A 72089-nucleotide genomic window follows, 5' to 3' on the forward strand; every position below is an offset into this window, starting at 1 on the left:
CTTGATCTTTATAAACTAGCCACTATTTTGTTCCTATTCAGTTTGATGTTTAACGTCCCCTTTCACACAGGTCCATCTCTCTCTTTCTTTCTCTCGTCCCCCCTCTCTCACACATACATTGTATCAAATGCAGAAATTAGAATACTGTCACATTTGAAAACATTTTAATAAATATATTACAATTCATATAGCATGGCCTGTGCGTAATTCATTATAAAAAATTATACATGATAAATAGAATATACGCTACACATTTAATTAGTAGTGTAATATAATATTGTGTCAAATAAAAGTGAATCTACAGACAAAGCAATGGTCTGTACTCGTTACACTCAAGAAACACAAGCTTAGCTTAGCTATATGATCATTTTTCATTTCCAATCTAAGAATAAAGGAATGTAAAAATGCTTTATTAAATCAACTGCCACTAATTCTCCAAATTGAACAGTTGATTTCCATTTTACTCGAAGGAGACACCGCAGGAACTGCTCTCAAATTCACACTTCACCCCGCTAATGCTGTCCACGCTTGGCTGACTGTTAACTCTCTGGTGAGTGTGAGAAAAGGGGAAAGTCTCAGACCGGGACATCCTCCCTCTGCCCTGTGAGGAATCGGAGGAAGAGTTAATTACCAGTCTCATGAACTCAGGGGCGGTGAATCTCCGAAGTAATCTGGTTCCCAACCCGGTGAACCCCGGTGGACGGACAGGAATCTTCTCCGGCTCCATCTCTTCTCTGTAAAAGAGGAGTTTGTTGAGTCGTCCGTTCGGAGGGAGGCCGCCGCACTTCTGACTCCCTCTCCTGCTTGATTGAGCGATATCATTATTTTCATCTTTTGGCGCCCTGGTGGAATCCTCAGGCGCTCTCGGAGATTGACTTTTGCCGTTTAAAAGTGCTTTTTGCGCAGTGACAGTTTTGTCAGCATCGTTTGTCATCTCACAGTTGCTCTCTTGACATTCAGTCTTGACTATCAGGGATCTTTCGTCCTGCAGTGAGGCTCTCTTTAATTTCCTGGCTGATAGGCTCATGTCACGCACATCCCCATGATAGGACTGCTTTCTGCTGCTCAGCAGGTCCAGGTTAAATGACTTTGCCTTGCCCCAGACTGAAATAGTATCTGGCTCCTCCTGTTTCATTCGTCCGTTTCTGCTGACATGTTTCTGGCTTGGCTCTGGACAATGGCTCATTGTTTTAACCCCCCTTATGTGCTTTAGCTTACAGTTCTGTGACTGTATCTGTTTGGCTGGGAAAATGTCATCCTGTTCTTCTTCTGACTGGCCCCTCTCTAGGCAATTGCCTTTTCTCTCAAGGGACTTATTCTGGCATTTGATGCGTGCCCACAGCTCGTGGCTGTCCCCGACCCTCAGCTGTCTCTGGAACACCTTAGGTAGCTGGGCTTCATCCATGCTGTGGAACGGTTTAGAGAACCTCTCCAGAACCTGCCTGGGGAGTTTGTTTGGTTGCCTCCGCTCGGTCCCTGCCTCTTTCCCGATCCCGACCTCACCTAGTTGGTCATCTGACACCACCCCCCTCCTCCCAGAGTTTAGGGCCTGGACGCACTGGTCGTGCCCAAAGAAGTTGGCCACCTGGATGGCAGAGTGGCCAGCGTGGTTGGTACGGTCCAGCCTCATGCCCATTCTTTTGAAAGACCTGACCAGGAACTCCAGCACGTGGCTGTGGCCAGTGTAGGCTGCATACATCAGTGCGCTGTTCCCCCAGGTGTCAGACACATCAGGGTTTGCATTGAACTGCACCAGAAGTTTGACCACGTCCAGTTGGCCCAGCTCACAGGCCAGGCTCAAGGACGTGCGCCCGTAATCGTCCTGGCAGTTCACGTCAGCCTCTTTCTCCAGCAGTAGACGGGTAAACTTGGCCCTGGCCATGGGGTCCTGCAGGCAAACGGCGAACATCAGAGGGGTGCGGCCATTCTCTGTCTTGGAGTTGATGATGCGGTTGTCCAGCGCGTCCAGGACAAAGCGTGCTAGGTGCACTTTGCCACCATGCATGGCATCCAGGAAGGTCTTTGTGCCAGAGCCCTGGCGCAGATCCTTAGGTCTCATCATACTTAACAGTAAATTCTGGAGGTGAGCCTCAGACTGTGTTCTGAGATAGGAAGAGAGAGTGAATCCTGACCCTGTTTGTGTTGACAGTGTGTGTATTTACCTCAGAGTGAGCCTCAGTGAGGAGCTGCTGGCATTTTATACCTCTCTCTCGACACGCCCTCCCCACGTTGCCAGGGAAACAGCCATCTGAGGACCATTGTGCTGCTGCAACCTCCATTCAGAATAACCTGCCTCCGCCAGAAGAAAATATATGCTATTTCAACTGAATAATTACTCAAGGAGAAAAACATGACCAGTGTTTTTCATGTGTGCCAGGTAAAAGTGGCTGCAAAAGAGGTGCTTAAATCAGTCTCTTGTTTTTTCCCAGGCTACCATTCTTTCACACGGCAACTCTAATTAACTTTACCAGACTCTCTCACATGGATGAAAATAGAGAGCTTGGAGTCTCCATTTATGTCCTTTGTTGCTAAAGGTCAGCCAATGCTGCATGTTATGAAAGTTATAGTATATCATATAATGACTCATACATATCCATCTTCTCTTCCCAAAGGTTTCAGAGGAGAATAGAGTATAGTCTGGTTAGAAGCACTGATTTATTAATAGACAAAGCATTTGCTTTTTAAGACGGAATGGGTGTTTCCATTCCGCCCTACCACTAAAACACCGCCCTACCACCTAAATACCGCCTTACCACTAAAATACGGCCCTACCACTAAAACACAGCCTACCACTAAATCCCCGCCCTACCACTAAAACACCACTAAAACACCGCCCTACCACTAAAACACCGCCCTACCACTAAAACACTGCCCTACCACTAAAACACTGCCCTACCACTAAAACACCGCCCTACCACTAAAACACCACCCTACCACTTGAACACTGCTTAATACAGTGCCAATAAATGGAGGTATTGTTTACATAGTGTAGCGACTCCCCTCTACTCCCCGTTCCAGGAAACCTGGCCCTCGCTGCCTTTGATCACTTTGATCTCTGTAATCAGTGACAAGAACTCTGTTTGTAGGACATCTATTCTTTTTCCACTTAACCTGCTCCATGCTGTTATACTAATAATAACCATGTCCTGTCCACGTGTCAGGAGAGAGGTTTCTGAACATAGCAACCTTGATAGTATAGTATTGAGGATAATGTTTTTTTCATGCTCTCTTTGTCCTTTTGAAGTGTTTTGCAAGCAAATGTTTTGTATATCACTGTTATTTTTTATTTTTCATATGATGGGTGATTATGCAATGTCGGGCACTTTGGCCGTGCAAACCTTCAGAAATTAAAACTTATTCAAACACCATTTTACCAGTATTGTACTTGTCTTTGATTTGTCTAGAAACTGTATCTGATAATGGCTGCGATCGTACTATTTCCCAGACAGCCATAGACAAATGTCATTTCCATCACGTCATTAAACATCCATTTTGGTTGAAAATGAAATATCATACAATTGATTTATAACGGATTTCTTAGACATTTGTACATGAACTTGTATTGAATATTATTTTAAGTGATTTTTAAGGTTTTACTAATATTAATAATTCCACACGACGCCTGAATGTATAAACTTGCCTTGGTGACTGCTGAAAACTTCTTTTTATCATGAAAAATAAGATGTTTCCACCCAACCTTTTTGTGAGATGATAACAACCATATGATTTCCATATCTAAAATAAATAAATGTATGTCAATTATACATAACATACTCATTTACCTCAAAAATATGGGTTGTGGTGGAAATGACAAGGTGTGGTGGAAATGACAAGGTGTGGTGGAAATGACAAGGTGTGGTGGAAATGACAAGGTGTGGTGGAAATGACAAGGTGTGGTGGAAATTACAAGGTGTGGTGGAAATGACAAGGTGTGGTGGAAATGACAAGGTGTGGTGGAAATTACAAGGTGTGGTGGAAATGACAAGGTGTGGTGGAAATGACAAGGTGTGGTGGAAATGACAAGGTGTGGTGGAAATGACAAGGTGTGGTGAAAATGACAAGGTGTGGTGGAAATGACAAGGTGTGGTGAAAATGACAAGGTGTGGTGGAAATGACAAGGTGTGGTGGAAATGACAAGGTGTGGTGGAAATGACAAAGTGTGGTGGAAATTACAAGGTGTGGTGGAAATTACAAGGTGTGGTGGAAATGACAAGGTGTGGTGAAAATGACAAGGTGTGGTGGAAATGACAAGGTGTTGTGGAAATGACAAGGTGTGGTGGAAATGACAAGGTGTGGTGGAAATTACAAGGTGTGGTGGAAATTACAAGGTGTGGTGGAAATGACATCTATGTAAAAAAAGAAAAAAACGTATGAAAACAATATTTTATTGCAAACATTTTTAACATCAACCATTGTTAAACATTTGATTAATAGAAGACAATGTAAGATTCCAAAACACTGGAACAACATGAGAACAATGTGTTACAGATGCTACAAGTAGAAATTTTAGCACATATATAGAGGGAAGAGTTAATTGAGAGCTACACATGTTTTATTTAATGGATGATTTTATGCCCTGCTTTGTATGTACTGTATAGTGAGTTTCCAAGTGTATCTAAGGCTTAGAAAGAGAGCTAAGTTCCTCCCAGACCAAGGCATTCAGCTCCATGTGCCTTTTAGTCACTGGATGGGGCTCAGGGACAAGTCCAAGCACATGCTGTGGTCTGTACCATATGATGTCGTCTCTCATTGGCCAAAAAAAATGGTTGGGGCCAACGCACTCATGGTTTTCACAAAAGCACCACTCTCTGCGTGAACGTCTTGCACGATACCAGGGTAAACGTCGTGATCATACTCCACACCACTTTCCGATCAATGCTTCACTTAGATCTTCAATATGCTGGACGGTGCTTTGAGATGAGTTGAATTTTCCATCTTGGTCCACCTTTTCTTTTACTGTCAAATGTACAGAGAACATCTCCATGTTTCCCTCTTTGTTTTTCATCTCTCTCTCTCTTCAGCTTTGTTTTTCCACTCAAACCACCATGTCTGCTCACCAGCATCAAAGTCAGATGTTTTAAGCTCTTTGGCTTGGCAAAGGGAGCACTCTGTGTACATGCACTCTTTCTTCAGGTTCTCACAGCACAAAGACTCAATATCTTTCTCAATGTTGCTGCAGCTTATCACTTTGTGATACTGTAGTTTGTCCGCCATGAACTGGAGGTTGACGTGGGTTTTGCAGAGACATGTGTCCCTATCCTGGACTGCTGGCTTGACAACCCAAAAAGGACATCTTTTGCAGAATTCACAGTAGGAAATTTGAATTTCTGAATATTCCCTCCCAAACTTCTGATAAAGGTTCTGAATTGTGCCATTCAAGAAGCGCTTTTGCTTTTTGTTTTTGTTCCTCGTTACTCTGTCCTTTTTCCCTGTTGTTGCTCTGCTGTTGTCATCACGTTCTTAGAATCTAGTGATTTTCTCTTCTAGTGCAGTGCTAATTCTGTTACACTGATTTTTCCTGGAGTATTGAAGACTTGATGGCCTGTTTTCATTTGCCCTCATTGCTTTTGCTGAAAATCCAAATTCTCTGTTTGCGGCTTTGACCAGGCCATACTTTCTCAGGATGTTGCCTCTGAGCATTTTTTAAGCCACTTGTTTGTCCTTGGCACTGCACATTGTCTTATACTTTTGTTTTAACTCTGCAGTGATGGCATTTTCAAACAATAAAATCCTTCTCAAGTTCTTCCGATTTCCCTTCATTTGGTGTTTTGTCTTTGTCTTTGGGGAATCTTGTCCCTCCATTTTATTCATCAGTCGATCATACCTTTTTTTGTATTTCTCAGTTTTCCGTAAAGCATTATCAAGTTTGACATTTGTCAAACTAAGATCTCTGTATGCTTTTGAGCGACCTCTTCCAACCTTTTTCCTTCCAGCAAGTATTCGACTTCTCATTCCTGTTGCAGACGATGAGGAAGGGGTACCAGGGTGTGCATCAGGGGCAGGTATGTTAGGGGCAGGTATGTTGGCCTCATGTTCTGGCTGCAAGTCATCTGTTGACTAAGGTGGTGTGTTGCCTGATAGGTAGGTTTCCATTTCAACTGTTCTTTTTAAAGTCTGTCTTCAATTCCATTGGTTACATTTCCATTGCCTTCTCTTGTTTCTTTGTTCTCGCTTTGTAAGCTCAGATATAGATTTCACTTCTCCCCTCTCTTTTTTCTTCCAGTATCTCACCCCGTCTTTTTGCAGATGTTCCTGGTATCGTATAGGAAACTTTTTTATTTTGTTTCTATATGTCTCTGACCTCTGTGCTGTTTTATGTGGCATAACTTGTGCACACCTTGTAGCATTTTCTAGATTAAATTAATTTAAAAGCTGACTAAATAAGCATAACGTTTTTTTTAAGTAAAGATAAAAAACAAATAAGATAATGGATTTGTGTCATTTCCACCACTTTCTGTAATTTCCCCCACACTTAAGTTTGTAATGGAAATGACTGTGATGGAAATTACATTTCTACAGTTTCTGGAGAAAATTGACAGACTGCTTAGCATGCTTTGATTAGTTTTACAACTAGCATATCATTTACACTAAATACATAAAATAAAAAAATATATATATATATATAAAGTTCTTCCACAAATTAAAGAAAGTATAGCCTGTTTGGAAATGACTGACAATTAAAATATTCTCTACACGAGCAATATTTACCTCGATATTTCTTCAACTTCTGGACATCACATCTGGAACAATTGTCCACGTGCTTCAGTGTCACAATATGTTTCCATGGTAACTAAATTTACATTCTTGTGATTTTTTTTTTTATTAATGAGGAATTTGTCCTCAGTGGTGGAAATGACAACCACTCCCAAAGGACAGGTATATTTTGTGTAAAAAACAATATAAAGGGCATACTCACAATAAATATTGATATAGATTTGATTTAATTGCCTCTTTCTGTAGTACATAACATTATATCATGTGTAATTATTAATGTTTTCTCATAGAAGAACATAGTAAAAGCTTAAAAGTCTGGGTCAGGGTCAAGGGCAAAATATTGAAATTGAGATATAAAATGCATCTGAAAAGTAGCTAAAATACTTGATAGAGTGGTGTTTAAAAAAGTATGGGGTGATTCCAGTGTGAACTTAACATACAAGTATTTGTTTAATTTTTTATAAAATCCCCAAAATTGACCCGAGGACATGGAAGTGCCCGTAGTTGCAGAATCACCATTTGATTCATTTGATGATGTTGTTCCAAAAACATTATTCATGTTCCCCTCAGAAATACCTTTTAAGTTGATTGTTTCAGGTTCAACAGAATTGACCTGTGGGAGCGCAGGAGCCAGGCTCCTGGAAGAGGAGATTTGGAGGAGAGGATGGGGATGGACCCTCCCAAAAATGTGCCCACTGATTTAGCCAACCACCAGCAGTATAACATGTACCTAACACATTAACACAACTTCTCTTGAATTATAGAAAGCAGCCATCTCCTCCATGCCTTCTGATCATTTTAATTAGGTTTTAATTGCTCAAATAAAAAACAGCAGGAGCAACCCCAGACCCAGATAGTGCAGGTGAGAGAAGCAGCACTTCCTTACTGTAATCATGTCTCTTCATCAAAACCCACAGCACGTCTCTGATGAGCCAGCTCCATTATCTCACCATTACATGTACGATTCCCATTCAGATAGATTTGATCAGAGGCAATGTAACACAAATAGGACTGAAACTCATGCAGTGACTGATGTAATTTTCTGACAGTAAGAGCTGGTTATATACAGTATTATATCATTGTAGAACAGGTATGTAATAATCTAGTCTTAGCAAAAACCCCAATAAATGTTTTAATAATGCCATGAGATAGTCATTCTACATTCAACCCTCTTGATTTCAAGGATACATTTCCCCCTGTCAACACTCAATAACCGATCCCAAGTTGCATTGTGTGGGTAAAATCACTGAGGAAGCCAAGCCAGTAAAAAAAGCCATATTACAACCTATGTTGTGATATTTGAGTTGTTTGCTCTATAACCCATGTGTTCATACTCCACTGTGATATACAATAAGGCCGTGACAACAAAAAGACAACAGTCATATAGTGGCAGAATAAATTCAACTACACATGCGTTTGTCTAATCACAAAACCGAAGAGCAACATCTGTCGGGTGAAGTCCACAAAGCAAATATGGCATGTAACAAACAGTTATATCACCTGCAGCATGATCAAGCAAGTTAATGTTTTCGACAGTTTAGTTACCGCAAGTCACAGGAGCACTGTCTCCGCTATTCCAGCACCATTTCAACTTAAACGTTTAAACATCTTCAAATCAACAAGGCTATATATGCTTAGTTTAATACAATGAAAAAATAAATTAAAGATACCAAAAACAATTTAGTCCAATCAATATTGCTAAATATCATGTGGCTGTCCATGGTACTAATTTCTGTATGTGTGTGTGTGTGTGCATAAAACTTATTTTTTTTACTCACCCTACTTGTAGACTAGTTGAAAGCGAATGTCATCCTTATGTCTTTCATGTTGGCAATACGGTCTATGGCTCTGTCATACTGTCACACTTTTAGTTTTTTGTTGTTGTCATAGGCTACCTAGCTTAAATGCTTGCTAGACTAACTTCCTCGCATGGGCAACAATGAACCACAGAACCAGCTGAGTTAGCTAGCTAGTTAATGTGCACCTACTAGGCTATATCTAGGCTACATATTGATCTTCAATCGTCTCAGGCCAGTGGCACAACATATTCATTTATGGTTAGAATAGAGTTGCCATCATAATTATTGGCCTGTACAGAGAACTAAGTCAAAACCACAAGTCCAAATCCCCATCTCCATCCATGGCTTAGGAAAGGGCCGATTTATCAATTTAGCTAGCTACTGCAGGACATCAACACAAGCAGACCAAGAAACAGACACCTCTTTCTGAAAATGATGCTTTTCTAAGGAAGTGATTTGATTGGCCTGAAGCCAAATCCAAACTGGCATCCTTTGGAGTGCGTTTTGCTGCACCAGGACAACCCACAGTTGTCACGACTTCTGCCGAAGTTGGTGCCTCTCCTTGTTCGGGCGGCGTTTGGCGGTCGTCGTCACCGGCTTTCTAGCTGCCACCAATCTACGTTTCTTTTTCCATTTGTTTTGTCTTGATTGTACTCACCTGGTTCCCATTACGTTATAAATATTTTCCCTATTTACCCTCTAGTTCCCATGATGTTTTGTGCGTGATTGTTTCTTGTTTAGTGTTAGTCTTCTGTGTTATGGTGTGTTTTCCCTGCGTGGAATTTATGGTTGTTTATTTTTAGAGTAAAGTACGTTATTTTACTCAGTTCTGTGTCCTGCTCCTGACTCCGTCCTCACCTCTGCACATTGACACCTGACAACAGTTGAGCTCAGCTCAACGCTGATTAGCTAATTATCTTATAAAAACATTCATCAAGGGAGGCCAAATGCTTGCTGGCATCAATCAATCAAATGATACGGCGGCAACATGTCATACTATTTTGGTCCAGACAACATCAGATACATGAGCTACGCATACTGAGACAGAAGGGTGCTGTTTCCCTCACTCAAATGATTTCTCCGTTGAGATTCAGCCACTTGCGAATTTACAGAAAATTAGGAAAACACAGAGAGAGAGAGACGAATGAGAAAGGATTTTATCGTTTAAAAACATGTATTGGTCAAATATTTGGGGAAGCCTGACTTCCCTTTGCATCCATGAATGTGCCTACCCGCCACTGAACTCCAATCCAGAGGATCTGGATCTTCTTTTCCAAAGCTCAGACTGAGTGGTGTGTCCTTAGGGACATCTGATGTATCGCCTTAGCTACAGGACAGCCAGTGTCTCCCCGCTTCTCACCACCATCCTGCTTTAATTACTGCTAACGCACGCTTTCCATAGCAATGAGCCAGTGTGTTTATGATGCAGCCTCTGTCTCCTCCAATGCCGATAAGACCTTAATCAGGTTAATGTGATTCAGCAGATTCTGTTAACTAAGCAAACATAATAACCTGATCCCAGGATGCTGAATTAGGTCAGATCAATTTCTCACAACCGCAGCATGGTAATATAATAATCACCACATCTCAGACCATGTCAGCACAGCAGCATATTAAATAGCATACAGACTACTCATTAACAAGAGTTCTTATCTCAGCAGATATAGCTTGTTTAGGTTATTCCACCTTGTAGATATATGACTAAGGGGAGAGTTGCACAGTGCTTGATAAAAATGGTGCTCTCCATGTGTCCCCTTATCTGGTTTTCCAGTGGATTGCTTGCAGCCGTTGGCGGCTATTTCAGAGCTGCATTCCTCCAGAAATAGACGAGCTCTCAGACTAAACTTAATCCTAGCAGTGAGTCTGCAGGCTGTGCTTGAGTTATTGTGTTGGCTCCCACAACTCCAGATAATCTGTGCTTGTTAATATTTCCAGCTGTGCCTTTTGGGGAGTACAATATTATAAATATATTTTAGGATTTATGATCATACAGAAATAGCACAGGATATGTGGGTGGCATGTCATTCTATATGTACATACTTTTCATGTATCATTTTCATGCATTTTCCTAGGTTTTGACAAAAAGTGCAGAATAAAAATAGTAATTCCAGACTGTGTCATTGAATATGTTCAGAGGTGACAAAAATGCACAGGGCAATTGCATTTGTCATTAAATACACTATATATTCCATTCAGATAATAGAATGAAAGGGATTGTTTAAATATGAAGAGTCTGAATGAGCAGGACCCATGAGGCTGACTAATTGAAAAGATGAATGCGGAGAAAGCAGAGATGCCACGATAAATACTCTATCTCCCCTTCCCTACTCACTCTCACCCAGCTGCAGCCCCCTAGAATAGCTTATCAGATATTAAGGCTCACTTAATGCTGTTGTGTTAACAGTCATAATGACTGAATTAGCCTCTAGGGAGAGGACACTTCTCGGATACTGAATCAACAAGTCTCTCAAGGTACAGCAGATAAATGTTTTAGCTACTTGGCGATGGCAAAGAATCTTAACACAATTCCAATTATTAAAAAACGTAATTATAAATCATGAACAGGAATTTGTCTGGGACCTGATTTTGCGAGATCCATTAATTTTACCTGTAAATGCCTCCTAACTGTTGTCAAAAAGCACACAGCTCATTTTATCTTGTTTCATCTTGTCTGTCCTAATTGGAGCACACCTGAGGATGCCTGCCTGGGTCTGGGATTACCCAGAACACACTGAGGAAAACAGGATGCATCTCCTTCACTATCATTAATCTGCTTCTCCCTCGACGACTTCCCAACAAAACAAAAAAACAATAACGAAGGGCCCTCCATATTAATTGGCCAAGCTTTTATATTCAGATATAGTACTGTATTACCTCCCTGGGATGCTAATGTTGCACCATTATTTAACACATGTTATCAATGTGTCAGTCAACAACATCAGATTATACACTATTTTATACATCAGTGTGGACAGGACAGAACACCAGTCCATACACTTTATGTGCACAGATCCCTGTGTTGCCTTGTTTTTCCACTGTTACCTAGGGTTTGTTCGTAAATTCACTCTGGCGTGCCAGAGTGCGCTCAGAGTGAGCTCTGGGCGTTCGTAAATTCAGACCATTGTCAGATTGTCAGTTCTTAAATTCAAAGCGTTTTTCTCTCTCAGAGAGACTGGACGATCTGGCCGAGGAGTAGGGTTAATCGAGTATTCTGACCTCACAACGGCCGTGAAGCACCCAAGCTATCTGGCTAACGCTTGCTAGCTACTGAGAGATGGTTAGGCTGTTTTCATGTTATCCAGAGTGTTGGTGACTGTAACTGTGCTGCTGGCAACAATTTAATTACGCTTCTTTGCATACGTTTACTGACACCAGCCATATTCAAGGGGTTTTGAGCGTTTGTAAATTCATCAGTTATTCTCCGCTCTGGCACACAAACAGAGTGCTCTGAAATCAGAGTAGATAGCCAGAGGGATTTTATGAACGCACCCATAATCAGCTGAATGCTACCTCTCTGGTTGGGGGGTGGAAGATAACTGACTGGGGCTCACTAGATTGATCTCTCAGTATGCAGCAGAGAGGTGTCTGCTCGAGTGTCTTGCTTTCCTCGTCTTCTTCTTATTGCACTAATGCCCTTTGATTTGGTACAAGGACACGACAGCTTGGTTTCAGGGGAAGTCTTCACACACAGGAAGGAAGCAGCTGGCCTCCTGTCATAGGGCCGCTCAATGTGCCTCTCTCTAAGGAGGCTCAGTGGAGGTCAGTGCTACCGTTGGCGGCACACAATAGAGACAATGTCCTTTTCAACTGCACAGCCTTTCTTTGCTGAAATGTTTTAAAATTTTTAAAGGGGCAATCAGCAGTTGCTACATCAATTTTTTGACTCATAAATGAATGATATGTACCCATTGATTCTTGAAGAATATATGCCTCATGAGTTAGGTTAACTGTCGTATCCCATCAGAACCCAAAATATAAACTTGTTTAACTCAAATGTAATGTAAAGAAAACACTGTATAGCCTCAAAACATGGTTAGAACTATGATTTTGATATCCTGGATGGTCAGTCCTTACATCCATACCTCTGTCTATGAATTTGAGAGGGATTACATGTCTCCAGCCCCATCTCTCAGCTTTTTACCAAAACAGTGGCTGGGTTTTCACTTTGCTTTTGTTTAAACTGCTACATTTAATCTCTAGCATTCAGTGTTAACTTCACAAGAATAAAAGATAGAGATATTCAAAGTGCGTTGATGTTGTTGTTGAGGGTTGTAATTTCAGTGAAGAAATCAAGGCCATTTCAGTGAAGAAATCAAGGTTGACTGAGAGCACTACAGTATTACTGTGAGAGGAGTCTGGCAGCATGCTGGCACCGGTCAATCATAGGGGCCTCAGCATGTTATTGACCATGAAGTTGGGCCCTTCAGAGTCACCCCTCCCTCTGCTCTCCTATCTATTATCGCCTCCCTACCATGGCCAGATGGTAATTACAAGGCTGTGTCATCACCTTTTGGATTTAAGGAAGCTAATATCAGCTCTCCCTCTGAGGCGCTTTGAACCACCAGGAATTAGATATACAAATGCAATTTGTGCTCTGACTTTTTCCTGCATTCAGCGAGCGAAGGATAATAAAATGATTAAAAGTACCATTCCAGACAGTATTATGGTTTTGCTTGGATCCCACTCAATGGTGTCTGGCTTGATCAACATGTCTGGACATTCTTTTCCCTTTGTTCATGTGGCTCTAATCAAGCGTGATTTTATTAACATCCCTAACCATTATTTAACCACACTGATGTCAAAGCAAATGATTGCCATAAAGGTGGGATTCTCAATGGAACATATTTTGTGGAGGATCGATTTGACACACCAACTTTGTTCTAACAAGTCAGATCGATACAGTCTGCATTTAAGTAGGACAAAAACACCTGAATTTGTTACGATAATAACATCATTAACAACAGAGACACCAGGCTCTGTGCACCAGGAGCCACCTGTGCCACATCATTGATCTATCATGTCTGGCTCTGATTGAAATTCACTGCCTGTCTTTGGATGCGCTCTGAGAAGGAGACAGAGGCCCGCGGAGCCTCCTCTCCATCTCTCCCTCTTACAGGCCCTATTTGTGGCCTTCTATCCTCGCTTGCCTGTGACAGCTCAATAAATTGGACAATTGGATAACAAATGTATTTCTGTGATGTCCACATCGTTGGGATACGGGCCATGCTCGGCCGCACCTGGAGTAATGGCCTGCCAGGTAATCCCATTCACACAGGAAGCTGCTGCGAAAGCGGCCCACAGTCTCTGGCTGGGACAGAAAAAGAAGAGAAAGCATTACCCACCATCTGGGACATTAAAACACCACCACGTGTAGCTTACATGTCACTGTGACTAATACCAGTAGACACAGTAACATCCCCAGATATTGTGTGCTGTGTATATGTCCCTGTCTGTTGAGGAGGTAGATGTTAAGCATGCTAAAAGGTTGAAAGCAAATCACAGAGGATATCACTCAAGGTGGTTCATTTTTGATAAATCAATTGACATAAAAATGGATGGAATGTTACTTTGAATTGTCAAATGTAAAAGCAACAGTTCTCAATTAAAATTCATAACAATTTTTTGTTTTTTAAATATTAAATATTGAGTTTCTAAATGCTTTTAATTATTTCAGATTGGAGGAAAGTGTACAAGTTAGTAAATGACTGGAATTCAGGATGGTTCAACACATCTCCCTCCCAGCCTGTCAGATGGAAGCAGTGTCATTGTATTGGCTGAAAAGGAATAACACATTTCTAAAAGTAAGGTTCTTCAGGTCTTTTCAATAACATGACTGAATAGAAATGTCAAGGGGCACAACAAGCATTGTATAGTATGCTGGCAAAGTCATTTCTTCAAGGCAAATTATTTAAGTGCAGTGCAATCAAACTCTGTTGATGATGGAAAGGTTGCTCAGTCCGCAACATCACAAAGCTTTGTTAATGTCTGGAATACAGCTCTTTGAGCACTCTCTCTAGACTATTTAGTATTTTATTAGGATTTCCATTAGCTGTTGCCAAGGCAGCAGCTACTCTTCCTAGGGTTATCCAGGGGTCCAAACAAGAAGGATGCAGAGTAGAGGAACATACTTTCTTTTCAGATTAGATAGTGCCCTTAGGCCCAAGGTTATCCATTTCCGCATCACAGGACAAACTCAAGGAAAAACTTAGCATTTGACACTGTGCCTTTGAAAGAATCACATTGTATTTTTATAGGTAATATTCACTCTCCGCACATGACCGGCCTTTCAAATGTTTTACTTTCTGTCTTCAAACTAAATCCTTCACCTGCCTGATGTTCAGATCTTTTTTTAGTCTCAAGTTGAATGCAGAGGAACAGGAAGAGTGTAACGTGTTGTGCTGTTTTATTACCGCAGGATGACACTGCAATGTTTTCAGGAAAATGAAGACCTCTTAGATGTAAATTCATGTTTTGGGGACCTGCGTGGTTCTGGTACCGGTTCCGGCCGACATTTTCGCTTATAAATCGATCTATGGACACCATAAATCGTAATGCCTTGCACTGAGCTGTAGCCTTGATTCTCACGGACACAGGACTATTGAACATTTTTATAGCTAAACCAAGATAGACCACAGCCCGTCATTTCAATTGGGAACAACAGTGATAGTGGGCAGAACTAGCAAGGAGCTGGGCAGAGCCAAGCACAAGCTTGCTAGATCCTATTGGTTCATTTTAGCATATATTTGCATATTTCCGGTAGGGAACGTGTACTCTGTGAAGTGCACATGTGCAATGACTCAATTCGCCTTTGCACTCCTTCTAAACCAGGTGTGCTCAAGCTTCTTTGACGTGAGATCTACTTTGCCAGCCTGATGAGATCTACTAGTCTCTAAATCTAAACCAACCCAAAAAATGTAAGAAACGCAACACACCACTGAGTATGGACTTGCTACTATGATACCTATTTGATACCCAAATACAATGTGGACCAATAACATGTTTTCCACAAATTCATTATTCCAATATGTTTTCATTAATTGAATTCACTAGTCTATTTTATGAGAATTTGTAAGATTCTTATTTGCATAAAATAGACAGAGACCAGTCTTATCAAAAATAGATAATAGTATTTATTCTCAGAGCGCGCTCCCATGTAACCACAAACAAAAGTTTATATACAAAACATGACGTCATAGGTTATAAAATATTATTTCTCCCAACAGTTCAAAAGTTCATTCGAGATAAACCTTCTGAAGTTTTCATCCATCACCATTCAGCAGACAGTTCCAGCCAATAGAAATCCTAAGAAAACACACACTGTCTTATCTAAACATCCCAGAGCTAAGTTGAGTCAGTTCAACCATAGGTTAAGCAGGTGATGCACCTGGTAATGAAAACATCGCTCCAATGGCAGAGAACCTGGAAAATTTGACAAACAATGTTAGCCTACAGACAACATTTGAAAGCAAGGTAAAAACTAAATGGCATTGTATATTATGTTGCGCTTACCTGTCTAGTAACACTGTAATTACTCTTGTAACAACATAGTCATTTAATAATTGCTTTGTTCTGGCATAGCAATGGAGTTCAGCATGTTATTAGATGAAAAACTGAAATTCTCGGGTACAACGGGATTTGAACCAACATTTCTCTGCTTTTTGGACAGCTTGGAATCATACCGTGGCCACTTACAAGAAAGTTAAGTTCTTTTAAAATAGACACTTATTTTATTGAATCACTGAAGATTTCTAGTTGCTACAAAGACTCAAAGCTTGCTTGACAAATGGCTCTGACATTTCTTACCCTCTCTTTTTAATCATCAACAGAATATTACTTTATGAGTATACTATTACTAAGCTACTATATGAAAACTGGAGGGTTTTTTTGTTCATTGTATGGATGTTTTTGAGTTCCACATCAGTCCATTCCACGTCAGTCCATTTCCATTTGATCTCACCTGAGATCTGCACCTGCCAATCTTATACTAATTGGTTTCAAACCAGGGGTTGGAAACGGTTCAGGGAACAGAACTGAAAACCAGAAAATATCAAAAATGTTCAAGGAACAGCATCAGAACCGGGAACGAAAGTGATCTATACTGTTCCAGAACAGAACCATTATTTTAAAAGCATGGGAACCGGTTAATAACGTTATTTTACATTCTGGGCATTTTTTCCCATCCCACAAAAAAACGCAACAAAGCGCCTTTGCAAAGCCCTCACTCTGTCACTCAGAAACCTATTCCAGTGGCTTCCTACCAGCTGAAAATCTTTGCCAGTGTGTGTGGGTACAAGCATTACAAGGAGGATGCAGAAATCAGGGAGAGAGATTTTTTTTTTACGGAAGAATGGATGAACTCTTTCAATGTTAGTTAAGGATACTATAGTTATTATGTTTCACATTGGATTTATTAACTACGAAAAGGTAATTATTTTAAAGCTGGTGCCGCTCTGCACACACAAGCTTCTCAAGCTTACTCTCAGAAGTTCAAAGACATTCAAAGCTCCTTCATAGAAGCAGCTCCTCTGTTGGTATAATTCTGTGGGCCTAATTCAGATACTGTAGCTAACTCATGTCATAACAAGATACCCAGTGCTTCAAGCCAAGCCTCCACCTGCTCTCACTCTCTCCCGCAAAATTTCAGTCGCATCTCATGCCCTACACTTGTCTGTCCAATGCATGTAAACAACTATTGCTCGCCTGTTCCATATAGCAAGCTCCTCAATCCACAATGATTGGTGAAGTGATTTATTGTTTATTGTTGAGCCAATTTCCTTGACTCGCTAGTAGGGAAGAGTAGGGGAAATGTTGGAAAGTTGCACGCTCGCTATTAGTAAAGGTGAAACGGGGAAATTGTAACAGTCTTCATATCTATCTATATCTATCTATTTATATCTATCTATCTATATCTATCTATAGACATGTTTGCACAGAGGCGCCAGAGCCCCTCAGCCCAGAGGCGCCAGAGCCCCTCAGCCCCGAGCTGCCGCCCCTCTGTCCCGAGCTACCGCCCCTCTGTCTAGTGGGGTCATTTAGTAGGGTCGCTGTGGTTAGGAGGCCACAGAAGCGGACTAAGACTATGGTGAAGTGGGGGCCACGTCCAGCACCAGAGCCGCCACTGCGGACAGATGCCCACCCAGACCCTCCCCAATAGGTTCAGGTTTTGCGGCCGGAGTCCGCACCTTGGGGGGGTACTGTCACACCCTGACCATAGTTTGCTTTGTATGTTTCTATGTTTTGTTTGGACAGGGTGTGATCTGAGTGGGCATTCTATGTTGGATGTCTTGTTTGTCTATTTCTATGTCTGGCCTGATATGGTTCTCAATCAGAGGCAGGTGTTAGTCATTGTCTCTGATTGGGAACCATATTTAGGTAGCCTGTTTGGTGTTGGGTTTTGTGGGTGATTGTTCCTGTCTCTGTGTTTGCACCAGATAGGGCTGTTTTAGGTTTTCACGGTTCTTGTTTTGTTAGTCTGTTCATGTGTAGAGTCTTTATTAAAGAACCATGAATAGAAACCACGCTGCATTTTGGTCCGCCTCTCCTTCAACTCAAGAAAACCGTTACACCGTCGTCCTACATCCTCAGAACAGGAGGTTCTATTGTCATCAAGGGATTATATAGGAAGGGAGAGGAGGGTGTGTTTGAAACGTTTTATAGCCCATGTCCCTTCACAGGGGCGGGCCACTGATTGAGCAGAGCCCTGTCTTATGAAAACCCAAATCTCACATTTTAGAAGCTAAAATTACATTTCATCCCATCACGAATAATTTCATATTCAATCATTTAAATTGAACAACAATTCCATGTGAATCCGATAACTCTGATGTGTAGACTTTCCACTGTAGAGTTTATGTCATCTTATCATTGATAGGAATGTCTCAGATGACAACCAAACTGACAACATATTCATTAAGTATCACCGCATATGTTCCATTGGTCGGATTACCAGAATATAGTTCATTTCCCCCCACCTTCTGACGTTCCCAGAATCTCTATGTTAACCAAGGGTTTTGCAAATGTAACCTCAGTAGGGTAAAGAGAGGAAAAAGGGGGGAAGAGGTATTTATGACTGTCATAAACCTATCCCCCAGGCCAACGTCATGACAGCGCTCAGCTCTCAACTGGTTGTCACAAGAAGCAGCTCAGACGAATGACGTAGGTAGCCGGTAAGTAGGAAAGACGTTTCAATAGATGATATCTACCAGTAAATACTAAGGCAACAATTAGTATGCAAGCCAGGTATTGAAAAAGTGTGGTCCTTAGTCTTGGTTAGTTGGCTATTTGCAATGTGCAATTCAGTCATCATGCGCTGTTTGCATGAACATTTCTAAAGGCTTTCCCAAAAACAACTTCTGATTAAATGTTGACTGCAATGTAGGCCTACCTGACAGAATGATATAATGCTGATTTGTATCAATGGGGAGGGCATTTGTTTTGCTAAAATTAATTAAAGGGCAACTACTACCCCCAAAAAAAAAAAAAATGGCTACTGATGTGGTTTAGCATTGTTGTCATTTTTGTTAAATAAAAAATATTTAAAATCTAAAAAATCTCTAGGAAAACATAGTGTTTTTTCACACAGGACGCCTTTCATTCACACAGGACCCACTTCTCCAGGCCCGGCTACACCACTGCATAGGGCTGATGGAAAGACAGTAATCCATTCACATAATAAACCAGTAGGTCCCAATCACAAGAATACAAAAACACAACCATTAGGCTAAGCACAAAATGTACAACTGTATTACTTCCCATTTCAAAAAAACATTTCACGTTTAGCACACAAAGTAACCGCTGATCTAAAGTTTAAATGCAACAATGTTTCACACAGAAGTTATTTTCAAAGAGATGGCTAACAACAGCATGCGAGCTGCAAAAAGAACACAGTTCTACTCACCAGATGATGATAATTTTAAACGTAACTTCTTGTTGAAAGTTAGTCTTCAAAAGGGAGAAGCTAACAAGTTAGCAACAACATCCTCTTCAATAACACCTGCTGCTACAGCCGCTGCAAACTAGCCTACAACAAAAGCTAGCTAGCTAGACCGTGGGAAAACTACTGCTCGCTATTGCACAGTGACCTGTTGGCCTTCGAGCTGTTGGTCAATGTGAATGGTTGATTCCACTGTCACTCCAAAATGTTGCCCTAATGCAGTTGAATGGCAGATGCCTTCTGTCAAGCTTCTGATGACCTAGCCAATGGCTGACTTAGCTAGGTAGATTTATCTTCCCAGAGACCACCAAAGAAAAATCCTGATTGGATCTTTTTTTCACTTGTGTTAACTTTTTCCTTTCTAACAAAAACTGAAGAGATTAAATCAGAACATCATTGAAAATATTAATATCATTATTATTATTTATATTATTTTAGAATTCCTTAGCCCTTCTCTGAAGGTGTAGAAGGCCCTCATTGTTCATCACTGTGTTTGGGTTAATAATAATGTGTGGCTCTATTTTCCCCCAGCATGCATTTTTTTCACTATTCTGAATGTCTAAAGAATCCATATGTTGTTCTGAAATATGAACACAGAAATACTGGACATTTTGAACTGTAATTATGGTGATGATTTGACAAAATTACAATCATGGTATTGAATTGGACTCTCATTTTTCTGGTCTCAGTCTTGACTCTGTCTCGGACCTGTCGTCCCCTCCCGGTCTAGGTCTTGACTCTGCCTTCGTGTAACTGTTGTTGTTTTGCCATGCTCTTGCTCTCTCTAAACTCATGCAGCGATAGCTATTCAGCTCACTGTGAGTCATGGACCCATTTAAGAAGAATCTTGGAGCCATTATGGTGGTATTACTAGGCAACAGTGTTTTTTCAGATGGTGCAGCGAGGCAGAGGTAGGGCAGAATGAATCACCTGGGCAGCTCTGAAGGGAAATATTACAGGGGGAGGAGTTGCCTGGCAAACAAGAGGGAGGGCATTAGGGTTCAAGCCAGAGGTGGGACCAAGTCACTCTTTTTTGAGTCACAAGTAAAGTTTGTATTTTCCACTTTAAAATTAGAGACTTGATTTGCCTTTAACGAAAAAATAATCAAGCTCAACAAAAAATGTCAGTTAATTATAATCCACATAATAAATCACATTTCCTGTTGCTGCATGATTATTTTCCTGCTGTAGAAAATTGGCTCAAATTAAGATCCTACCTCTGTACAACCAAGTACAGTCTCAAGTCACGTGACTCATGTCCACATCTCTGATTCATGGAGCTTCTCTGATGGAGCCTGGGTAAGGAGGGAATAGAGGAGGAGGAGGAGGAGAAAGATTGAGGGAAACTGGCTTTGTCAAACCACACGTGTTAGTGGAAGGTTTGGCGGGATAATGAATGAGTCAGTTCGCCCCTCACAGTCCGCCAGCATGGACCCTTAGCATTAATTTGTTATAACTAGAGGAGATCGACCTGTTGAATCCACTTTTTCAATACACCTTGGGTTGTAAATTTGATTGGACTCTTGAAAACCTGTGGTATCCTTGGGCTATGAATGTCTACCCTTTTGTGTAGGATGGTTTAGGATGCTCATATCCCTCTCCAGCCCACACATAGTGTTGTTCATAACCCACCCCTTCTCAGCCCACACAGGCTAGCTGAGTATCTTAGGGAACAGGAGAGAGGAGACTTCCACCTTCTGTCTTGTCCTTTACTCTTTCCATCTCTGGTTTGATCTTTCTTTTGAGCTCTCTCTCTCTCATTCAGACTCATTTCCTATCTGCTTTATTTATTCCTCATACTACCCATCTATTCTTTATCATTTCAGTCAACAGAAATGACCATGTCATAGCTGACTCTTTTTTTCATTCTTCTTTTCCCTGCCTACTTTTCCTCTCGTCACTCTCTTTTCTCATTCTCTCCTGGTCAATTTCACACTCTCTCATCACGTACAGAGCAATATAATCTAATCATAATCACAAGCACCACAGATGATTTCATTCTGATTGATTCTTAAAAGGGAGGTGCATTTCCAGCAAAGGAATGTATTTGTCCCGTAGTTGTTGTTCACCAAAGGGATTGATTGTTACGCCTGTGTTTTTTCTAATCTAAGCGGAGTGCTGTGTTCCCTGGACAGTGAGCTGTCCACAGTGATGACCGGAGAGCATGCTCCCTGCATGGGGCCTTCCCTCTCTAGCTGGTGGGTGAGAAGCTGCTGGCCCTTATATAACATTATGATAGTAGTGACTCAAGACTGAGTGGTATCACATGTTCAGCAGTGTGTAAGGGGACAGTAATCTCAGGCACAAGCTGTCCTGAGCAAATGGCCTGTGGACACTGATATCCTCATTTTTTACATTTCAAAGCATTAGAAGATGGGAGCAATTCAACTGGAGAATGGAACTTCCAACCTTCTGAACCTGAAGTTCATTTAACTTTTATTTAACTAGGCAAGTCAGTTAAGAACAAATTCTTATTTATAATGACGGCCTACCCCGTCCAAACCCGAACGACGCTGGGCCAATTGTGCACTGCCCTATGGGACTCACAATCACAGCCAGTTGTGATACACCCTGGAATCAAACCAGGGTCTGTAGCACTGAGATGCAGTGGCTTAGACCGCTTTGCCACTCTGGAGACCCAGTAAGCACTTTAGCTACAGTCCCTTGGAAGTGCTCATAGGTGCAGATTCTGTCTTAAGAAATGTATGTCTTTCCTAGCACTTCTCATTAGATGGAACTCAGACTTACATTATGCGGGTCCGTAATGGGCTTTGCAGGTGTGGTTCCCTTGCGCATGCTGAATACATTTAATTCAACTGCTGAAAACCCTCCCACTTGCTGGCCAACATATTTTCTTGTGGAGTTTTCATTCAATAGGGTTTTCAGTACATTTATCTTAAGCCATCTCTTTAAATATGATATACCTTAAATTAGAATTTTGAGAACAGAATACATCGAGAACAGGTTCAGAATATAGGGATCAATGATGTACATATTCGTCTCCGTTTCAGCACCAACTGGTAGATAAAGAAATATTCTGATTTTGTAGATTATTTAGGCACATTTTTGGATTTGGAACGTATGCATGAATCATAAAATAAAACAGGTTTGGAGAGCCTTTACGCAAAAAAATATATTGATGAAAAAACGGGGTGGTTTGTGTCATCCTGAAAGTTATCATATTCAAGTTCAAAGCATGAAATATCGGAAGTAGGTACAATAAGGTTTGAACAATAGTCCTATAAATCTACCCTAATCCTCACTAACCCTGGAACTGTATGACAACAGTCCAGTCGTCGTGAACAGTATGCCAGGCTCCAGGTTTAACCTGCTCGGTGTAGTCTGAGTATCATGATTTATTGCACAACGTTAACCTAATATGATTCACTGATGCTAGTGACTCTCAGGAACAACTACACAGATGGGACAGAAGAAATGTAAACGGAATGAAATGGAATTATGCTAAATGGAAGTTACAAATTTAAGAAAAAGAACACTACACTACAGTTATAAATGTATGTGGGTATTACTGACGTTGGCTCCCGATAGTGGCAAATATTTACCATGATACACATTTTAAAATAAAATGGAGAAAAGCATGGGGATATAATTAAAACATTCTAAAGTGCATATGTAACAGGGTTGGTTATGTTTCCACTTGCCTCTAAAGAAATGTGTATTTAATGTTCAAGCATTCGTATTGGTTAGTTCAACTCTGATGACAATAAGTTGTGTTGTGATTGGCCCCGCTTGCAGATAGGGGGAGATCGCGAACGTCAGGTCTCCCCAGTATGAAAATGTGATGCAGGGGGTAGGTCACATTCTGAATACTGTTTTCTATTTTCTATTTTACAATGTGTACAAGTTTGCTATTTTGCCATCGACAGCCATCAATACCGTTCAGCCCTGCACAACTTTTTTATTTATTTCACCTTTATTTAACCAGGTAGGCTAGTTGAGAACAAGTTCTCATTTGCAACTGCGACCTGGCCAAGATAAAGCATAGCAGTGTGAGCAGACAACACAGAGTTACACATGGAATAAACAATTAACAAGTCAATAACACAGTAGAAAACAAAGGGGGGAGTCTATATACAATGTGTGCAAAAGGCATGAGGAGGTAGGCGAATAATTACAATTTTGCAGATTAACACTGGAGTGATAAATGATCAGATGGTCATGTACAGGTAGAGATATTGGTGTGCAAAAGAGCAAGTAAATAAATAAAAACAGTATGGGGATGAGGTAGGTGAAAATGGGTGGGCTATTTACCAATAGACTATGTACAGCAGCAGCGATCGGTTAGCTGCTCAGATAGCTGATGTTTGAAGTTGGTGAGGGAGATAAAAGTCTCCAACTTCAGCGATTTTGCAATTCGTTCCAGTCACAGGCAGCAGAGTACTGGAACGAAAGGCGGCCAAATGAGGTGTTGGCTTTAGGGATGATCAGTGAGATACACCTGCTGGAGCGCGTGCTACGGATGGGTGTTGCCATCGTGACCAGTGAACTGAGATAAGGCGGAGCTTTACCTAGCATGGACTTGTAGATGACCTGGAGCCAGTGGGTCTGGCGACGAATATGTAACGAGGGCCAGCCGACCAGAGCATACAGGTCGCAGTGGTGGGTGGTATAAGGTGCTTTAGTGACAAAACGGATGGCACTGTGATAGACTGCATCCAGTTTGCTGAGTAGAGTGTTGGAAGCCATTTTGTAGATGACATCGCCGAAGTCGAGGATCGGAAGGATAGTCAGTTTTACTAGGGTAAGCTTGGCGGCGTGAGTGAAGGAGGCTTTGTTGCGGAATAGAAAGCCGACTCTTGATTTGATTTTCGATTGGAGATGTTTGATATGAGTCTGGAAGGAGAGTTTGCAGTCTAGCCAGACACCTAGGTACTTATAGATGTCCACATATTCAAGGTCGGAACCATCCAGGGTGGTGATGCTAGTCGGGCATGCGGGTGCAGGCAGCGATCGGTTGAAAAGCATGCATTTGGTTTTACTAGCGTTTAAGAGCAGTTGGAGGCCACGGAAGGAGTGTTGTATGGCATTGAAGCTTGTTTGGAGGTTAGATAGCACAGTGTCCAATGACGGGCCGAAAGTATATAGAATGGTGTCGTCTGCGTAGAGGTGGATCAGGGAATCGCCCGCAGCAAGAGCAACATCATTGATATATACAGAGAAAAGAGTCGGCCCGAGAATTGAACCCTGTGGCACCCCATAGAGACTGCCAGAGGACCGGACAGCATGCCCTCCGATTTGACACACTGAACTCTGTCTGCAAAGTAATTGGTGAACCAGGCAAGGCAGTCATCCGAAAAACCGAGGCTACTGAGTCTGCCGATAAGAATATGGTGATTGACAGAGTCGAAAGCCTTGGCAAGGTCAATGAAGACGGCTGCACAGTACTGTCTTTTATCGATGGCGGTTATGATATCGTTTAGTACCTTGAGTGTTGCTGTGGTGCACCCGTGACCGGCTCGGAAACCAGATTGCACAGCGGAGAAGGTACGGTGGGATTCGAGATGGTCAGTGACCTGTTTGTTGACTTGGCTTTCGAAGACCTTAGATAGGCAGGGCAGGATGGATATAGGTCTGTAACAGTTTGGGTCCAGGGTGTCTCCCCCTTTGAAGAGGGGGATGACTGCGGCAGCTTTCCAATCCTTGGGGATCTCAGACGATATGAAAGAGAGGTTGAACAGGCTGGTAATAGGGGTTGCGACAATGGCGGCGGAAAGTTTCAGAAATAGGGGGTCCAGATTGTCAAGCCCAGCTGATTTATACAGGTCCAGGTTTTGCAGCTCTTTCAGAACATCTGCTATCTGGATTTGGGTAAAGGAGAACCTGGAGAGGCTTGGGCGAGGAGCTGCCGGGGGGGCACAGCTGTTGGCCGAGGTTGGAGTAGCCAGGCGGAAGGCATGGCCAGCCGTTGAGAAATGCTTATTGAAGTTTTCGATAATCATGGATTTATCGGTGGTGACCGTGTTACCTAGCCTCAGTGCAGTGGGCAGCTGGGAGGAGGTGCTCTTGTTCTCCATGGACTTCACAGTGTCCCAGAACTTTTTGGAGTTGGAGCTACAGGATGCAAACTTCTGCCTGAAGAAGCTGGCCTTAGCTTTCCTGACTGACTGCGTGTATTGGTTCCGGACTTCCCTGAACAGTTGCATATCCCGGGGACTATTCGATGCTATTGCAGTCCGCCACAAGATGTTTTTGTGCTGGTCGAGGGCAGTCAGGTCTGGGGTGAACCAAGGACTGTATCTGTTCTTAGTTCTGCATTTTTTGAACGGAGCATGCTTATCTAAAATGGTAAGGAAGTTACTTTTAAACTAACTAACGTGCTGTTTCCCATTTAACAACAGCAGAAATAAATGCTCAACTGGGACCACTGGCCGAAGTGATTTATTTTGAGAAAACACAACGCATGGAGAGTACATATACATCTTTTACACACACAATACATCAACTCGGTAGGATCATCCCTACAGAAGTCTAAGTTCAAGGTCAGAATATGTCAGAATATGTGTAGAGAGAAAAGTGCATAAAAGGAGAATAGTGTTCCATTTACGCACACCTACTGTAACTCGGGTCAGATTCGGCCCCCATAATGTCAAATCAAATCAAATGTTATTTGTCACATACACGTGTTTAGCAGATATTATTGTGGGTGTAGCAAAATGCTTGTGGTTTTAGCTCCAACAGTGCAGTAATATCTAACAATTTACAACAATAGACACAATACACACAACCTAAAAGTAAAATAATGGAATTAAGGAATATATAAATATTAGGATGAGCAATGTCAGGTGTGGCATAGACTAAAATACAGTAGAACAGAATACAGTATATACATATGAGATGCCCTACAAGGCACTGATACAGTCCGACAGGATACCCTAAATTGTGCATCTGTAAAGATTTGTGAGGGTTTTAGGTGTGCCTTCTTCACCACACTGTCTGTGTGGGTGGACCATTTCAGATTGTCAGTGATGTGTACCCTGAGGAACTTGAAGCTTTCCACCTTCTCCACTGCAGTCCCATTGATGTGGATAGAGGCGTGCTCCCTCTGCTGTTTCCTGAAGTCCACGATCAGCTCCTTTGTTTTGTTGAGATAAAATGAGAGGTTATTTCCCTGGCACCACACTCCCAAGGCCCTCACCTATCTCGTCATTGTTGGTAATCAGGTCTAATATTGTTGTGTCGTCTGCAAACTTGATGATTGAGTTGGAGGCGTACATGGCCACCAGTCATGAGTGAACAGGAAGTACAGGAGGAGGCTGAGCACGCACCCTGGTGGAGCCCCTGTATTGAGGATCAGCAAACTGGAGGTGTTGTTTCCTACCTTCACCACTGGGGGTGGCCCGTCAGGAAGTCCAGGACCCAATTGCAAAGGGTGGGGTTGAGACTCAGGGCCTCAAGCTTGATGATGAGCTTGGAGGGTACTATGGTGTTGAATGCCGAGCTATAGTCAATGAACAACATTCTTACATAGGTATTCCTCTTGTCCAGATGGGATAGGGCAGTGAGTAGTGCAATGGCAATTGCATCTTCTGTGGATGTATCGGTGCGGTAAGCAAATTGAAGGGGGTCTAGGGTGTCAGGTAAGGTGGAGGTGATATGATCCTTAACTAGCCTCTCAAAGCACTTCATGATGACAGAAGTGAGTGCCACGGGGCGATAGTCATTTAGTTCAGTTAGCTTTGCTTTCTTGGGAACAGGAACAATGGTGGCCATCGTGAAGCAAGTGGGGGCAGCAGACTGGGATAGGGAGAGATTGAATATTTCTGTAAACACTCCAGCCAGCTGGTCTGCGCATCTTCTGAGGACGCGGCAAGGGATGCTGTCTGGGCCGGCAGCCTTGCGAGGGTTAACACGCAGTCCTTGGGCCGCACTGTGTTTTCCTCAAAGCAGGCAAAGAAGATGTTTAGCTTGTCCAGAAGCAAGACGAGGTCTCGTGCCTGAGCTGTTGAATTGCGAATCAACTTTGTCTCCATACTAATATTTTGCCTGTTTGATTGACTACACAAATTTTATTCAGCATATTCCTAGTCAACTTGCTATGGTTAAATGCAGTGGTTCGCGCTTTCAGTTTTTCGCTAATGCTGCCATCTATCCATGGTTTCTGGTTAGGGTAGGTTTTAATAGTCACAGTGGGTACAACATCTCCTATACACTTCCTGATAAACTCAATCACCATATCCGTGTGTTCGTCTATGTTATTCTCAGAGGCTACCCAGAACATATCCCAGCCCGCATGATCAAAACAATCTTGAAGCGTGGGATTCTGATTGGTCAGAACAGTGTTGAATAGTCCTTAGCACGGGTACTTCCTGTTTGAGTTTCTGCCTATTTGAAGGGAGGAGCAAAATGGAGTCATGATCAGATTTGCCAAAGGGAGGGTGGGGGAGGAGCTGAGTAGCAGTGGTCTAATATTTTCTCAGAGCGAGTGCTACAGACAATGTGTTGGTAGAACTTCAGTAGTGTTTTCCTCAAATTTGATTTGTTAAAATCCCCAGCTACAACAAATGCGGCCTCAGGATATGTGGTTCCCAGTTTGCATAAAGTCCAGTGAAGTTCTTTGAGGGCCGTCGTGGTAATTTATTGAGGGGGAATATACACAGCTTTGACTATAACCGAAGAGAATTCTCTTGGGAGGTAATACGGTCGGCATTTGATTGTGAGGTATTCTAGGTCGGTTGAACAAAAGGACTTGAGTTTCTGTATGTTATCACAATCACACCATGAGTGGTGAATCATGAAACATACACCCCCGCCTTTCTTCTTCCCAGGGAATTCTTTATTCCTGTCGCCACGATGTACTGAGAACCCAGCTGGCTGTATGGACAAAGACAGTATATCCCGAGAGAGCCATGTTTCAGTGAAACAGAGTATGTTACAATCCCTGATGTCTCTCTGGAAGGAGATTCTCGCCTTGAGCTTGTCCACTTCATTGTCCAGAGACGGAACATTAGCGAGTTATATACTCGGAAGCAGTGGAAATACCTCTTCTCTACCGGTGGTGTTTTAGATCAGCCTCTGGAATTAGTTCAATTGCCCTGGGGGGTATGAACAAAGGATCCAATTCGGGAAAGTTGTATTCCAAGTTGTAATGCTGGTGAGTTACCGTCGCTCTAATGTCCAAAAGTTATTTCCGGCTGTATGTAATAACACAAAACATTTCTTGGGCTAATAATGTCAGAAATAACACACAAAAAGAAAACACTGCAAAGTTGCTTACAGTAGGAGCTAGAAGCAAAGCTGCCTTATCTGTCGACGTCAACTTGCTTGTTTAAGGTATGGTTTACATAGCATTACTTTCTGTAATTATACATTAATACATTACTTTCTGTAATTATGTAGAACAGCATTAGGCCACAGACTCTATGTGAAGGTCTGATAAACGAGTCCCCATGCATTTTTAAAAACCTTTTAGTCATTACGCAGATTCTCTTATCCAGAGTGACTTACAGTTAGTGCATTCATCTTAAGGTAGCTTTTTTTATGTAACATTGTCTTAAAGCACTCTCCCTCATCTAACTACCACTGTGGATGAATGTCTCAACTCCTCAGCTCCTGACAACGTATTCCCAAATGTCTCGTGTGACACTCGCACTTTCCACATGCCTCTGTCATCGCCTCGCCTTTGTGGGAAGGAATCAGCGATTTAGGGCTTTGAAATCATAACAGACAGATACAAAGAGCATTGCAATTGTGTGTAATTATGAATGAGTAAGACCATTGTCTGCCAGATTGATGGCCATCATGGGCAGACAGAGTTACAGCAAAAGATCTGCCAGCGCCCGAATGTCGGGTTTCCTTGTATTGAAAGTAGAGAGAGAGACGGAGGCACTCTGGTAATAGGAACCAGGCTTCACATGTGTCATTGCCTTCACTCACGTGCCCACCACCATCAAACAGCATTGGATCTGCTTCAAAACAAAAGAGCCAGTGAGCTCAAATAGCCTAGTGCCTTTGCATGCTTTACTAAATTGCTTCTCCCTTGTCTTCACTGTGTCTATCATTCAGATGCACTCAGTTCACTCAGTGGACATGCTACTGATGATTCACCCTGTATATGCTTGTCATTAGGGTACAAATATATTCCAGTATACAAACAAGTACACTCACATAGATCTACAAGCTCATATACACTCACACGCGGACACACACACACACTCATATATATATACACACACACACACACACACACACACACACACACACACACACACACACACACACACACACACACACACACACACACACACACACACACACACACACACACAAACACAATGAAACAAACAAGCAGTGTGACTGAAAGTTTATTATCAGAAGGAATATATATAACCATAAACTCTGAAAACAACTGTCTTATAACAATAAACATACAGTAAATACAGTGCCTTTGGAAAGTATTCAGACCCCTTGACTTTTTACACATTTTGGTACGTTACAGCCTTATTCTAACATGGATTAAATGGGAAGAAATCCTCAGCAATCTTCACACAATACCCCATAATGAATAAGTGAAGTATATTAAACCTTAAAAATAGAAATACCTTATTTACATAAGTATTCAGACCCTTGGCTATGAGACTTGAAACTGAGCTCAGGTGCATCCTGTTTCCATTGATCATCTTTGAGATGTTTCTACAACTTGATTGGAGTCCACCTGTGGTTCAATTCAATTTATTGGACATGAAAATCACACACCTGTCTATATAAGGTCCCACCGTTGACAGTGCATGTCAGAGCAAAAACCAAGCCATGAGGTCAAAGGAATTGTGCGTAGTGCGCCGAGACAGGATTGTGTCGAGGCACAGATCAGGGGAAGGGTACCAAAAGATTTCTGCAGCATTGAAAGTCCCCAAGACACAGTGGCCTCAGTCATTCTTAAATGGAAGAAGTTTGGAACCACCAAGACTTCCTAGAGCTGGCCACCCGGCCAAACTAAGCAATCGGGGGAGAAGTGCCTTGGTCAGGGAGGTGACCAAGAACCCGATGGTCACCCTGACAGAGCTCCAGAGTTCCTCTGTGGAGATGGGAGAATCTTCCAGAAGGACAACCATCTCTGCAGCACTCCACCAATGAGGCCTTTATGGTAGAGTGGCCAGATGGAAGCCACTCCTAAATAAAAGGCCATGACAGCCCGCTTGGAGTTTGCCAAAAGGCACCTACAGACTCTCAGACCAAGAGAAACAAGATTCTCTGGTCTGATGAAACTAAGGTTGAACTCTTTGGCCTGAATGCTAAGTATCAAGTCTGGAGGAAACCTCGCACCATCCCTACAGTGAAGCATGGTGCTGGCAGAATCATGCTGTAGAGATGTTTTTCAGCGGCAGGGACTGGGAGACTAGTCAAGATCGAGGCAAAGATTAACAGAAAAAAGTACAGAGAGATCCTTAATGAAAACCTGCTCCAGAGTTCTCAGGACCTCAGACTGGGGCGAAGGTTCACCTACCAACAGGACAACAACCTACTGTAATCACACAGCCAAGACAACGCAGGAGTGGCTTCAGGACAAGTCTCTGAATGTCCTTGAGAGGCCCAGCCAGAGCCAGGACTTAAACCTGATCGAACATTTCTGGAGAGACCTGAAAATAGCTGCGCAGCGACGCTCTCCATCCAGCCTGACAGAACTTGAGAGGATCTGCAGAGAAGAATGTGAGAAACTCCCCAAAACAGGTGTGCCAAGCTCGTAGCGTCATACCCAAGAAGACTCAATGCTGTAACCGCTGCCAAAGGTGCTTCATCAAAGTACTGAGTAAAGGGTCTGAATACTTATGTAAATATAATATTTTTAATAAATGAGCAAAAATGTATAAAAAACTGTTTTTGCTTTGCCAATATGTGTAGATTGGTGAGGGGCAAAAACAATTTAAACAATTTTAGAAAAAGGCTGTAACCTAACAAAATGTGGGAAAAAATCAAGGGGTCTGAATACTTCCCGAAGGCACTGTAATCCATAATGCAGATAAAGTTCCTTTAGTGACATAATTAAGTACGAAATTGTAATTTAATAAACACATAAATAGATAACATCACTGCTACTAACCACACATATGCTGGTAAAGATAGACTTACTCTCACTATGGGAGACTATCTAAGTTCATCAGAATATAACTGACACAAAGCCAGCATCATGGCCTACTCCTCTGTTCTGATAACAGTTTAAACTTCTACCTTTCCTTTATTTAAAGTTTCTCAGCCAATTACAATCACAAAATGGATTTTGTGCTCCCATGTACATAAAGCCAATCTCTGAAATGTGTGGGGGAGTATCAAATTAATAAAGCCCAGTCCAATTGAACTGTGACAGATTGACTTATCCACTCGATTCAAGTAGACTGAGAGAAAGTCACTTCTCTCCACATTATACCTAATTCATCAATCTAATTGTCTCTTTCCTGTAGTCAAATGACGAAATCCCCCTCTAGTGACCTCATGGGTGGAATGTTATTCATATTTTTCATAATTTCATAATTAATAAACATGAACATAATTTCAACGCAGAAAAAAACAGTTTCTATGTCAAACGGTTTTGTTATATTTCAGTCTTCTGTGATGTATATAAAGTGTAATATTCGGATGCAAACTCAAAATGTAATACATCTCTGACATGGTACAGGTGTCTTCTTTTTTTAAAGCCCATAACCATGTGTGTGAGGTGGTGTATACTTAAGTTTCAAAGTAGATTTGTTGAAGAGAACCAAGAAACACTGTGACCCTAATTTAGCCCACTGCAGTAAAAGGTTAAGCCAGAAAGAGAACCACTTGAGGCTGTGACCATATGACTTAAGTAAGAGGTAGAGGCATGTGTTCCTAATATCCCAAATGTGTACTGATCTCTATATTGACTGATTGATAAATCATTATCATTACAACTCATTGATAACTTTCCAATTTGTATCCCATACTGTAGTATCAACACCTCTAACATGTCACACCTGATGTTCTCAGATATTGACCACATACAGAGGAAAGGAGAAAGGTCCAGGAGCATGTCTACCCCAGGAAGACATTTCCATAGAAGCACACCCCATCCTGCTGCTTCTCCCCAGCCTGGTCTATCTGCTCAGGGAAGTGGGCCCCCACACACACGTTCACAGCCTCCCGCAGATCAACAGGAAGTGACCTAATCTTCTTCTCATACTCCGCCAGAGCCTCCTGATTGAGCTGCAGATAGGTGGAGGTGAGAGGTCAGAGAAAGCAGGAGAGAGGAAGAGGGGAGAGTGGAAAATGCCTCTATTTGCACTGTATAATTATCCTTTATAGATGTTATCCACAGGGCAAGGTGGATTCATCCATGTCTTTCATTTTGGACACATGGTCAACTGGAAAATCTACTGTGTAATCTATATGTTCATCAAACATCAATATCTGAACTATAGTGTATCTGACACAAGTTAGATTTAATCAAATGTGTGATTAGTCTACCAGTATACATCATGCATCATTACATGTGTTACGTCATTTACATATTGGATGTTGATTGGCCTGGATGGACATTCTCTTAAAATAACATTTATGACAACCGCCACTTTATACCCATGTATGCATACGGATACGTGTGGACAGGTGTGTATGTGCATGTACGTGTGCCTTTGCATGTGTGTGTGCCAGACCTGGGTTCAAATACATGTGTATTTGATTATTTGTTATTTAAATACTTACTTTCTGTGTATTTTTGTATTTTCTAATTATGTGTCCCAAATCAATTACTTATATTGGAATTATTTTTTCAAATAATTTCCTATAAATAGCCTACTATTTGAAAATGTTTTCAAATACTTGGTTAATATATTATTTCAAATACTCCTAGGACCTAGGTTCCAATGCATGGGACCATTTGTTTATATTTGAAAATACTCTGTGTAATTGAGTATTTTCAAAAAGATGCCAATGCTTTCAAAGTGTATTTCCAAATACATTCCAATATTCAACTGCTTGTATTTTCAACCCCAAAAATATCAATACTTACTTCAAAATATATGTGAAAGTCATTTAAGTCCTTGAAATAGTATTTGATAGTGTGTGTGTGTGTGTGTGTGTGTGTGTGTGTGTGTGTGTGTGTGTGTGTGTGTGTGTGTGTGTGTGTGTGTGTGTGTGTGTGTGTGTGTGTGTGTGTGTGTGTTTATTTGTTTACAGTACCTGATTGGCCATGCCTTTGATCTCATCCAGTGTGGCCGTTTGTCTCTTCACGAGAGCATCCTGCTGAGGACTGCTGTCTGTGGACTAGAAGAGTACAGTACCAACGTCAATGAGAGCAGAGGCTTTGTATGGCTGTGTGTGTGTGCGCCGAGAAAGCGTAAATGCTTGAAGGACAGGAAGAGTATGAGAGAGAGACACACAGAGAGAGATGAGGAGAGAGAGACAGTGTGAGGTATCTTGTACAGTAAACCCAGGAGGATCCAACCTGAGAGGAGATCAATACTGTTGGGTCACAACAGATTGGACCAATTCCATCAAGTGCTCTTTACGCTGTGAAACATTAGCTACAAGCTGGGTTGACCAAAGACGTTATCACATCATAACCCCTCTCAGAGACTTATGAAACTCAAATCCTTCTGTTCACCTGATTTAGAATTCCTCACAATCAAATGTAGACCGCATTATCTACCAAGAGAATTCTCTTCGATTATAATCACAGCCGTATATATCCCCCCCCCCAAGCAGACACATCGATGGCTCTGAACAAACTTTATTTGACTCTTTGCAAACTGGAATCCATTTATCCGGAGGCTGCATTCATTGTAGTTGGGGATTTTAACAAGGCTAATCTGAAAACAAGACTCCCTAAATTTGATCAGCATATCGATTGCGCAACCAGGGGTGGAAAAACCTTGGATCATTGTTACTCTAACTTCCGCGACGCATATAAGGCCCTGCCCCGCCCTCCTTTCGGAAAAGCTGACCACGACTCCATTTTGTTGATCCCTGCCTACAGACAGAAACTAAAACAAGAGGCTCCCACGCTGAGGTCTGTCCAACGCTGGTCCGACCAAGCTGACTCCACACTCCAAGACTGCTTCCATCACGTGGACTGGGATATGTTTCGTATTGCGTCAGATAACAATATTGACGAATACGCTGATTCGGTGTGCGAGTTCATAAGAACGTGCGTTGAAGATGTCGTTCCCATAGCAACGATTAAAACATTCCCTAACCAGAAACCGTGGATTGATGGCAGGATTCGCGTGAAACTGAAAGCGCGAACCACTGCTTTTAATCAGGGCAAGGTGACTGGTAACATGACCGAACACAAACAGTGCAGCTATTCCCTCCGCAAGGCTATCAAACAAGCTAAGCGTCAGTACAGAGACAAAGTAGAATCTCAATTCAACGGCTCAGACACAAGAGGCATGTGGCAGGGTCTACAGTCAATCACGGACTACAAGAAGAAATCCAGCCCAGTCACGGACCAGGATGTCTTGCTCCCAGGCAGACTAAATAACTTTTTTGCCCGCTTTGAGGACAATACAGTGCCACTGACACGGCCTGCAACGAAAACATGCGGACTCTCCTTCACTGCAGCCGAGGTGAGTAAGACATTTAAACGTGTTAACCCTCGCAAGGCTGCAGGCCCAGACGGCATCCCCAGCCGCGCCCTCAGAGCATGCGCAGACCAGCTGGCCGGTGTGTTTACGGACATATTCAATCAATCCCTATACCAGTCTGCTGTTCCCACATGCTTCAAGAGGGCCACCATTGTTCCTGTTCCCAAGAAAGCTAAGGTAACTGAGCTAAACGACTACCGCCCGTAGCACTCACTTCCGTCATCATGAAGTGCTTTGAGAGACTAGTCAAGGACCATATCACCTCCACCCTACCTGACACCCTAGACCCACTCCAATTTGCTTACCGCCCAAATAGGTCCACAGACGATGCAATCTCAACCACACTGCACACTGCCCTAACCCATCTGGACAAGAGGAATACCTATGTGAGAATGCTGTTCATCGACTACAGCTCGGCATTCAACACCATAGTACCCTCCAAGCTCGTCATCAAGCTCGAGATCCTGGGTCTCGACCCCGCCCTGTGCAACTGGGTACTGGACTTCCTGACGGGCCGCCTCCAGGTGGTGAGGGTAGGCAACAACATCTCCACCCCGCTGATCCTCAACACTGGGGCCCCACAAGGGTGCGTTCTGAGCCCTCTCCTGTACTCCCTGTTCACCCACGACTGCGTGGCCACGCACGCCTCCAACTCAATCATCAAGTTTGCGGACAACACAACAGTGGTAGGCTTGATTACCAACAACGACGAGGCATCCTGGCGGGCTGTATCACCGCCTGGTACGGCAACTGCTCCGCCCACAACCGTAAGGCTCTCCAGAGGGTAGTGAGGTCTGCACAACGCATCACCGGGGGCAAACTACCTGCCCTCCAGGACACCTACACCACCCGATGTTACAGGAAGGCCATAAAGATCATCAAGGACATCAACCACCCGAGCCACTGCCTGTTCACCCCGCTATCATCCAGAAGGCGAGGTCAGTGCAGGTGCATCAAAGCTGGGACCGAGAGACTGAAAAACAGCTTCTATCTCAAGGCCATCAGACTGTTAAACAGCCACCACTAACATTGAGTGGCTGCTGCCAACACACTGACACTGACACTGACTCAACTCCAGCCACTTTAATAATGGGAATTGATGGGAAATGATGTAAATATATCACTAGCCACTTTAAACAATGCTACCTTATATAATGTTACTTACCCTACATTATTAATCTCATATGCATACGTACATACTGTACTCTATATCATCGACTGCATCCTTATGTAATACATGTATCACTAGCCACTTTAACTATGTCACTTTGTTTACATACTCATCTCATATGTATATACTGTACTCGATACCATCTACTGTATCTTGCCTATGCTGCTCTGTACCATCACTCATTCATATATTCTTATGTACATATTCTTTATCCCCTTACACTGTGTATAAGACAGTAGTTTTGGAATTGTTAGTTAGACTACTTGTTGGTTATTACTGCATTGTCGGAACTAGAAGCACAAGCATTTTGCTACACTCGCATTAACATCTGCTAACCATGTGTATGTGACAAATACAATTTGATTTGATTTGATTTGATTTGAAAAAGATGCTTTTAAAACCTCCTTCGTTGAGGTGTTCAGATCAACCTGGTTGAACTGGTGTGAAAGGAGCAGAGTAGCAGTGATGTGCTTGTGGACAGTTGGGATGACTCCTGATGAGCCAATATGGTAAACAGCTGAGGAGAGCAACACCACCTCTCTCTCAGTGAGTCATCTCTCCACTCTACATGTGCTCTGTCCTCTCTCTGAGGTGAGTGAGTGCTCTGCTCCTCACTCAACTCAATGCGTGTGTGTGTGTTCTTTTTTTGTGTGAGAGAGCGAGAGAGCACATGCACGTGGGAGTGTGTGTAAACAGAGAGGGTGGTCATGTTAATGAATCAGACACTTGTATACGGTACACTTCTGTAAAAGCTCTTTAGCTCAGTGTAACCATAGTTACTCTCCCAGTCTACCACAGTAGATGGACAAATGAGAATGAAAACCATGTGAATTTCTCTATATGGATGTGGAAAGTACTGCATCAATTACAGAGACACGTGTACATCCAGGTGTTGCCATTAAAGCATAGACCTGAGACATCTATAATAGCCGGTTCTATTTTATTTCAAAAGGAATATACTTGCCACTGTATCAGTCTTTGCAGACTCCTCAGCCAGGTCCACGCTCATTGCCCTTTTCAGCCTAAGTATAGAGAAATATATATATTATGTTACCATTAAACTATGTAGTCTATGTCTATGACAAAGTTGTTCCAACTCAGAACACAGCAGCACTCTGCCACGTGGAAGCAATTTAGCTTTCCAACCTACATTTAAAGCTCTGTATACTGCATATTTCAAATACTCCTAGGACCTAGGTTCCAATGCATGGGCCATTTGTTTGAGATATCAGCTGATGTACGAAGGGCAATGTAAATACATTTGATTTGATTTGATTTGATATGAAAAGGTTTGGCATGGGCCCTCAAATCCACAAATAGTTATACAGCTGCACCCTTGAGAGCATCTTGACTGGCTGCATCACTGCTTGGTATGGCAACAGCACCTTCCTAAATCGCATGACGCTACAGAGAATGGTGCGGACAGCCCAGCACATCACTGGGTCTGAGCTCCCTGCAATTCAGGACCTCTATACCAGGCGATGTGAAAGGAAGGCAACGGAAAATCATTAAAGACTCCAGCCACCAAAGCCATTGACTGCTCTCTCTGCTTCCACATGGCAAGCGGTACCGTTGCATCAAGTCTGACACCAACAGGCTCCTGATCAGCTTCTATCCCAAATCCAAAACACTGCTAAGTAGCTTACAGAATCGCTACACAGATTATCTGAGTTGACCCTTGTATTTTATTTACATTTTTGCACTGTCTCTAAAGGACCCTTCACACTCACTCACAATGGCACTCCAACACACACATATCATGCAGACATTTATACTGACTCTATACCACAGGGGGCTGCTGAGGACAGGAAGTCTCACAATAATGTCTGGAACAGAGTAAATGGAATGGCATCAAACACCTGGAAACCATGTGTTTGATGTATTTGATAACATTCCACTGATTCCACTCCAGCCATTACCACAAGCCCGTCCTCCCCAATTAAGGTGCTACCAACCCCCTGTGCTCTACACACATGCACACACTCACATACAATCATAATTTACCCTGCTGCTACCTCTGTTTATCATATATCCTGATGCCTAGTCACCTTACCCCTATACATATCTTACCCTAGCACCACCTATCCCTGCACATTGTAAATATGGTACTGGAACTGACCCTGTAAATAGCTTCTTACTTTCTTGTGTTCTTCTTATTTCTTATTTTTTAATTATTGTGCGTTTTTGTTTTACCTTATGTTATTTTTATGTTATGGATTACTGCATTGTTGGGTTTTGAGTTAGCAAGAAAGGCATTTCACTGTACTTGTGCACGTGACATTAACACTTGAACCTTGAACCTTGAGCCCTGTACTGTTTGTACTGTACCAGTACATCGAACAATGACAGAATCAATGAGTAAAATGAGAGCCCTGTAATGTGATTCCATTAGCACACATTCAGCTCACCTTGCCTTGTCTGAACCTGAGCGCTTTGACATCCCTTTCTTCCTTGCCTCCTTCGATTCACTTGGGGAGGAAACAGAGAGCGCACATCACTGGGTGTGATTTTAAGGCCATTCAAGTGAAAGCCTCACTCAGCCCATTACATGAAAACTCCCACTCAATAAAGCGTCTTATGCAGCCGGGCTGTGTGACCATGTTCCAGTTCATATTTTCTAAGTGAAAAAGGGTCAATAAAGTAGTCCAGTGTCTGTTTGATGAGTTAAAACAGAGGCTTTCTTATCCCTCATACTGCTGTTTGATCACCTGGTGGCTAATGGTAGGCATTAGATAACCATCTGCCAGCTGGGGAAACTGGATAACACTCACACACACTCTCTTTTCACACACACACACACACACACACACACACACACACACACACACACACACACACACACACACACACACACACACACACACACACACACACACAGATATAGGCACAGTCTCTCTGTCTCTCAAGTCTCTCTGTCTCTCATACACACATACTGTACACAAAAACCCACACACTTTAGACCAGCATAAACTGCCTGAGGTCCCTGAATAACCTGGTCCCCGAGGTCCCTGAATAGCCTGGTCCCTGAGATCCCCAAATAACCTGGTCCCCGAAGTCCCTGAATAGCCTGGTCCCTGAGGTCCCTGAATAACCTGGTCCCCAAGGTCCCTGAATAACCTGGTCCCTGAGGTCCCTGAATAACCTGCAAGGATGGCTGAATCATTTATTACTTCAGTTATTTTCTTTGCAAAAGGTCAAATACTTTCCCTGTGTAACACACACATGCAAGCACATGCTTTACACAGACACAGACACACACACACACACACACACACACACACACACACACACACACACACACACACACACACACACACACACACACACACACACACACACACACACACACACACACACACACACACACACACACACACACACACACACACACACACACACACACACACACACAGGCGCACATACAAGTAACTGCCTAAATAAAGGAAACACCAACATCAAGTGACTAAATAGGGCATTGGGCCACCATGAGCCTCCAGGACAGCTTCAATTTGTCTTGGCATAGATTCTACAAGTGTCTGGTACTCTATTGGAGGGATGTGACACCATTCTTCCACAAGAAATTCCATAATTTGGTGTTTTGTTGATGGGGGTGGAAAATGCTGTCTCAGACACCACTCCAGAATCTCCCATAAGTGTTCAATTGGGTTGAGATCTGGTGACTGAGAAACACACACACACCCTTTAAACCCCCTATGCTCCTTGAGACCCCTCTTTCATAGTCACTGAAATGACTTCTAGCCATGGAGGCCAAAATAATGGGGAACTGGGCATTGTTATACATGACCCGAAGCATGATGGGATGTTCATTGCTTCATTAACTCAGGAACCACACCTGTGTGGAGGCACCTGCTTTCAATATATGTCGTATTCCTAATTTACTCAAGTGTTTCCTTTATTTTGCCAGTTAGCTGTATAAGTTCCTTATATTTGCTAAATATCTAGAGATCCTGAATTTAGGAAGACAGAAGGCTACTGTGATGTGTCTGTTGGCCCACCTCGCCAGAGTGTTGAGTTCACTGATGTGTCTCTCTGTGGCCATCTCCAACAGTTTGGCTAATCGCTGTCACACAGGAAACAGGATGCGTCAGTAACAATGTGGCAGCTCTACCAACAGCAAAACAGACCTAGTTGAAGTTACCTCTGAAATGGGTTAGAGATCTGATAAACAGCATGCAGTATATGCTGTTAAACTTCAGACATAAATAAACTACTGTAACACAACTTTTGCCATGCATTTCCATGCACTCTGAATGAATGTGATTCTGACTGTGACTCCGGCTGAATGTGATTCTGACTGTGACTCCGGCTGAATGTGATTCTGACTGTGACTCCGGCTGAATGTGATTCTGACTGTGACTCCGGCTGAATGTGATTCTGACTGTGACTCCGGCTGAATGTGATTCTGACTGTGACTCTGGCTGAATGTGATTCTGACTGTGACTCCGGCTGAATGTGATTCTGACTGTGACTCGGGCTGAATGTGATTCTGAATGTGATTCTGACTGTGACTCTGGCTGAATGTGATTCTGACTGTGACTCCGGCTGAATGTGATTCTGACTGTGACTCTGGCTGAATGTGATTCTGACTGTGACTCTGGCTGAATGTGATTCTGACTGTGACTCTGGCTGAATGTGATTCTGACTGTGACTTTGGTTGAATGTGATTCTGACTGTGACTCTGGCTGAATGTGATTCTGACTGTGACTTTGGCTGAATGTGATTCTGACTGTGACTCTGGCTGAGACCTGACTACGAGATGCTACTGTCACACACTCGATTGGCCTTCCGGGCCAAGGGAGTCTATTCCCTGAGTGGTGAGGTCACAACCTGATTGACCTCTAACTGATGCAGATCCAGAGCTTATGCTAAGAGCACCCAAGAGCACCTGGCTGTGATGGATAATCAATACTGTGCTTACATGCCTGGCTCCCAGCCATCAGCTGAAGTCAGGAAGTGAGATTCACTCTGAGGTTAGTTAGGTGCATGGTGGTGGGGATTAAACATAATCTTACCTCAACTACTTATCCAGTACATAGATTAAATGTAAAAAGAAAGACATCCTTGAATAAGAGTATACAGTATGTTTATGCAAATAACTATCAATAATATCGTTAATATCAAACCGACTCTGGCAGGTAGAGTTGGACTGTACTTTACTGTACCTCGGTGGCATGCTGCTCCTTCCTCTTCTTCAGCTGATCACACTGCTCCACCCACAGAGCTTTGAGCTCCACCTGCAGCCTCTCCTTCTGCTCCATCACCCTCTCCACCCTGGGGCCGGGCTCTGCCGTTTCACCCCCTACCCTGGGGGACACAGTCAAAACGTCAGGGACCAGGCACTGGACATGAAATGACACTAGACGCTACAATAGAGTCTGTCTGCTGACCCCTGTAATACCCAGGGGTCTACCAGGGGCTCTACCAAGGAGCTCTACCAGGGGCTCTACCAAGGAGCTCTACCAGGGGCTTTACCAAGGAGCTCTACCAGGGGCTCTACCAAGGAGCTCTACCAGGGGCTCTACCAAGGAGCTCTACCAGGGGCTTTACCAAGGAGCTCTACCAGGGGGCTCTGCACATCACTGCCTCACATGGAGGTCTGTTACTTCATCCCAGCAGTATGGCTAATCGCTGTTTTTTATTATCATGCTTTGTCATGTAGTATTTTATTGTGTTTTGTACTGATGTTTGTGTTTGTATTGTGCAAGGATCATTCGAAAAAGAGACTTGGTCTCAATATGACACCATGTTAAAATAAAGGTTCATAATAAAATAATAAATAAAGTACGATTGTAGGGCCAGGTTTTTTTTTCCTGATAATGTGACCTGACCAGGGACCCAAGTTTAACTGGTCAGGATACGAGGATAGGAAACACTGCTGTCCCTAGTATCAATAATGTGGTTGGCACTTTGACAGTGCATAATCATGGCTTTTCCAAGAAAGGTTACTGGGTAAGTCTCCCGAGTGGCACAGCAGTCTAAGGCATCTCAATGTAAGAGGTGTCACTACAGTCCCTGGTTCAAATCCAGGCTGTATCACAACCGGCCCAGTGTCGTCCGGGTTTGGCCGGGGTAAATAATTGTAAATAATAATTTGTTCTTAACTGACTTGCCTAGTTAAATAAAACATGTTTTTATGTCTTTGCAAGTTAAAAACATATCTTCATAGAGGATATCATTATCCCTCCATTAATTGCTCTACCAAAAAAACATTAAATAAAGAATATTCAAAATCTCCCTGAAACTAATTATTATTGGTCTAAATATAATTATTGTCAATTAAACTGGCCAACAGAAAAGCAACTTGATTACATTTGGTGTGTCTGCCACCACCACCTAGTGGCTCAGAGGGGAATAAGATGAACACAAGGCTAAAAGAAAATATAAAAAAGACTGTATTCCATTACTCTTTTTTCTTCATGGAGTTCTTCTTCTTGAGGGCTTTGAAGGTGTCGCTGTATTTCTGGATCAACTCCTCCCCTTTCTTCTGGAACTTCTTCTCCAGCTCCTTCATGTCTTTCTCCTGTCTCTTGGTGACCTTCAGGAAACTCTTGTGCTGTAGTAGCTCCTCACATGGAACTGTGGATGGCTCTAAAAGAGGAGAAGAGGAAAGGGGACAATATGGTTGGAGGTTGTCAGATTTTACACTGCTCCTATTTTTTCTGATATACAGTACCAGTCAAAAGTTTGGACTCACCTACTCAGGGTTTTTCTTTATTGTTACAATTTTCTACATTGTAGAATAATGCCGAAGACATAAAAACTATGAAATAACACATATGGAAGTATCATGTAGTAACCAAAAAATATATTTTACATTTGAGATTCTTCAAAGTAGCCACGCTTTGACTTGATGACAGGCTTGCACACTTTTGGCATTCTCTCAACCAGCTTCATGAGGTAGTCACCTGGAATGCATTTCAATTAACAGGCGTGCGTTGTGTTAATTTGTGGAATTTCTTTCCTTCTTAATGCGTTTGATCCAATCAGTTGTGTTGTAATAAGGTAGGGGTGGTATACAGAATATAGCCCTATTTGTCAAAAGACAAAGTCCATATTATGGCAAGAACAGCTTAAATAAGCAAAGAGAAATGACAGTCCATCATTACTTTAAGACATGAAGGTCAGTCAATGCGAAACATTTCAAGAATTCTTTAAGTTTCTTCAAGTGCAATCGCAAAAACCATCAAGCGCTATGATGAAACTGGCTCTCATGAGGACCGCCACAGGAAAGGAAGACCCAGAGTTATCTCTGCTTTTATTTTTATTTAACCTTTAACTATGCATGTCAGTTAAGAACAAGTTCTTGTTTATTCTTATGCAGAGAATGAGTTCATTAGTTACCAGCCTCAGAAATTGGAGCCCAAATAAATGTTTCACAGAGTTCAAGTAACAGACACATCTCAACATCAACTGTTCAGAGGAGACCGCGAGAACCAAGTCTTGATGGTTGAATTGCTGCAAAGAAACCACTACTAAAGGACAACAATAAGAAGAAGAGACTTGCTTGGGCCAAGAAACACAAGCAATGGACATTAGACAGAGTGAAAGAAAAGCAGCCAACAAGTGCTCAGCATATGTGGGAACGGGGCGGCAGGGTAGCCTAGTGGTTAGAGCGTTGGACTAGTAACCGAAAGGTTGCAAGTTCGAATCCCCGAGCTGACAAGGTACAAATCTGTTGTTCTGCCCCTGAACAGGCAGTTAACCCACTGTTCCTAGGCCGTCATTGAAAATAAGAATTTGTTCTTAACTGACTTGCCTAGTAAAATAAAGGTTAAAAAAAAAAAAACTCCTTCAAGACTATTGGAAAAGCATTCAAGGTGAAGCTGTTTGAGAGAATGCCAAGAGTGTGCAAAGCTGTCATTAAGGCAAAGGGTGGCTAGTTTGAGGAATCTAAAATCTTAAATATATTTTGATTTGTTTAACACTATTTTGTTTACTACATGATTCCATATGTGTTCTTTCATAGTTTTGATGTCTTAACTATTATTCTACAAGGTAGAAAATAGTCAAAATAAAGAAAAACCCTTGAATGTGTAGGTGTGTCCAAACTTTTGACTGGTACTGTATGCATTTAATTTTTTAAAGTATATTCTGGACATAGAAGAGTCACTGGTGTTACCTTCATTGTCATCTGGAGGAGTGGAGTCCTCAGGTGCAGGATCGGATGAGCTGGGCTCAGATGGAGGGACAGGAGCTATAGCAGGGTCGGCAACAGGAGTGGACTCAACATCTGGATCAGGGGTAGGGACGACATTGGAGTTAACATCTAGAGTGGAGTCAACATTTGGGGTGGGGTCGACGTTACTGTTGGGGTCTGTACAGGTAGTAGAGTCAACCTTAGGGTCAGGGGTCAACTCTGTGGCTATGGCAGCCTCTGGGTCCACATCAGGGGTGTTAGGGAGGGCCTCAGGCTCTGTAACGTGCTCTACACTCTGGATGGGGCCAACAACAGATGGCTGAATGATTGGAATAGGTTCAGCCTCCACACTGATGGTGTTTGCGGGAGACGGTGAGTCCATGTTCGGTTCAGGCTCTGGAGGGGCCTCTTCAGGAGTAGGCGGAGTATCCTGGGTACCAGTGGTAGTATCAGCTTCCTCCACTGGAGAGGGAGCTTTAGTCTCAGGCTCTAGTGAAACAACATTGGCAAAGAGCTCAGTGAACTACAAAACAGCATTACTTTTCACACACTTTGCACTCAAACTGTAGTGAATAGATAACTTGGCCCTACCAACAGGAAACAGCCTCCTTTACCTCTTTTTGTATATGTAGCCTTCTCTCCAACAGTCGGTATTACGTTAACAAGGGGCATCTCGTATGGGGAGATGTAGTCTGCTGATGACTGCAGGAACAGAGCACAAGAGCATCAATCTCATAAGAAAGACTTTATAAAACCACAAATCCCTTTTCAGTGCTTAAGCCGTTTTCAGTAAGCATCTCACTATGGACATATTTTGTTGTAAAAGGACGAGGACCTTGGGAGTGAAACGTGTCATTTTCACGTGGATCAATGAGTTCTGTCTTGGAATTGATTTACCTCTGTCGTCTTTGTTGTCTTCTCAGAATTTTTTGTTGGGTTGAATAAGGCATCTGTGAAATCTGGGACAGAACAAGACAATACTGAACAAATTACACCACGTTATAGTCCTGTTTCATAATCAGTCACTCAGTGCAAAATAATAATTTACTCTTAAAACACCATCTATAGGCTTAAATCATACCTGCCCAAATTAGGCATAAGCATGCAAATTAAAATGATTTTGGCCGTTTTCTGGAAATAGGAACTGAAAGTAACTGTACTGTACCTGCAAAAGCAGCAGGGATGTAGTCCTTGACCTCGATGTACACAAAGAGAGCTGGCAGAGTGAGCGGCATGTTGCTCTCACTGCGCAGACAGATGTGCTGGAAGCCTGCAGAGCACAAACCCCATGAATCAATCAGACAAACGCAGAAGCCTTCTGGTGCAAGGTCTACTTCAATCAGCCTCATGCTCTGGAATTCTGGGTAGAAGTGAAATTTTAAACCCAGGTAGAAATAGGTAACTATTTACATGAAATTGCTCTTATATCTGTGTAGTAAATCTGTAATCATTTAACACTGTAACAACATCATGTTCATACTGTGTTTTCACTCGAGTAATGACAGTGTTACTACACATAGGAGAAAGGTTATATAACATGTTATCAAACAGACCTGACTGAAGGGCCTCGATGGGGATGATCCTGTGGCCCAGAAACTTCCCTCCCTCCTCGTGAACCACAACCCTGAGAGAGGCCATGTCGGGCAGCAGGATCTGTCCACACAACAACAAGCTTGACCCTTCTGACATGCATTCGACAAGGCACATTTGTTTGCTTATAAAAAATAATAACTGAACGAATTGAATGAATATACCTTCTCAAAAACAAAGGGTTCTTCATTCCAAACTGGGTTAATGGCGTTTGGTGTGGTTGACCACCTGGTCCGGTACTTCTTCTTGGGGTCTCCTGGCAACCCAATGATCTCCACCTCTACGCCTGTCTTCACACTCTTGTCTGACAGGAACTGGCCTGAGTATATCTGAAGGGAATTATGATAATGGATATACAGTGTACTGTACACTATAACCTTTAGAAACACATGTAGGCCAAGAGTAAATAAGGAAGAAAATACAGCTGACAGCAGGCCTGTACACATATCACAAAACAGACAGGCATTTTGAGCCAAGACACAGAGAGAGAGAGAGAGAGAGAGAGAGAGAGAGAGAGAGAGAGAGAGAGAGAGAGAGAGAGAGAGAGAGAGAGAGAGACAGAGAGAGAGAGAGAGAGAGAGACAGAGACACAGAGACACAGAGAGAGAGAGAGAGAGAGAGAGAGACACAGAGACACAGAGAGAGAGAGAGAGAGAGAGAGAGAGAGACACAGAGACACAGAGACACAGAGAGAGAGAGAGAGACACAGAGACACACACAGAGAGAGAGAGAGAGAGAGACACAGAGACACAGAGAGAGAGAGAGAGAGACACAGAGACACAGAGAGAGAGAGAGACACAGAGAGAGAGAGAGAGAGAGAGAGAGAGAGAGAGACACACAGAGACACACGAGAGAGAGAGAGAGAGAGAGAGAGAGAGACACAGAGACACAGAGACACAGAGAGAGAGAGAGAGAGAGACACAGAGACACACACAGAGAGAGAGAGAGAGAGAGAGAGAGAGAGAGAGAGAGAGAGAGAGAGAGAGACAGAGAGAGAGAGAGAGAGAGAGAGAGAGAGAGAGAGAGAGAGAGCAAGAGCCTAAGGACATCAAAGCAAGTGGGAGGAAAGTAGCCCCGAGCTGCAAACATCCAGCTGAAGCAGTTCTCCCAAAGTTAATCCATGAATAATGATCCAGAATGCAGTTTGATAATGACCATAACAGTCGTATAATTACATTATAACTCACACATTTTAGTCCTATCATTTTCAAATTAACTGTCTAAATGCCTGCAACCAAAACCTAAAGCAAGAATAGTGAATAGTGCTGAGGTCTGCTGCTCTCTTTGTGAGGTTGGCGTAAACGTGCCTTGATGGTCAGTGTGTTGGCCACAATGGTGTCGATCCTTTCACAATAGGGGTCAAACTTCTTGTCACTACGGCGGAGGAGGTCATGCTTGAGGAGGTAGCCTGTCCTCCCGTTGAATTCAAATAGAGACATGTTGTGCTGCATTGGGAAATCTGGGGGGAAAAACGACATTTTCAGAACATTTCACAGTTTCAAAACATGTTAATTCATTACTGCATTATAACACAAATGTGAGATGGATCTGTCTTTTTATGGCATGTGCAGTAGACCATTGTGCAACTCAAAACAGTACAACACTGACCTCCAGTGGTGGATATAAGAAACGCTACTCACTCTCCGACTCAAGAGTACAATTTCAGGAAACAAACTGCAAGTGTGCCTTATCATGACTAACAACAATAATGGGAACAATCAGAAGTTGTCACACCAGTTTTTCAGCCATAAACTAATACCAATCCCAGACAGATGATATAGCTTAACCCATAGTTTGGTAGTTGAGCGCCACCATCTGGCAGCCAGCGTTCCAGAAGGGCTGAGGGCTGTAGTTGGAAGAGTCCATTCTGGTTCCTTTAGGGTAAATCCTACTCATCTGCCTCTTGTTGTATCTGGGTTGTCATACTAAGGAAGTTTGCATTCACAAATGTGACAGAAAATGATTTGAGAGTAATTCAATCAGAGCTAAATAAACAGTTGTCAAAGGATACTCCACAAACTCCACTGCAGTCTTGGAGATCATACTTTCCCCTTTGGTCTCTACAAAAGATGAGATGAGGTAGCTCTTGTTTTTCTCTGTCCACAGGAGAATGAGAGTGATCAAGCAGAATATTAGTTTCCATCAGCAACAACAACTAGATAAACAGTAATATGACATTTACTTTGTGTAAAGTTTTATATCATATAATGTTATTATTTTAAAACTGCTCCTTCTTATTTTTGTAGAGGGACAAGTTACCCTCATCTAACCCCTGACCCAAATTAGCATCAACAAATCACAACTTACTTCGGGAGTTATCAAAGGAGATGAATTTGGTGGGTTGGATGTAGTTGACAATGGCAGACATCTCCTCATACGCTGTCACTTCCTGTCCCGCTGTACCCTATAGGAGGATAGACAGGAAGTTAGCTCCTGTCTGAAACATCTACTGACATAGAAAGAGGCTTAGAAACACCATCTTGCCATACCTCGTCCGAGTTCTTCATCTTCTCCTCATCCTGGTCTTCATCCTCCTGCTGTTCTTCATGGTCATCAGTCATGGTCACCTCCTCCCCGGTCAGGGTCACCTCCTCCCCGGTCATGGTCATCTCCCCTTCTGGACATAAGACACATACAGCCTCAATATTTACTACAACAATGTGGCTGCAACATTATCTGGAGGATTAATACAGTACAACCACCATACAATGTCATTTGGTTTGTGCCCTGTATTACACACCAGTCACACACTGGTCCTCAGGGTTAGTAGGGCCTGTCTGGTTGGGCTCCTGGCCAGCGCTAGCTGTGACTATGGGCTGCTCTGACTCTTCTGTCTTCTTGGGGCAGGCCTGGCTGGGCTTCCCATGGCTGCCCTTCTTGTTCTTGATCAGGATCTTCCCCATGAGCTCTGCTGGGCTGGGGATCTGCAGACCTGGCTTCATCTGCTCATGGGAGAAAACACACTTCAGGGAAGGAGGCCAGGCACACACGCACACACACTCAGGTGGCAACACACATACAGTGTACTTGTGCTCTGTTCAGGGAAGGTCAATATTGGAAAGCTTAACACATAAATCAGTTTAGAAGGCTACAGAGGCTGATAAGAGTCAACTGTAGTAGGAATGTGTAACAGGAAAAGGTGGTGAGGGTGAAGGTTCGGTCTTTAAATTCATGTACGTTTAAACTGAGGATATAGACCGTATATATACAGTATCAGTTAAAAGTTTGGACAAACCTACTCATTCAAGGGTTTTTCTTTGTTTGTACTATTTTCTAATAATAGAATAATAGTGAAAACATCAAAACTATGAAATAATACATATGGAATCAAGTAGTAACCAAAAAAGTATTAAACAAATCAAAATATATTTTATATTTGGGATTCTTCAAAGTAGCCAACCATTGCCTTGATGACAGGTTTGCACACTCTTGGCAATTTCTCAACCAGCTTCAAGAATTTGTCACCTGGAACGCATTTGAAATAACAGTGCCTTGTTAAAAGTTAATTTGTGGAATTTCTTTCCTTCTTAATGCCTTTGAGCCAATCAGTTGTGTTGTGACAAGGTAGGGGTGGTATACATAAGATAGCCCTATTTGGTAAAAGACCAAGTCCATATTATGGCAAGAACAGCTCAAATAAGCAAAGAGAAACAACAGTCCATCATTACTTTAAGACATGAAGGTCAGTCAATGTCAAGAACTTTGAACGTTTCTTCAAGTGCAGTCGCAAAAACCATCAAGCGCTATGATGAAACTGGCTCTCATGAGGACCGCAACAGGAAAGGAAGACCCAGAGTTACCTCTGCTGCAGAGGATAAGTTCATTAGTTACCAGCCTCAGAAATTGAAGCCCAAATAAATGCTTCACAAAGTTCAAGTAACAGACACTTCTCAACATCAACTGTTCAGAGGGGACTGTGAGAATCAGGCCATCATGGTCAAATTGCAAAGAAGCCACTAATATAGGACACCAATAAGAAGAGACTTTGGTTTCAACCACTTTGTCTTTGTGAGTGTAGGTGAACGGATGATCTCTGCATGTGTGCTTCCCACCGTGAAGCATGGAGGAGGAGGTGTGATGGTGTGGGGGTGCTTTGCTGGTGACACTGTCAATGGTTTATTTAGAATTCAAGGCACACTTAACCAGCATGGCTACCACAGCATTCTGAAGCGATACACCATCCCATCTGGTTTGCCCATAGTGGGGCTATCATTTGTTTTTCAACAGGACAATGACTTAACACACCTCCAGGCTGTGTAAAGGCTAATTGACCAAGAAGGAGAGTGATGGAATGCTGCATCAGATGACCTGGCCTCCACAATCACCCGGCCTCAACCCAGTTGAGATGGTTTGAGATGAGTTGGAATGCAGAGTGAAGGAAGAGCAGCCAAAAAGGGCTCAGCATATGTGGGAACTCCAACAAGACTGTTAGAAAAGCATTCCAGGTGAAGCTGGTTGAGAGAATGACAATAGTGTGCAAAGCTGTCATAAAGGCAAAGGGTGGCTACTTTGAAGAATCTCAATTATAAAATATTTTTAGATTTGTTTAACACTTTTTTCTTACTACATGATTCCATATGTGTTATCTATGCCTTCACTATTATGGTCACAAGTGTATTTTTTACACCATTTTCTCCTCGCATTAGGTCTCTTGGCTCTTCTCTGCAAGAGTTCGAGTCATGCATCCTCTGAAACATGGCCCACCTGGCTGCCTACTTCTTATCACACTGCTCGCTTAACCCGGATGTCAGCAGCACCAACGTGCCAGAGGAAACACTGCTCGCTTAATCCGGATGTCAGCCGCACCAATGTGTCAGAGGAAACACTGCTCGCTTAATCCGGATGTCAGCCGCACCAATGTGCCAGAGGAAACACTGCTCGCTTAATCCGGATGTCAGCCGCACCAATGTCAGAGGAAACACTGCTCGCTTAATCTGGATGTCAGCCGCACCAATGTGCCAGAGGAAACACTGCTCGCTTAATCCGGATGTCAGCCGCACCAATGTGCCAGAGGAAACACTGCTCGCTTAATCCGGATGTCAGCCGCACCAATGTGTCAGAGGAAACACTGCTCGCTTAATCCGGATGTCAGCAGCACCAATGTGTCAGAGGAAACACTGCTCGCTTAATCCGGATGTCAGCCGCACCAATGTGCCAGAGGAAACACTGCTCGCTTAATCCGGATGTCAGCCGCACCAACGTGTCAGAGGAAACACTGCTCGCTTAATCCGGATGTCAGCCGCACCAACGTGTCAGAGGAAACACTGCTCGCTTAATCCGGATGTCAGCCGCACCAACGTGTCAGAGGAAACACTGCTCGCTTAATCCGGATGTCAGCCGCACCAACGTGTCGGAGGAAACACTGATCGATTGACGACTGGAGTCAGCTTGCAGGCGACCAGTCCTGTCAAAATTAGTCGCTAGAGCACGATGAGCCAAGGAAAGCCCCACCGGCCAAACTCTCCCTTACTCCGAACAGCGCCGGGCCAATTGTGCGCTGTCCTATAGGGCTCCCGGATTGAACGCCAGGTTATAGTGGCGCCTCAACACGCCATGTGAACTTCTTATATTTACCAGATGAAAATGAATATGGCTTGTCCATGAATGGATATGACTGAGACAAATGGACTTGTTTGTTCCTAATAGACAGTCCCACTCACAGGGTACTTGTCCAGAGGATCCATTAGGAGCATATCTCCAAATATGGTCTTACAGTAGTTAGCCATTTTCTCCTGCTGCTTCACCCTGGAAAAACATAATACAGCTTCAATGATAATCCATTATTGTCTACATGCAGGTTACAGGCTCAATCATATGATATAAATAGTCACATGATATTAAGAACCCAAAGAAATGTTTGTGATGGTAGGGGCACTGAATGCTAAACTTGCATGTTTTTAATTTGAAAAGAGGAGTGAAATGCATTGTCTTACGAGTCCACATGGTTCTCAAAGGAGAGGATGACGGGGTACTGTGACGTCTTGAAGGCGCTTTCCGCGATGGCCTCAATCACATCCTGTCACACAGACAAACAGACAGACAGACCAATCTGGACTCTGGGACATACTAAGTAGACACACAGCATGACTGGCAGTATCAACACAACTCTATCAGACCCAGCTAAACGAGCTGGAGGCAGGCCAAACATCATCAAGGCTGGAGGAAATCCGTGTTTGACAGTAAACTATGCTGAGGCGTTTGGTTTGGTCTGTGTGCCAGTTAGAGTGGAGCTCTGGGTGCCCTTAAATGGCAGTGTTGAGTGAGGGGCCCAGGGGACGTATGGTGTGGTGTGCTAAGGCTGCCGTGCTGCACGCGGGCTCCAGTGCCCAGGCCCAACATGACACTCTGCGCTGTGTCTCTATTGACACCTGCTGGCAGAGCCACAAAGAAAGCTGTCACTGTGAGACGTAATGCAGGGGCCACTTCCTGGGGCACTGCTACTGTAGGTGCTTGGGTCTGGACTACCGTTGCGTAACAGTAACAGTCAGGGCCCGGCATTAGTGACACTATCTCTGTTGTCTGTGAGTCTTAATGAATCAGAGCTGTGTAAATGGGGACTGCAACAGTGGTCACAATGGGTCAATGGTGTACATTTAGTTTGATGCTTTGTCTTTGGTTGGCACGCACCATATTGGATCAGTAGGACTATTCTCTAGCATTGAGGCTAAGGCTAGAATCCCCCAAATATAGGTTGTATATTCCTTTCAAACTGTATGAATATTTGGTTTTACAGCACTATTGCACTGTCCAGCACTGAGAGACGAGGGCTGACTGACACCTGACCTTGAACAGAATCTCAGTTGTCATGGTGAAGCCGTGGGTGATAATAGGCTCCTCATCCGGTGGTTTTCCCTTCCAGCAATCCAGCTCCAGGCAGCGGCAGCCGGCCAGCAGACACTGGCGGTACATCTCTGGAGACGACACGCCGGAAAACTGACCAGCTGTGGAGGGATCGCAACATTTTTGGGGGGTCATTTTACATTTTAGAGACACTCAAAGACGCATTAAAACCACAGTCTATAAGATTTCCGGTCATTTCAATTAAGGAAATAACCAGAAAGGATTTGTCAAATATCATTCAGCCATTGTCTTTCTATTGCTTCTACTACTAGCTCTGGGCTCACAGTTTCTGATAAGAAAAATAGGCATTCCCATTTGCATTGCTCTGAGTAGCCTTTTACAACCTTGTGTACCATAGCTTTGTTGAAATGTGTGATAGTTTAAAGACTGTTCCCGTCTCACCCGTCAGGTATGTGTTATGGGAAGACTTGATGAGGTAGTGGGGCAAAGGTTGGCTCATGTCCTGACACTTGGCCAGCTTGTCCAGTATGACCACAGATGTCTCAGGCCCCATCAAGTAGAACAGCAGACCTTCCGGAGAAATCTGACCTGTAGAATAAGATACCTGTGCATTATAACAGTGTTACACATCTCTCTTCTATAAAACACTGGATTTAGAATACAGTAACGATTGGGAATAGAGTGTAGTCAATGATGAAGATTGGCTAATGCAGTAGTAATGTGATGATTTAGACTTCTATGTTAGTTCTCCTGTACTGACCTTTAGTAATCAAACTGTATATATGTGTCTCTTACCTCTGTTGGAGTTGGAGGAGCAGGGTTCGTACTTCTCGATAAGGGCCTTCACCTGGTCAGGTCTGAAGCGGGGGAATAGCTCCTCATTGAGGCGGGAGTCACGCTGCTTTTCGTTGACGAACTTGGCCAGGCTCTCCTTGGTCATGTAGGGCTTAGCCTTGGCAGAGCTGGAGGGACAATCAGCTGTGACAATCCCATCAACAGCATCTTACATCAGCCAGGGCCCAGACAAACCCTGAGCCAGGGAACTAATGCATGAGCTGGACACTCGACCGACCAACCATTGAGGAGAACATGATGACAATTACACCTGGCATCACCCCATGCCTGTATTCTCCAATTGGTAAGTATGAATGTTACTTACTAGGATGTGAAGATCTCATAGATCTCAGGCCGGGGACAAAGACTCATCAGGAAGAGCTTGAAAGCAGCTTCAGTGAAGATGTCCGGCTTCATAGTGTCACCCTGAGAGAACACACAACAGCCTGTCACATTATGACACTTTACTGAAAATAATTCATGATACACCTTTAAAAAGGATTACGATAAGTACTTGGACTACATGGGTGCTGACCCCAGAATTGTGACTGTTGAAAAACACTGGGGTTTCTCTCTGACCTTTCCTTTGGGGAGGTGTGCTGAAGCTAGAGCTCCCTCCACCCTCTTCTTATCAGCTGGAAACATCTTGTAAATACTGAGGATGGAAATAAAGACAGCTAATGAGAGGCTTGAATGTAGTTTAAATTGACTGAATCTGTTCAACTGTTGTTGTACACTCGTAGAAAAAGGGTTCCAAAAGGGTTCTTCAGCTGTCCCCATAGGAGAACACTTTTTGGTTCCAGGCAGAACCCTCCGTGTAGAACCCTCCTATGGGGACAGCCAAAGAACCCTTTCAGGTTCTAGATAGCACCTTTTTTTTCTAAGAGTGCAGGTGTTAAACCAATTCGACATGACATTGTCTGTGACTCACTTTTTGACAGGGATCTTGCCATCCTTATTGGTCTGAAGGGAGATGCGGACATACCTAGGATGGAGAGGTTTATCAAAAGAAAATATAATCTAATTTACTGGCTAACAACATAGAAAGAGACCGGTCCATGTCCACTCACATTTTCTCCATGAAGACTTGTCTGCATGCGTTGTTCCTCGATGGGTTGTAAGCAATGGACAGGATATCAGCAGCCCAGTTCTACAACATCACACCATAGCTGCATGAAATAGCTGTCTGGATTTACATGTCCTGATAATATTGTTTTATTTGTGACCACTAGGGGGCACTGAACTGATCTGTGCTTCAGGAAGAGAGAGTCACGCATGTTGACTGTCTATCAATTGGTATTTTCATTAGAGTTTATTAAAACCGGATATTGTAGTCGTAAACTCAAAAAGAGGGCTAGGAGAGAGGCTGCTTTGTGGTGGAAATGAAGGCTTATATATTAGTGGTTGACATGAGGATAGAGCTGCAGAGCCAGTATGGAATCAGGCAACGAATATCACTTAAACAAATGTTGGTGGTAAGGTGATGCTGATAGGTATGTAAACATTGAGAGTAAATTTGCCTATCTCATTATGTTTAATTTATATATATATATTATATATATAAATATATATATATATAAATATATATATATATATATATATATATATATATATATATATATATATATATATATATATATATATATATATATATATATATATATATATATATATATATATATATATATATATGTATGACACTTAATCATTTGAAGTTATTTTACATGCAGTACGGGCAGTATGAGCTCTGGTTATGTCATGTTGCTGTAAAGAAGATGGAACGAAGTAAGGATTATTAATGTTTATTACCTGTGTCACTTTCTCCTTGTAAGCAAAGAAATTGTGGTAAGTCAAATTCACCATGTCAGGGCCTGTGACAACAGTCAGGGTTTTGACTAGATGGTCGCTGTTTGGAAAATCCAGGTTGAACACATTCCTGACTTTAGGGTGCTGTTGATGAGAACGGACAGACATTTGTAAAAACCTAAATTCCAGTGACCACAAGTAATTGTTCCTTTGTACCTATGTTATCGCAATGTCTGTTTGGAGAGAGGGAAATGAGCCCTGCTGCACCCTAGTGTCTGTTTTCCATACACAGGACACCTGGGAGCTCAAGCTGGACCAGGCAAATCAGTGCATGCAAACTCCCGACCAGAGCTGAGAAACATGAGAGCAGCAGCTCAGCAGAGGAACTGGGGAGTTACTATGTCCTCAACTACTACAGTACCAACAGATCAATGATGCTACAGCATTTGTTTTGATACAGTATCCATGGCTTATAGAAGAGCAACTGCTCTCCTTGACGGCAACAAATAAGACAGACTGCATAGATAGATGGCACACCAGCTATGGGGATGATGTTGTTTATCCCCCAGGGAATAGCTGTGACCTCCCCCAGTAGTAGGGAGTAATGGCTGCATACTGAAACTCTCTATGGAGACAGCTCAGTGTGGGAGAAAGCAGTGGGAGAAATTCAAACTGTCAAACTCAATCATATCTCTACAGCTTGATCTGCAGCACAGAAATCACACAGCTGGGCTCTCGCTTTGGCTGCAATCACATCACTAACACTGTGTGTGTCTGGGTGTGTGTGCACTGGCATTGTGTTTATTGCTGATTTTGCAATGCAAATTCCCCCTCAATTATACAACACACTTCAGAATGCATGCAGAGGTTTTCACAGACAAACAGATAGAGAATGGTTGTATTGAGTGGATCACGCAGCAGTGAAAGCATTATAGCTCTTACATAATGGTACTCACTTTAGGAAGTTTTGCATATTTTCCTGATCTGGTATCTCTGATGTTTGCAACATCCAGGAACTCTGTCTCCTAGGAATGGGGAATTATAAAATTAAAGGTGGTGGACCATTCTTGATACACACAGAAAACTGTTGAACGTTAAAAACCCAGCAGTGTTGCAGTTCTTGACACAAACCGGTGCACCTCGCACCTACTACCATACACCTCGCACCTACTACCATACCGCGTTCAAAGGCTCTTAAATCTTTTGTCTCGCCCATTCACCCTTCTGAATGGCACACATACACACTCCATGTCTCAATTCTCTCAAAGCTTAAAAATTTAAAAATCCTCCACTACATCTACACTAAGTGGATTTAACAAGTGACATCAATAAGGATCATAGCTTTCACCTGGATTCGCCTGGTCAGTCTGTCGTTAAAAGAGCAGGTGTTCCTAATGTTTTGTACACTCAGTGTGAAGTAGAACCCACTGCATACTGAGAAAACAAATTATATCTTTCTGACTATGATAAAAACAGTTATTATTTTATGATTGCATCAAGAGATAGGCTTCACCCATATTCAACTGTAATATGCTTTTCTATTACTTGCATGAATACTCTGTATGGAAGCTCCCACACTGTAAGCACACGTGTGTATTTAAGCCTCGGTGGGCATCAGAATATACTGCAGACCAGAAGGTGCCGAGAGAGAGGAGAGAGGAGAGAGAGAGAGGGAAAGAAAGAAAGAGCAAAAGAGAGAGAGAGAGAAGAGAAGCCCAATGAACATTGTTCTGAATTCATCTTTGCAGCGCAGCAGGCTGGTAAAACCCACATCAGCTTCAATCAATACAATCCACAAGGCTGCTGGGACTGTGAGGCGCAATGCAACGCTCTGAACCATTCCTCAGCTAAATGTAATTCACTGTTAACATACAGTACATTGTGGTTACAGCGGTTGAGGCTCTAAGTCATCCCACAGCCTGACGGACCCCATTCTAGAGCTGTGGAGCCTGAGGCAGCCAGAACACATTTCACATGGCCTGGATTTAACACATAAGGACCTAAACTGCTCAACTAAGCAACCAGGCAGATTATATAAGGGGGCAATATTTACTCACTGTAACCCAATTATTTGGCAGTAATTTTCTCATTGTGCAATGTCACTTCTGTTACCTTACCTTGCTTTGGTTAGTCCAGTAGAGGTAGTAGCCCTTAGGGTCCATTTTCATGGTGACAGGCACAGTCTTGGTTGACTCCTGATTGAGGAGAAATACATTTTGAGTTATTGCAAAACTTATCACAGAATTTATACTTGGCCCAGCTAGTTTTGTGACAGATTAATAGCTTAGGGTCTTGAGGACAGCTTGTATTATTTATAGAGGCAACACTGGAAATTGTAATGGATGTTTTACATCAATGGAGTCTTTGTAAATGCAATGTATTTTGGAGAGCTTTTTCTATGATTCTCATTCAAAGTGAACTAATGAACTTGTTTTCAATAGAAGATTTTCTCCAGGAATTTACTGCACTTTCAAGAGTAGCCAACTCACCTCTGACCATTTGGTAAACCTGTCTCCTTTGACCAAGTAGAGTTTGACCTCTGGTGGCTCCAGGGTATACCGTCTCTTGTCCATTGTGTTGGTCCCTCTATTGTCTCCTCTCCTGTTGTGTGACTGGTGGAGGTGACCCCTCTACACCATGGAGCTGACCAGTGACTGATCAACCCTACCTGTACTCTCACTGTGCCCTTGGAGAGATGTACTGTAGCTAGAGTCAGACACAGGTAGGGATGACAAGGGAGGAGGCACCCCAGCAAATATGCATTGCAAATGAGCCCAGCAATAAAAATGACATTATTTGACTTGGTGAAAGGGTTGTCAGAAAATCTAACTTAAATAGTGTGACACTGAATGCACAAAATGTTTGATGATGATATGAATTAGTATTCTGTTTACAAATCTAATTTATTTTGATCATCCCCTTGCCACTGGCAAATAATGACTGAACTTCCATGGACCTGAGCTTTAATTTAGTCTGTTAATGTTTTTCCTCTTCTCCAGACACATATTTTACAACACAATCACAGCATGCTGCTGGACATAACAATCAGTTCCCAAATGTAGACTGCATACTGTACAATATTGAGAGACAATTGCCAGGATGCTTGTTCTATCTGTGATGGATTACTGATCTAATGGTATATTGATTTTAATTTGCTTTTAATAATGTGGTGTAGAGAAATGAAATGTACTGTATCATGATAGATGGCCAGAGGTGGCAGAGAGGGCACTGATTAATGCTGATTCATTGCTTCTGCTTCTGACTGTTCCCTGTAATTTGTGTAATATGCAAATATCCACTTGAGAGCAATACTTTAGGACAATTGCATAGGGATAGGAGGACCCAAGTTACATAAGGACAGGAGTGCTTGTGGTAGGCCTAATAATAATGTCCTACATTAGATCAAATAGAACATTATATTAGATCAAATAGAACATTATATTAGAACAAATAGAACATTATATTAGAACAAATAGAACATTATATTAGATCAAATAGAACATTATATTAGAACAAATAGAACATTTTATTAGATCAAATAGAACATTACATTAGATCAAATACCACATCATTCACACTTTTCAAGGGGAAACTTGATGTATGGCAATATTTCCAAGGCAGCAATAAAAGCATACAGTATGTACAACATACAGTATCCAGCATTGACACTGTAGAGTTTCTAAGTCAAAAGTACCTGTATGTGATTCATGACCCAAGCCCAGCTCAGTTACCCCCTACCATTGTGTCACAGAGTCATCATAATGCTTTGACAAATGTATATTATAGCAGGGGCATTGGTAGACGCCATGTAATTAATCTAATGTATGTCCCTCTAACTGCCCTGAATGCCTCTGCTGATCCTACAGCTATTGTATGCAGCAATCATGTGCCTATGAACCAGATTTATGCTGTGAGCACTGAGGAGGTGTGCTCTAGTAGGAAGACCACTGGATGCAACTCACCATGCACTAGCATAAACGACATGAGAATATCTACTTCTGCTAAGCTTCCCAGTAAAGCAATGAAAACAAACAAGCATACCAGAAAAGTGCTCAAAATAGTCTACGTTAACATATGTAGCATATGTAGCTCTCTGAAACTCACTTAGACAATACATTTGATGATACAGTGGTAGCAATACAAGGTTATAACATTTACAGAAAAGACACAAATGCTAGTGGTGGAGGTGTTGCTGTTTATATTCAGAACCACATTCCTGTCAAGATTAGAGAGGATCTCATGTTAAATACTGTTGATGTAATATGACTACAGGTTCATATGCCTCACCTAAACACCCGTTCTTGTGGGAAGCTGCTACAGACCACCAAGTGTTAACAGTCAGTATCTGGATAACATGTGTGAAATGCTTGATAATGTATGTGATATCAACAGAGAGGTATATTTTCTGGGTGATTTAAATATTGACTGGCTTTCGTCAAGCTGCCCACTCAAGAAAAAGCTTCAAACTGTAACCAGTGCCTGCAACCTGGTTCAGGTTATCAGTCAACCTACCAGGGTATTTACAAAGAGCACAGGAATTAAATCATCAACATTTATTGACCACATCTTTACTAATGCTGCAGAAATCTGCTCAAAAGCAGTATCCAAATCCACAGGATGTAGTGAAGGCTGGGCCTAATATAGTGTTTAAGAGGTCATAGAAGAAGTTTTATAGTGATTCATATGTTGATGATGTAAAGAATATTTGTGGTGCGTAATGAGGCGCAACCAGACACTGCACTTCACACATTTAGGAAATTGCTTATCCCAGTTACTAACAAGCATGCGCCCATTAAGAAAATAACTGAAAACTGTTAAATCCCTGTGGATTGATGAGTAATTTCAAAATGGTATGGTTGAGAGGGATGAGGCAAAAGGAATGGCTAATAAGTCTGGCTGCACAACCGATTGGCAAACATACTGCAAATTGAGAAATTATGTGACTAAACCGAATAAAAAGAAGAAACCATACTATGAAACAAAGATAAATTACATAAAGAATGATAGTTAAAAGCTTTGGAGCACCTTAAATTACATTTTGGGAAAAAAGGCCAACTCTGCGCCATCATTCATTGAATCAGATGGCTCATTCATTACAAAACCGACTGATATTGCCAACTACTTTATTGATTTTTTCATTGGCAAATTAGCAAACTTAGGCATGACATGCCAGCCACAAACGCTGACACTAAACATCCAAGTATAGCTGACCAAATTTTGAAAGACAAGAATTGTACTTTTGAATTCCATAAAGTGAGTGTGGTAGAGGTGAAAAAAGTATTGTTGTCTATCAACAATGACGAGCCACAGGGATCTGACCATTTGGATGGTGTCACCGCCGTCGATAGAAGTGGACCATGGTGCATTGTGGTGAGCTTAAATGTTCTTTTTTATTTAAAATGTCGCCAACAAAACAAGAAACGAAGAAACAACCGTGAAGTTTACAGGGCTATTGTGTCACTAACAAAGATAACTACCCACACTGAAAGGAGGGAAAACAAAACAGAATGCCCACCCCACATCACACCTAACCAAATAGAGAAATAAAATGGGTCTCTAAGGTCAGGGCATGACAGTAACCCCCCCACCCAAAGGTGTGGACTCCGGCCGCAAAACCTGAACCTATAAGGGAGGGTCCGGGTGAGCAACTATCCGTGGTGGCGGCTCTGGTGTGGGACGTAGACCCCGCTCCTCCTCTGGCTCATCCCACTTTGGTGGCGCCTCTGGTGTGGGGAACCTTGCGGCGGGCCCTGGAGGGGGCGCCGTCGCTGGGGGCCCCGGACTGGGCGCTGTCGCTGGGGGCTCCGGACTGGAGGCCGTCGTTGGAGACTTTGTGCCATGACTCCTCACTGGAGGCTTCGTGCCATGGATCATCACTGGAGGCTTCGTGCCATGGATCATCACTGGAGGCTTCGTGCCATGGATCATCACTGGAGGCTTCATGCCATGGATGGATCATCACTGGAGGCTTCTTGCCATAGATCATCACTGGAGGCTTCTTGCCATGGATCATCACTGGAGGCTTCTTGCCATGGATCATCACTGGAGGCTTCTTGCCATGGATCATCACTGGAGGCTTCGTGCCATGGATCATCACTGGAGGCTTCGTGCCATGGATCATCACTGGAGGCTTCGTGCCATGGATCATCACTGGAGGCTTCGTGCCATGGATCATCACTGGAGGCTTCGTGCCATGGATCATCACTGGAGGCTTCATGCCATGGATCATCACTGGAGGCTTCTTGCCATGGATCATCACTGGAGGCTTCATGCCATGGATCATCACTTCAGGACTCACCAGGTTCACCAGGCTGGGAAGACATACAGGAGGCCTGGTTCTGGGAGCGGGCACAGGATACAGTAGGCTGTGGAGGCGCACTGGAGGTCTCGAGCGTAGAGCCTGCACAACCAGTCCTGGCTGGATGGTTACTTTAGCCCGGCACGTGCGGGACGCAGGCACAGGATGCACTAGGCTGTGCAGATGCACCGGAGACACAGTGCACAGAGCCGGCGCAGGATATCCTGGGCCGTAGAGAAGGTAGCGCACCGGGCTATGAACGAACACTGGAGACACCGTGCACTCCACCGCATAACACGGTGCCTGACCAGTACGACGCTCGCCACGGTAAGCACGGGGAATTGGCTCAGGTCTCCAACCTGACTCAGCCAGACTCCCCATGTGCCACCCCCAAAAAAATTATGTGGGGGCTGCCTCTCGTGCCTGCTCTGTTGCCATGACTCCTGGTAGCGAAGTCATTCCTCACTCGCTACTTCAGCCTGTTTCCATGGCAGGGTCATGTCCCCTGCCATAACCTCCTCCCATGTCCAATATGTCCTCCATTCTCTCTTCTCCCGGGCCCAGGATCCCTGCTCCTCCTGGCCACGCTGGTTGGTCCTTTGGTGGTGGGTAGTTCTGTCACGGCTGTCGAAGGAAGTGGACCAAGGTGCAGCGTGGTGAGCGTACATTTTCCTTTTTATTTAGAATGTCGGCCAACAAAACAAGAACCGAAGAAACAACCGTGAAGCTTACAGGGCTATTGTGCCACTAACAAAGATAACTACCCACACTGAAAGGAGGGAAAAAGGGAAACCTAAGTATGATTCCCAATCAGAGATCACGATAGACAGCTATCCCTGATTGGGAACCATACCCGGCCAAAACATAGAAATAAAGAAACATAGAAAACAAAACATAGAATGCTCACCCCACATCACACCCTGACATAAGCAAATAGAGAAATAAAACCGCTCTCTAAGGTCAGGGCGTGACAGATGGAAAATTACAGAGGATAATAGCAGACGATATCGCCACTCCTATTTGCCATATCTTAAATGTAAGCCTACTAGAAAGTGTGTGCCCTCAGGTCTGGAGGGAATCAAAAGTCATTCCACTATCTAGGAATATTAAAGCCAAATCTTTACTGGCTCAAATAGCCGACCAATCAGCCTGTTACCAACCTTTAGTACAGTTTTGGAAAAAATTGTGTTTGACCAGATACAATGCTATTTTACAGTAAACAAATTGACAACAGACTTTCAGCACACTTATAGGGAAGGACATTCAACAAGCACAGCACTTACATAAATGATTAAGGATTGAGAGAGAAATTGATGATAAAAAGATTGTGGAGGCTGTTTTTTTAGACTTAAGTGCTGCTTTTGACATTATCGATCGATAGTCTGCTGCTGGAAAAATGTGATATGTGTTACGGCTTTACACCTCCTGCTATATTACGGATAAAGAGTTACCTGTCTAACAGAACACAGAGGGTGTTCTTTAATGGAATCCTCTCCAACATAATCCAGGTAGAATCAGGAATTCCCCAGGGCAGCTGTCCCTTACTTTTTTCTGTCTTTACTAACGACAAGCCACTGGCTTTGAGTAAAGTTAGTGTGTCTATGCATGCGGATGACTCAACACTATTTTTACCTTTATTTAACTAGGCAAGTCAGATAATAACAAATTCTTATTTACAGTGTGTTAACTGCCTTGTTCAGGGGCAGAACAACAGATTTTTACCTTGTTAGCTCGGGGATTCGATCTAGCAACCTTTCGGTTACTGGTCCAACGCTCTAACCACTAAGCTACCTGTGCCCACTAGGTTACAGGCCGCCACTATACACATCAGCTACTACAGCGACTGAAACAGAGAGCTGCAGTTAGTTTCAGAATGGGTGTCAAGGAATAAGTCAGTTCTAAATATTTAAAAAACTAAAAGCATTGTGATTGGGACAAATCATTCACTAAACCCTAAACCTCAACCAAATGTTGTAATACATAATGTGGAAATTGAGCAACTTGAGGTGACTAAACTGCTTGGAGTAACCCTGGATTGTAAACTGTTATGGTCAACACATATTGATACAACATTAGCTAAGATGGGGAGAAGTCTGTCCATAATGAAGCGCTGCTCTACCTTCTTAACAGCACTATCAACAAGGCAGGTCCTACAGCCTATAGTTTTGTTGCACCTGGACTACTGTTCAGTCGTGTGGTCAGGTGCGACAAAGAGGGGGAAAAAATGTGCAATTTGTGTCACGCCCTGACCTCAGATCTTTTTATGTCTCTATTTTGGTTTGGTCAGGGTGTGATTTGGGTGGGCATTCTATGTTCTTTATTTCTAGGTTTTGTGTTTCTATGTTTTGGCCGGGTATGGTTCTCAATCAGGTACAGCTGTCTATCGTTGTCTCTGATTGGGAATCATACTTAGGCAACCTGTTTTGCCAACTGAGGTTGTGGGATGTTGGTTTTTGTTAGCTCTTACCACGCCGCACCTTGGTCCACTTCTTCCGACGACCGTTACAATTTGCTCAGAAGAGGGCAGCACGGCTGGCCCTTGGATGCACACAGAGAGTAAACATTAATAATATGCATGTCAATCTCTCCTGGCTCAAAGTTGAGGAGAGATTGACTTCATCACTACTTGTATTTGTGAGAGGTAACAACATGTTGAAAGCACCGAGCTGTCTGTTTAAATGACTAGCACACAGCTCAGACACCCATGCATACCCCACAACACATGCCATCAGAGGTCTCTTAACAGTCCCCAAGTCCAGAACAGAATATGGTAGGCGCACAGTACTACGTAGAGCCATGACTGAACATAAACTGTTGTTGAAAAAACATGTGTTATAGCTTTTCAGAGCTATCAATCTAATAGAACTAATATAACTCAACTGGTTTTCTTTAATGGAAGCTTCTCTAATGTCAAACATGTAATGTGTGGTGTACCGCAGGGCAGCTCTCTAGGCCCTCTCTTTCTATTTTTACCAATGACCTGCTGCTGGCATTAAACAAAGCATTTGTGTCCATGTATGCTAATAATTCAACCATATACCCATCAGCAACCACAACTAATGATGTCACTGAAATCCTTAACAAAGAGTTGCAGTCTGTTTTGGAATGGGTGGCCAGTAATAAACAGGTTCAGAACATCTCTGAAACTAAGAGAATTGTATTTGGTACAAATCATTCCTTAAGTTCTAGACCTCAGCTGAATCAGATAATGAATGGTGTGGCTGTTGAACAAATTGAGGAGACTAAATTACTTGGCGTTACCTTAGATTATAAACTGTCATGGCCAAAACATATAGATTCAATGGAAGTAAAGATGGGGAGAGGTCTGTCCGTAATAAAGATGGGGAGAGGTCTGTCCGTAATAAAGAGAGGTCTGTCCGTAATAAAGCAAGTTCTGTAGAATCTAGTTTAGTCTAATATTTATTATTGTCCAGTTGTGTGGTCCAGTGCTGCAAGGAAAGACCTAATTAAGATGCAGCTGGCCCAGAACAGAGTGGCACATTTTGGCTAAGAGTTGAGGAGAGACTGACTGAATCACTTATTTTTATAAGAAACATTGTGTTGGAAATTCCAAATTGTTTGCATAGTCAACTACACACAGCTCTGACACACACACATACCCCACCAGACATGCCACCAGGGGTCTTTTCACAGTCCCCAAATCCAGAACAAATTCAAGAAAGCGTACAGTATTATATAGAGCCCTTATTGCATGGAACTTCCTTCCATCTCATATTGCTCAAATAAACAGCAAACCTGGTTTCAAAAAACAGATAAAGCAACACCTCACGGCACAACGCCCCTCCCCTATTTGACCTAGATAGTTTGTGTGTATGCATTGATATGTAGGCTACATGTGCCTTTACATTTTTTTTATGTAGTTCTGTCCTTGAGCTGTTCTTGTCTATTGATGTTCTGTATTATGTCATGTTTCATGTTTTGTGTGGACCCCTGGAAGAGTACCTGCTGCTTTTTGCAACAGCTAATGGGGATCCTAATAAAATACCAAATACCAAATGACTAACTGATGCAAGCAGTAGAATCAGATAAAAACAACTGATACAAATACCTTATGGAACAGCGAGGACTGTGAAGCAACACAAACATAAGCGCAGACGGATACACACATGATAACATACACACTATACACACACGTACACATGGATTTTGTGTTGCTGATATGTGGTAGTGGAGTAGGGGCCTGAGGGCATACACTTAGTGTGTTGTGAAATCTGTTATGAATGTATTGTAATGTCTGCTTTAATTTTGCCAGACCACAGAAAGAGTAGCTGCTATTGGGGATCCATAATACATTCAAAATACAAATGTAATGTAGCCTATCAATGGATGGAACAGGATCAAATGGAAAAACTGTTTTTGATCACTCATATTTCTCACTCTTCATGTAAATCTGGCAGGCAAATAAGTCAGTCAAGCCCCCAGTGACCTGCCCAGCTAGCAATGAGGAATCGGCCCAGAAGCGGTCCTCTTCCGGGGGGCTGGAACTGATTGAATCGGGACAGAATCGGGTTTCGGACTCGGCCCGGAATCAAAATGAATGACTTCCCAGAATCGGCCTGATGCAAATGTAAATAAATGTATACACAATTACCCGGTTTAGTCATTTTAAATATTACTATAATACATTTTATGCATACAAATTATACGCATCTACCAAAAAAAATATGTTTTGTCGGAGGAAACACTCTACACCTGGTGATCGTGTCAGCTGCGCCGCTGCGCCACTCCGGAGGCCCCATTCACAAAGTCTTTAATGCTTATCAATTGCCTTGCACAAAGTACCGAAATACTAAAATACAACTTAAACAGGACTCTTAAAGAATGTCATTGAAATGTTAATTTTATTTTTTGATCACAGTAAACAATGAGAAAATATGGAAAAATAAATAAAAATGAAAAGTGAATTATATTAAGCAGCCAGTGTAATCATCTGCCAGAGAGTATCCCCAATCGGCCCGAGACCCAAGTAATACATTTGGGCCAGATAACTGTCACCGGAATCGTCCCGAACTCAATACCTGCATCCTAGCCAAAAGTAATACTGCCTAATACGGCCCAGACTCGGGCCACATGACGTCGGTCAAGTCTGACTCTCAGCGGAGTGCCCCGACTCTCAGCCGGAATCGGCCCAGATCCACTGTGCTAGCTGGGTGAGAACGTGTGTAATGTGTTGCCTGACCACACGCTGGGCACAGATGAACTACAGCCAAGAAGAGCAGTGGTATTGACAGTCAGGGTCGCGACCCATAGTGGGGTTGCGGGGGAACTGTAGTGGAGTAGCCCCCCCAAAATAGCAATAAAAATCATTATTAAATTACCAGTACAGATTATTGTAGGGGACAATACACAACGTTTTTGAAACAGATAATTTGACAAATAAAAATGTATTGAGTAAATGTATATATTGGTTTCTTTTCATTGTGGTTATTTGTTCATGTAAAAATCCAAATTTTACGATTTTATGGTTGTGTCATTAGATTTGGGGAAGGGTGGGGTCAGCATGAAATTCTTGGGGGGAAAATGGGGTCGCCAGAAGTTCTGGAGGAAAAAATGGGGTCCTCGCTGAAAAAGTTTGAATACCACTGGCTATCCCATATGAACACGCGCACGCAAACGGCACACACGCTCGTGTGCACTCAATGATTTGATGGGCTCCCAGAGGTCTGAGATGAACCTACATTCTTACTCTTAAGACATTATTTAGAAATGGCATTCTCAGAAGATATGTGAACCTGTTTGTTAATCTAAGAACATATACAGTAAGTATGAGTCAAATAATCCCAGATGATCCCATGAGCTGCCATGATTCGCAGAAGCTAACATATTTGTTTAAACAGCTGACCTTTCAAGCTATTGACTCAATCCGTAAATCAATGATGTTTAAATAAAAGGTTTGTATTTAATTCACATATGCTATATGAAATACTTTTCACGCAATGTCCGACTGCTCGGCCAATTTAGGATCAATTGTTGCCATATGCACTTGTAGGACTGTCGCGTAATTATCAGCTAATGGCCACTGTCCAAGGTGCTGAAATCATAATGGGTTGAAATCCTGCAGCAAGCGTTGGGACTGCTAAATGTGTCAATTTGAGCCTTCAGTAGTGGTCTCTAGATCATCACAAACTATAAATTCCTAGTCATCAGTTCCACGTTGATGTCAATATGTAAACATAGGCACTCGCTCTGGACAGTTAAACCATGCGCATAAATATATGTATTTACTCAAGTAGTTTTGGGATGAGCTGTGCGTTTGGTGACGTTTCATTAGTTAATCCAGCCCGCTGCATAGCTGCTGGCACTTTAAGAACCTTCACCCCCCCCACCACCCCCACACCCTTAAGTATTTTTAGCTGAGCCATTCACTTCGTTTGTTGTAGGCAACCGTACAGACAGTTGTGTAGGCCTGCCGTATGGTCTCACTTAATCGTTTTAATAAATTACATCGAATCCTTTACTGCTGATTCGCTATATTGCTGATTCCTTAGGAAATATTGTTGGAATAAACATTGGTTGTCTGGAATTCTGCTGGCGGATGCTGAAAATCACAAGAGCCCCTGAGCTGCTTGCCTCATCCGTGATGTCCATGATGAAACGCAATGCTGCACTGGGTTTCTGAGACAAACCGCAGTGCCTTCTAGGATGAAATGAATGAACCCAAAATATATTTAGAAATAAAATAGACAGTCAAAGAGCGCGGACGGTCCACAGTAAGGCTGTGGGTCTACGTCTTCTCTCGACCGGATAGGTTCCTGTGTTCTTTTGTATTGTGGATAACAATAAACCTTCAAGACGGACGGGGTGGTAGAGCATCGAGGGAAAAATCGGGGCAATATGAGAGAGCGGGACTTTATGCCCAACATGGAGAGGGGCAAACCTGCCACCTATACGGGGGACAAAAAGGCTAAGATGGCTGCGAAGACGAACAAAAAGTGGGTGAGACTAGCCACTGTCTTCGCATATGTATTGTCTGTGTCCTTAGCAGCCATCATTCTAGCCATTTACTACAGCTTGATATGGAAGCCAACGAGCGCATCCTCTCCAGCGGGAAAGCCGGTGGTGCCAGAGGAGGTCACAGCCTCCGCTAACATCTCAACAAACAGCTCCACAAGCATCAACGTCTTAGACACTAACTCTACACAGACAGAGCTTTTATCTGTCAATGACACCAGGTTAAGCGCAAAGCCTCAGACCAAGGCATTTAACTGGGAGGGCAGAAGCAAGAGCCCGGCCATCATCTCCGACGGTATTTTATCAGAAAGTGCTCACTCGCAACCGAAACGGCTCTACGAGTCTACTCAAAGACACACAGCCGCACAAACTGCGGATAGACCAAACACTGTGGGGAGAGACAGTCAACCGTCTCAGCTCACTGGGGACAATCGGGGTCCGTTGCGCACTGGAGCACACAACCCCATGCATGAGAGAGGGGAGAAGGATGCGGACCGACCAGCTACTGGCAGTGCGGATCAAGCAGCTGCAGATGCTGCTCCTTAAACCTCAAAGGCTCAGCTGCGCACCTCCGCCACGAGCCAACAGGGATTGCACAAAGGAGACTGGCCAGGCCTTTAAACAGTGATCTAACCAGTGTTTGACAGACTTATGCTGCGGTCGGATACAATTGCCTGCAGACAGGCGTCTTCGTGGAACAGATGTCGAAGAACAGGGGATGCTGCGAGAATTGCACAGGCTTCATGCACGTATTTTATTGATATGTTATATACCGATAATCTGAATGAGTATGACTGACAATTATAGACAAACTGCTTCAAAGGAATATTGTTTTTCCCTAAAACACTATGCGTTTTCTGTTAGGCTACTTTAGGCTATGCATTAATTGATGTAGGCCTACGTCATCTTTCCTTTGGACATCTCCACCAAGGTCATTTATTTATATCCATATTATGGACAAGGACATGACATACACCTGTATTTAAAGCTAGAATCCTTACTTGAAACAATAACAAAGCGGCATCCCACCTCTGTTTTGGTAAAACGCTAAGGGATGGGCCTGGAGAAATGTAACCGTTCTCAAAGTTATAGACAGAGACATGGGTGCAAAGACTGGCCATTCATTATATTTTAAAAATCTAGTTTAACCATGTTTTGAGGCTATACAGTGTTTGTTACTATTTACATTGTTTACAAACATTGGGGTAAAACAAGCGTATATGTTGGGTTCTGATGGGGTACGACAGTTGAACTCTAAGCTCCTGAGGCATTTAGAAGTTCAATTCTTCGAGAATCAATGGTTATACATCCTTAATAAGTCAAACAATTTAGCACCTAAGGATTCTAGCTTTATTAACTGGTACAGGAGATATGCCTGTGGTTTGTAGGATATGTAAATTACCATAAACTATGGGCCTCCAATTTTATTCAATAGCATAGCCATTTATTATTGCCATTGATTGGCTGAGCTATTGAACAACAGGAATGCATTTAAAAAGCATTGTGTCCTCTATATTTCCTTTCACGGATACATCTGGATTCCTGGTATATAGGAACCTGTATTATTGAGTTAAGCTCAGGTATATGTGCATATAACCATGTAAATGTATTGTGTATTTGGTCATGTATATAGGGCAGATAGTGTACATCCTTTTTCCTTGATCTAACTTCTAGTCTAATTAGATACTTTTTATTGAGACTATGTCACTTAGGTCTAAATCACAAGGAAAATAAACGTCCTATAAAATGTTTCTTCGATTAGATGTTTTTTTTTACATGCAACGCAGATGCAAAGCAACTTAATAATAACCCCTTTAACATTAAACATTCTATTATTTTGAGTGATCTGAAATCGTACATGGAAAATAATGTCAAGTGTTGATGTTTTGGAGTTTGATAGAAGCTGTTTTCAAATCGCCTAGTCTAATTATCCTCTGGTAAAATATGATACATTAGATTATCAGGTATATTATATCTCTATCCAGTCTACGGGATTATTGTTGACATAGTTCACTCTTTATCAGCTACCCAGTTGAATAGAGAAGCAGTAATATTCCGGCCAATTATTAGTCCGACAGCTCAAAGGACAGTCAGTTTACTGTCAATGTCTTCATGTGAGCCTGTCATTAAATCTGAGTTTTGCAGCAGGCAAGCCACAGTACGTGAACAGAGGTATAAAAATACAAAAAAATGGCCCATTGTTTATCAGTCTGCCACATCTTATAGTCAGATCTCTCTCTCTCTCCTTCCTGCTTCTGACTCACTTCTGGTGAACTCTGAAGAGGGGAAAAACAACAAGCCTGTATGTATCTACTTGAACTGAACACACTGAACGGCATGTGAGGGAGGTGTATCGATTGAGCGCTCGGTTAGTTACGGTGCAGAAAGGAAGAAGGAATGCATTACACAATACTGGCCGGTACTATTTCCAGCTACCGCTCTTTGAAAGGCTTCTTTTTTTCACTGAGTGGTGAAGAGGTTTTGTTGCTGGTGGCGAGCATCACAGTGAAATGTAAGCCTCAGTTGAGTAGTGCTGCACTGCAACCCTGTCATGACGACACCTATTGTAAAAGAGCAGGCAGTATCAGGGTACTTTGAACAGAATTGTGCACAGAACACACTGGATATCCCTACAGTAGTTTCCCTATATGCCCTACAATATGTCCGTGACAAGGACGGGGAGGGGCTAGTTAACTTTTGACCTCCCAGTCACCCGGGAGAATGTTTACAGGATGGAGTACTCCGTAGGAGATGGCGGTTGCTGCAACAAAGATCCTATTAAATGACAAATTCTTTGGTTGCTGCTCTTTCATCACTGCTCTGTTTTTCCTGACCATGTGACCTGGCCCTAGTCATCACCACACCTCTCAAAAAAAATCACACCTGAGTCAGACAATCTAGCAGAATATAAAAGCTGTCCTGTTGTCCTCTTTTTTAAGGTATGTGTTTAAAAAACAACGTTTTTCTCAATCTTACAGCTGCAGCACGATTAGATGTTACAGTATATTGAGCTCAAGCACAGCTACCACTACCGGGGCAATGCAATGCTGAGCAGGCAACGTCTTGGGTCCCGGGGTGTTGAGAGTTACCATTGGTCGTTAGGCTACACAGCTTAATGCCAGCTATAGAGGATGAATTACTGTTGATACTGATGACAGTGTTTGTTATCAGAGCAATAGCACAGCCTAACTTTGGATTTCGCAGAACTTCTTCTGTTTATCAGTCTCAGCATGTACTGCAGTGACACCAAACATTATTTCAATGTGCCAAAATGCCACCCAGGAGAAACCTTTAAAACAAAGGCATTTTAGAACCGCATTGTCTGAACAAGACACTATCACAATACTTGTGAATAATTAATGAGGCTTTGCAACACAGGAGAGCAATATAAAGCAAGATCATAATAGGCTCTTCAATTAACGTCAGGGAAGAATTATGGGCCCGTGCATTATTACT

General features: G+C 42.7%; 2 protein-coding genes across 2 annotated transcripts; one reads left to right on the plus strand and one right to left on the minus strand.

The window, feature by feature from the left end:
• Positions 1-32127: 32127 nt before the first annotated feature.
• Positions 32128-58037, minus strand: LOC112255750 (phospholipase C, beta 2). The gene is made up of 32 exons (XM_042325419.1): positions 57853-58037; positions 57481-57558; positions 56320-56388; positions 55367-55507; positions 54628-54707; positions 54489-54542; positions 54137-54212; positions 53883-53983; positions 53519-53685; positions 53165-53311; positions 52706-52863; positions 51856-51938; positions 51583-51667; positions 48663-48864; positions 48412-48539; positions 48230-48326; positions 47934-48018; positions 47710-47834; positions 47230-47381; positions 46087-46251; positions 45886-45985; positions 45498-45602; positions 45230-45291; positions 44947-45034; positions 44315-44821; positions 42600-42783; positions 41358-41499; positions 40191-40255; positions 38583-38642; positions 37139-37196; positions 33598-33681; positions 32128-32622 (listed from the first exon to the last, which is right to left on the minus strand). Exons 1-32 carry the CDS (start codon positions 57934-57936, stop codon positions 32452-32454), a joined length of 3903 nt encoding a protein of 1300 aa, XP_042181353.1. The 5' UTR covers positions 57937-58037; the 3' UTR covers positions 32128-32451.
• Positions 58038-68047: 10010 nt separating this feature from the next.
• Positions 68048-70384, plus strand: LOC121846893. Its single transcript, XM_042325420.1, has one exon. The coding sequence runs from the start codon at positions 68517-68519 to the stop codon at positions 69177-69179; it is 663 nt and encodes a 220-aa protein (XP_042181354.1). The 5' UTR covers positions 68048-68516; the 3' UTR covers positions 69180-70384.
• The last annotated feature ends 1705 nt before the right edge of the window (positions 70385-72089 follow it).

This window comes from Oncorhynchus tshawytscha, linkage group LG08, assembly GCF_018296145.1.
Source record: "Oncorhynchus tshawytscha isolate Ot180627B linkage group LG08, Otsh_v2.0, whole genome shotgun sequence".
Lineage (NCBI taxonomy): Eukaryota > Metazoa > Chordata > Actinopteri > Salmoniformes > Salmonidae > Oncorhynchus > Oncorhynchus tshawytscha.

Excerpts from the sequence above, each read along its gene's own strand:
- LOC112255750 (XM_042325419.1), bottom strand. The coding sequence starts at position 57,936 with ATGGACAAGAGACGGTATACCCTGGAGCCACCAGAGGTCAAACTCTAC. Across the intron at positions 53,984-54,136 it reads CACACCTCCCCAAAGGAAAG|GGTGACACTATGAAGCCGGA; the intron begins GTCAGAGAGAAA and ends GTGTTCTCTCAG. Across the intron at positions 51,939-52,705 it reads CAACTGAGATTCTGTTCAAG|GATGTGATTGAGGCCATCGC; the intron begins GTCAGGTGTCAG and ends TCTGTGTGACAG.
- LOC121846893 (XM_042325420.1), top strand. The coding sequence starts at position 68,517 with ATGAGAGAGCGGGACTTTATGCCCAACATGGAGAGGGGCAAACCTGCC.